The 72,089-nt window shown below is 46.5% G+C and overlaps 3 protein-coding genes and 1 pseudogene across 7 annotated transcripts; 2 read left to right on the top strand and 2 right to left on the bottom strand.

The window, feature by feature from the left end:
- Nucleotides 1–23,273: 23,273 nt before the first annotated feature.
- Nucleotides 23,274–28,145, bottom strand: LOC123167565 (eukaryotic translation initiation factor 5B-like; annotated as a pseudogene).
- Nucleotides 28,146–31,213: 3,068 nt separating this feature from the next.
- LOC123168583 (ureide permease 1) lies at nt 31,214–34,554 on the bottom strand. 5 transcript variants are annotated; one of them, XM_044586470.1, is made up of 6 exons: nt 34,424–34,554; nt 33,020–33,303; nt 32,681–32,819; nt 32,426–32,588; nt 32,104–32,147; nt 31,214–32,015 (listed from the first exon to the last, which is right to left on the bottom strand). In XM_044586470.1, exons 2-6 carry the CDS (start codon nt 33,260–33,262, stop codon nt 31,363–31,365), a joined length of 1,242 nt encoding a protein of 413 aa, XP_044442405.1. In that variant the 5' UTR covers nt 33,263–33,303; nt 34,424–34,554; the 3' UTR covers nt 31,214–31,362. The 5 variants fall into 5 exon arrangements, with proteins under 5 accessions (XP_044442405.1, XP_044442408.1, XP_044442404.1 ...); XM_044586473.1 differs by having other exon boundaries at nt 33,020–33,298; nt 34,424–34,529; XM_044586469.1 differs by lacking the exon at nt 34,424–34,554 and adding an exon at nt 33,702–33,900.
- A 5,507-nt stretch (nt 34,555–40,061) lies between these two features.
- Nucleotides 40,062–43,193, top strand: LOC123169199 (ureide permease 1). The gene is made up of 7 exons (XM_044587041.1): nt 40,062–40,313; nt 40,917–41,223; nt 41,382–41,520; nt 41,606–41,771; nt 41,876–41,916; nt 41,997–42,115; nt 42,319–43,193. The coding sequence occupies exons 2-7, from the start codon at nt 40,981–40,983 to the stop codon at nt 42,850–42,852; spliced, it is 1,242 nt and encodes a 413-aa protein (XP_044442976.1). The 5' UTR covers nt 40,062–40,313; nt 40,917–40,980; the 3' UTR covers nt 42,853–43,193.
- Nucleotides 43,194–44,959: 1,766 nt separating this feature from the next.
- LOC123169923 (uncharacterized) lies at nt 44,960–46,210 on the top strand. The gene has a single exon (XM_044587774.1). The coding sequence runs from the start codon at nt 45,108–45,110 to the stop codon at nt 46,044–46,046; it is 939 nt and encodes a 312-aa protein (XP_044443709.1). The 5' UTR covers nt 44,960–45,107; the 3' UTR covers nt 46,047–46,210.
- Nucleotides 46,211–72,089: the final 25,879 nt, after the last annotated feature.

The following is a 72,089-nucleotide window of genomic DNA, read 5'->3' as shown; positions in this document are numbered from 1 at the left end:
ACCGGAGAGTTACGGGAATTCGTATTGGGCCTTAATGGGCCATACGGGAAAGGAGAGAAAGGCCTCAAAAGGTGGCCGCACCCCTCCCCATGGTCTAGTCCGAATTGGACTAGGGAAGGGGGGCGCCCCCTTCCTTCTTTCTCCTTCTCCCTTCCCTTCTCCTATTCCAACAAGGAAAGGAGGAGTCCTACTCCCGGTGGGAGTAGGACTCCCCCCTTGGCGCGCCCTCCTCCTTGGCCGGCTGCCTCCCCCTTGCTCCTTTATATACGGGGGCAGGGGGGCACCCCATAGACACAACAATTGATCCTTGAGATCTCTTAGCCGTGTGCGGTGCCCCCCTCCACCATATTACACCTCGATAATACCGTTGCGGAGCTTAGGCGAAGCCATGCGTCGGTGGAACATCATCATCGTCACCACGCCGTCGTGCTGACGAAACTCTCCCTCAACACTCGGCTGGATCGGAGTTCGAGGGACGTCATCGAGCTGAACGTGTGTAGAACTCGGAGGTGCCGTACGTTCGGTACTTGATCGGTCGGATCGTGAAGACGTACGACTACATCAACCGCGTTGTGATAACGCTTCCGCTGTCGGTCTACGAGGGTACGTGGACAACACTCTCCCCTCTCGTTGCTATGCATCACCATGATCTTGCGTGTGCGTAGGAATTTTTTTGAAATTACTACGTTCCCCAACAGTGGCATCCGAGCCTGGTTTTATGCGTTGATGCTATGCACGAGTAGAACACAAGTGAGTTGTGGGCGATATAAGTCATACTGCTTACCAGCATGTCATACTTTGGTTCAGCGGTATTGTGAGATGAAGCGGCCCGGACCGACATTACGCGTACGCTTACGCGAGACTGGTTTCACCGTTGCGAGCACTCGTTGCTTAAAGGTGACCGGCGGGTGTCTGTCTCTCTCACTTTAGTTGAACCGAGTGTGGCTACGCCCGGTCCTTGCGAAGGTTAAAACAGCACCAACTTGACAAACTATCGTTGTGGTTTTGATGCGTAGGTAAGAACGGTTCTTGCTAAGCCCGTAGCAGCCACGTAAAATATGCAACAACAAAGTAGAGGACGTCTAACTTGTTTTTGCAGGGCATGTTGTGATGTGATATGGTCAAGACATGATGTGATATAATGTGTTGTATGAGATGATCATGTTTTGTAACCGAGTTATTGGCAACTGGCAGGAGCCATATGGTTGTCGCTTTATTGTATGAGATGCAATCGCCATGTAATAGTTTTACTTTATCACTAATCGGTAGCGATAGTTGTAAAAGCAATAAGTTGGCGAGACGACAACGATGCTACGATGGAGATCAAGGTGTCGCGCCGGTGACGATGGTGATCATGACGGTGCTTCCGGAGATGGAGATCACAAGCACAAGATGATGATGGCCATATCATATCACTTATATTGATTGCATGTGATGTTAATCCTTTATGCATCTTATCTTGCTTTGTTTGACGGTAGCATTATAAGATGATCCTTCACTAAATTATCAAAGTATAAGTGTTCTCCCTGAGTATGCACCGTTGCGAAAGTTCTTCGTGCTGAGACACCACGTGATGATCGGGTGTGATAGGCTCTACGTTCAAATACAACGGGTGCAAAACAGTTGCACACGCGGAATACTCAGGTTAAACTTGACGAGCCTAGCATATAACAGATATGGCCTCGGAACACGGAGACCGAAAGGTCGAGCGTGAATCATATAGTAGATATGATCAACATAGTGATGTTCACCATTGAAACTACTCCATCTCACGTGATGATCGGACATGGTTTAGTTGATATGGATCACGTGATCACTTAGAGGATTAGAGGGATGTCTATCTAAGTGGGAGTTCTTAAGTAATATGATTAATTGAACTTAAATTTATCATGAACTTAGTCCTGATAGTATTTTGCAAATTATGTTGTAGATCAATAGCTCGCGTTGTTGCTTCCCTGTGTTTATTTTGATATGTTCCTAGAGAAAAATTATGTTGAAAGATGTTAGTAGCAAAGATGCGGATTGGATCCGTGATCTGAGGATTATCCTCATTGCTGCACAGAAAAATTATGTCCTTGATGCACCGCTAGGTGACAGACCTATTGCAGGAGCAGATGCAGACGTTATGAACGTTTGGCTAGCTCAATATGATGACTACTTGATAGTTTAGTGCACCATGCTTAACGGCTTAGAATCGGGACTTCAAAGACGTTTTGAACGTCATGGACCATATGAGATGTTCCAGGAGTTGAAGTTAATATTTCAAGCAAATACCCGAGTTGAGAGATATGAAGTCTCCAACAAGTTCTATAGCTAAAAGATGGAGGAGAATCGCTCAACTAGTGAGCATGTGCTCAGATTGTCTGGGTACTACAATCGCTTGAATCAAGTGGGAGTTAATCTTCCAGATAAAATAGTGATTGACAGAATTCTCTAGTCACCATCACCAAGTTAGTAGAACTTCGTGATGAACTATAGTATGCAAGGGATGACGAAAGTAATTCCCGAGCTCTTCGCGATGCTGAAATCGACGAAGGTAGAAATCAAGAAAAAGCATCAAGTGTTGATGGTTAACAAGACCACTAGTTTCAAGAAAAGGGCAAAGGGATAGAAGGGGAACTTCAAGAAGAACGGCAAGCAAGTTGCTGCTCAAGTGAAGAAGCCTAAGTCTGGTCCTAAGCCTGAGACTAAGTGCTTCTACTGCAAAGGGACTGGTCACTGGAAGCGGAACTACCCCAAGTATTTGGTGGATAAGAAGGATGGCAAAGTGAACAAAGGTATATTGGATATACATGTTATTGATGTGTACTTACTAGTGTTTATAGCAACCCCTCAGTATTTGATACTGGTTCAGTTGCTAAAGAGTAGTAACTCGAAATGGGAGTTGCAGAATAAACAGAGACTAGTAAAAGGAGAGGTGACGATGTGTGTTGGAAGTAGCTCCAAGATTGATATGATCATCATCGCACACTCCCTATACTTTCGGGATTAGTGTTGAAACTAAATAAGTGTTATTTGGTGTTTGCGTTGAGCATGAATATGATTTGATCATGTTTATTGCAATACGGTTATTCATTTAAGTTAGAGAACAATTGTTGTTCTGTTTACATGAATAAAAACCTTCTATGGTCATACACACCAACGAAAATGGTTTGTTGGATCTCGATCGTAGTGATACACATATTCATAATATTGAAGCCAAAAGATGCAAAGTTAATAATGATAGTGCAACTTATTTGTGGCACTGTTGTTTAGGTCATATTGGTGTAAAGCGCATGAAGAAACTCCATACTGATGGGATTTTGGAATCAATTAATTATGAATCACTTGATGCTTGCGAACCGTGCCTCATGGGCAAGATGACTAAAACGCCGTTCTCCGGAACTATGGAGAGAGCAACAGATTTGTTGGAAATCATACATACAGATGTATGTGGTCCGATGAATATTGAGGCTCGTAGCAGGTATCATTATTTTCTGACCTTCACTGATGATTTGAGCAGATATGGGTATATCTACTTGATGAAACATAAGTCTGAAGCATTTGAAAAGTTCAAAGAATTTCAGAGTGAAGTAGAAAATCATCGTGACGAGAAAATAAGGTTTCTATGATTTGATCGCGGAGACAAATATTTGAGTTACGAGTTTGGTTTTCAATTAAAACAATGTGGAATAGTTTCACAAATTCATGCCACCTGGAACACCACAGTGTAATGGTGTGTCCGAACATCGTAACCGTACTTTATTAGATATGGTGCGATATATGATGTCTCTTACCGATCTACCACTATCGTTTTGGGGTTATGCATTAGAGACAGCTACATTCACGTTAAATAGGGCACCATCAAAATCCGATGAGACGACACCTTATGAACTGTGGTTTGGCAAGAAACCAAAGTTGTCGTTTCTTAAAGTTTGGGGTTGCGATGCTTATGTGAAAAAGTTTCATCCTGATAAGCTCAAACCCAAATCGGAGAAATGTGTCTTCATAGGATACCCAAAGGAGACAGTTGGGTACACCTTCTATCACAGATCCGAAGGCAAGACCTTTGTTGCTTAGTATGGATCCTTTCTAGAGAAGGAGTTTTTCTCGAAAGAAGTGAGTGGGAGGAAAGTAGAACTTGATGAGGTAACTGTACCTGCTCCCTAATTGGAAAGTAGTTCATCACTGAAATCAGTTCCAGTGATGCTTACACCAATTAGTGAGGAAGTTAATGATGATGATCATGAAGCTTCAGATCAAGTTACTACCGAACCTCGTAGGTCAACCAGAGTAAGATCCGCACCAGAGTGGTACGGTAATCCTGTTCTGGAGGTTATGTTACTAGACCATGACGAACCTACGAACTATGAAGAAGCGATGGTGAGCCCAGATTCCGCAAAATGGCTTGAGGCCATGAAATCTGAGATGAGATCCATGTATGAGAACAAAGTATGGACTTTGATTGACTTGCCCAATGATCGGCGAGCCATTGAGATTAAATGGATCTTCAAGAGGAAGACGGACGCTGATAGTAGTGTTACTATCTACAAAGCTAGAATTGTCGCAAAAAGGTTTTTCGACAAGTTCAAGGTGTTGACTACGATGAGAGTTTCTCACTCGTATCTATGCTTAAGTCTGTCCGAATCATGTTAGCAATTGCCGCATTTTATGAAATCTGGCAAATGGATAAACAAAACTGCATTCCTTAATGGATTTATTAAAGAAGAGTTGTATATGATGCAACCAGAAGGTTTTGTCAATCCTAAAGGTGCTAACAAAATATGCAAGCTCCAGCGATCCATCTATGGACTGGTGCAAGCATCTCGGAGTTGGAATATACGCTTTGATAAGTTGATCAAAGGATATAGTTTTATACAGACTTGCGGTGAAGCCTGTATTTACAAGAAAGTGAGTGGGAGCACTACAGCATTTCTGATAAGTATATGTGAATGACATATTGTTGATCGGAAATAATGTAGAATTATTCTGCAAAGCATAAAGGAGTGTTTGAAAGGAGTTTTTCAAAGAAAGACCTCGGTGAAGCTGCTTACATATTGAGCATCAAGATCTATAGAGATAGATCAAGACGCTTGATAAGTTTTTTCAATGAGTACATACCTTAATAAGATTTTGAAGTAGTTCAAAATAGAACAGTCAAAGAAAGAGTTCTTGCCTGTGTTACAAGGTGTGAAATTGAGTAAGACTCAAAGCCCGACCACGGCAGAAGATAGAAAGAGAATGAAAGTCATTCCCTATGCCTTGGCCATAGGTTCTATAAAGTATGCCATGCTGTGTACCAGATCTATTGTATACCCTACACTGATTTTGGCAAGGGAGTACAATAGTGATCTAGGAGTAGATCACTGGACAGCGGTCAAAATTATCCTTAGTGGAATAAGGATATGTTTCTCGATTATGGAAGTGACAAAAGGTTCGTCGTAAAGGGTTACGTCGATGCAAGTTTTGACACTAATCTAGATGACTCTAAGTCTCGGTCTAGATACATATTGAAAGTGGGAGCAATTAGCTAGAGTAGCTCCGTGCAGAGCATTGTAGACATAGAAATTTGCAAAATACTTACGGATCTGAATGTGACAGACCCGTTGACTAAAATTATCTCACAATCAAAACATGATCACACCTTAGTACTCTTTGGGTGTTAATCACATAGCGATGTGAACTAGATTATTGACTCTAGTAAACCCTTTGGGTGTTGGTCACATGACGATGTGAACTATGGGTGTTAATCACATGGTGATGTGAACTATTGATGTTAAATCACATGGCGATGTGAACTAGATTATTGACTCTAGTGCAAGTGGGAGACTGAAGGAAATATGCCCTAGAGGCAATAATAAAGTATTATATATTTCCTTATATCATGATAAATGTTTATTATTCATGCTAGAATTGTATTAACCGGAAACATAATACATGTGTGAATACATAGACAAACAAGAGTGTCACTAGTATGCCTCTACTTGACTAGCTCGTTAATCAAAGATGGTTATGTTTCCTAGCCATAGACATGAGTTGTCATTTGATTAACGGGATCACCTCATTAGGAGAATGACGTGATTGACTTGACCCATTCCGTTAGCTTAGCACTCGATCGTTTAGTATGTTGCTATTGCTTTCTTCATGACTTATACATGTTCCTATGACTATGAGATTATGCAACTCCCGTTTACCGGAGGAACACTTTGTGTGCTACCAAACGTCACAACGTAAATGGGTGATTATAAAGGTGCTCTACAGGTGTCTCCAAAGGTACTTGTTGGGTTGGCGTATTTCGAGATTAGGATTTGTCACTCCAATTGTCGGAGAGGTATCTCTGGGCCCACTCGGTAATGCACATCACTATAAGCCTTGCAAGCATTGTGACTAATGAGTTAGTTGCGGGATGATGTGTTACGGAACGAGTAAAGAGACTTGCCGGTAACGAGATTGAACTAGGTATCGAGATACCGACGATCAAATCTCGGGCAAGTAACATACCGGTGACAAAGGGAACAACGTATGTTGTTATGCGGTCTGACCGATAAAGATCTTCGTAGAATATGTGGGAGCCAATATGGGCATCCAGGTCCCGCTATTGGTTATTGACCGGAGACGTGTCTCGGTCATGTCTACATAGTTCTCGAACCCGTAGGGTCCGCACGCTTAACGTTACGATGACAGTTTTATTGAGTTTTGATGTACCGAAGGAGTTCGGAGTCCCGGATGAGATCGGGGATATGACGAGGAGTCTCGAAATGGTCGAGACGTAAAAATCGATATATTGGACGACTATATTCGGACTTCGGAAAGGTTCCGAGTGATTCGGGTATTTTTCGGAGTACCGGAGAGTTACGGGAATTCGTATTGGGCCTTAATGGGCCATACGGGAAAGGAGAGAAAGGCCTCAAAAGGTGGCCGCACCCCTCCCCATGGTCTGGTCCGAATTGGACTAGGGAAGGGGGGCGCCCCCTTCCTTCTTTCTCCTTCCCCCTTCCCTTCTCCTACTCCCACAAGGAAAGGAGGAGTCCTACTCCCGGTGGGAGTAGGACTCCCCCCTTGGCGCGCCTCTCCCCTTGGCCGGCTGCCTCCCCCTTGCTCCTTTATATACGGGGGCAGGGGGGCACCCCATAGACACAACAATTGATCCTTGAGATCTCTTAGCCGTGTGCGGTGCCCCCCTCCACCATATTACACCTCGATAATACCGTTGCGGAGCTTAGGCGAAGCCATGCGTCGGTGGAACATCATCATCGTCACCACGCCGTCGTGCTGACGAAACTCTCCCTCAACACTCGGCTGGATCGGAGTTCGAGGGACGTCATCGAGCTGAACGTGTGTAGAACTCGGAGGTGCCGTACGTTCGATACTTGATCGGTCGGATCATGAAGACGTACGACTACATCAACCGCGTTGTGATAACGCTTCCGCTGTCGGTCTACGAGGGTACGTGGACAACACTCTCCCCTCTCGTTGCTATGCATCACCATGAACTTGCGTGTGCGTAGGAATTTTTTTGAAATTACTACGTTCCCCAACACTTCATGCATGGCATTAAGCCAATCCGGATCTTCGAGTGCTTAATATACCTTTTGGGGTTCCACACAAGAGACAAACGCGTGATGTTCACAATAGTTTACCAATTGTCTACGAGTGCTTACCCTCTTTTGAATGCTTCCAAGCACATTCTTCATGAGATGACCCTTGGTGGAGATCTTGGATGCAATCTTGGCGGCACGACGCTCCAATTCCTCCTCGGTGGTGAGTTGAGGAGCGGTCACTTGATCATCTTGAGCGCTGTCTTGAGCTTGTTCTTGATCTTGAACTTGCTCGGAGGAGAGAACTTGACCTTGGGCATCACTTGGTGTGTCAGCACCGTCTTGAGCATGATCTTGCCTTTGGTCTTGTTCATGAGGTTGAGGGCCTTCACTTTGTTCTTCGGAAGCGTGTGGGCCTTGGGTTGGTGATGGCTCCACTTGAGTGGAGCATTGTCCTTCTCCTTCGGCCACAAGGGGTTCCTCAATGGGTAGGATAAAACCAACACCCATTCTTCTTATGGCTTGAGGAGGAATTTCATCACCTACATCACAAGTGCCACTTTGCTCCACTTGGGAGCCGTTATTCTCATCAAACTCCACGTTACACGTCTCCTCAATAAGTCCCGTGGATTTATTGAGGACACGGTAAGCATGAGAGTTTGTAGCATAACCAACAAATATGCCCTCATAAGCTCTAGCCTCAAATTTAGACAACCGAACACCTTTCTTGAGAATGAAACACTTACACCCGAACACCCGAAAGTACTTGAGGTTGGGCTTGTTACCGGTGAGTATCTCATATGGAGTCTTGTTCAAGCCCTTGCGGAGGTAGAGCCGATTGGATGCATGACACGCGGTGTTGATGGCTTCGGCCCAAAAGTTGTATGGAGACTTGAACTCCGCCATCATGGTCCTTGCCGCATCCATCAACGTCCGGTTCTTCCTCTCCGCAACACCGTTTTGTTGAGGGGTGTAAGGTGCGGAATATTGATGCTTGATCCCCTCATCACTAAGAAACTCATCCAAGGTGTAGTTCTTGAACTCGGTGCCGTTGTCACTTCTTATTGTCAAGATCTTTGCATTGTGTTGACGTTGGGCTTCATTTGCAAAGTCAATGACGGTTTGTTGGGTCTCACTCTTCCTCTTGAAGAAATACACCCAAGTGTATCTTGAATAGTCATCCACAATCACCAAGCAATACTTCCTACCCCCAAGACTATCAAAGGATGGAGGCCCAAAGAGATCCAAATGAAGGAGCTCCAAAGGCCTCTTCGAGTAAATGAGAGTCGTGGGAGGGTGAGCCTTCTCATTAGCTTTCCTTCGATACAAGCACTGCAAGCACGATCTTTAGCAAAACTAACATTCGTTAGTCCACGGACATGGTCCCCCTTGAGAAGACTTTGCAAAGATCTCATATTGACATGGGCTAAACGGCGATGCCAAAGCCATCCCACGTCAACTTTAGCCATTAGGCATGTCGCGGTCTTAGTGGGTCGCTCCGAAAAGTTAATCACATAGAGACCGTTCTCGACATGCCCAACAAAGGCTACTTTAAGAGTCTTGCTCCACAAGAGGGCCACGGTATCAATATCAAAGAAAGTGGCAAAGCCCATGATTGCAAGTTGACGAACGGAAAGTAAATTGTATGCAAGGGACTCAACAAGCATGACCTTCTCGATCGTGAGATCATGAGAAATGACAACTTTGCCGAGTCCCAATACCTTAGAAGACGAGGCATCACCCCACTCGACATTGGTGGGCATAGATGGAATCTTGTGCACGTCCACCACCAAGTCCTTGCTTCCGGTCATATGATTTGTAGCTCCACTATCGAGCAACCATGATCCCCCACCGGAAGCAAACACCTACAAGAGATCAATGCTTGGTTTTAGGTACCCATTTTGTAATGGGTCCTTTGATGTTAGTAACAAGGGTCTTAGGAACCCAAATAGACCATTCAATATACTCATGAGGAGAACCAACAAATTTGGCATAAACATGCCCATCACTAGCACGGCATAGCACATAAGAAGGATTAAAGTCGCCGGCTTTGTTGGAAGGGGTGGCATTGCCCTTCTTGACACCGCCACCCTTCGCATTGTTCTTCTTCTCCTTGGAAGCACCCTCTCCCTCCTTCACAAAAGTTTGCTTGAGAGGAGGAGGTCGTTTGGTCTTGTCATTCTTCTTCTTGTTCTTGGGCTTGGGTGCGAACCCAATCCCCTCCTTGGCCACAACTTCCTTTTGATTGCTCAAAAGGTCGTTGAGGTTCTTCTCACCTTGTATGCATGACACAAGGCCTTTCTCAAGTTGCTCCTTCAACTTAGCATTCTCCTCAACAAGATGCACATGCTCACAACAAGGGTTAGTAGCATTTGCATTATCAATTAACACCATATGAGGAAAGGTGGCTTTCTCCTTAGTTAGCTTCACTTGGAGTTGATCATGAGACTCCTTGAGGCTAGCATGAACACCCTTCAAGACTTTGTGAGCCTTGTCGAGAATGTCAAACTCCTCTTTGAGTCTAGCAAGATCAACCCCAAGCTTTGCCTTCTCGAAGTTTAGCACACGAGAAACAACAAGAGCATGATCAAGATCTTTCTTTAACTTAGCATGATCATCGTTGTGTGACTCCTCAAGAGCCAAACGAAGACCACACTCTTCGTCAAGAGCATTGGAAAGATCCGAAATCTCATCGGCATAGTCACGACTATGCCCCTCCATCTTAGAGATGGTATCTTCGTGAGCCTCGATCATGTCATTGGCTTCACCAAGTTGTTCCAAGAGAGCAACGAAGTGCTTCTTGGATTTACCCTTGAGTTTACCCATAAAGGTCTCAAACTCATTCTCCTCCACATTTTCCCCTCATGTTCATCAATGCTATCCGTCGAAGAAGGATGATTAATGATGGTAGTTTTGATGTTGGGGGTTACCTTGTTGGTGGCTTTAGCCATGAGGCACTTGGCGGTGATGTTCTCATTGGGTGAGTCGAAGAGAGACATCCGTGGAGTCATCGCAATGGCAACGGAGGCCATGGCAACCGACTCACCATCTTCATCATCGTCATCATCCTCATTGTACTCTTCTTGTACAACCAATGCCTTGGGAGGAGTCTTCTTGGTGAAGTTGCTCTTGTTGGGGAACGACTTGGCCTTGTCCTTTCGGATGAGCTTGCCACCATTGTCTTCCCTCTTCTCGTAAGGGCACTCCGCAACAAAGTGGCTCACATTGCCACAATTGAAGCAAGTCCTCACTCATTGCTTGCCCTTTGCGCCACTTGAATTGTTCTTGTTGAAGTTTAGCCTTGAGTTCTTCTTGCTCCAAAATTGCCTTGAAGCAAGATCCATGTGTTCATGATAGGCATACTTCGTATCTTCGAGATTGCTCTCCTCTTCTTCCTCTTCATCCTCTTCCTCCATACTAACCTTGGCCTTTAGAGCAAGGTTGGGCTTCTTTACTCTTTGAGAGAGAAGAACCGCATTGTCGGCGGTCTTGTCCAAGATGCTCATAGCAACGAACTCATCCAACACTTCACTTGAGGACAAGGTGTGGAAGTCCGGCCTTTGACGAATGATGGAGGACATGGCTTTGTGGTAGGGCATCATTGCCTTGAGGAATTTGTGCTTGATCCAACTGTCATCCGTGTCCTTACTTCCATGATATCGGAGAGAGACTGCGAGTTTCGTTACTCTCCGATAAATCTCACGAGGTTCTTCATCATCTTTCATTGCAAACTCATCGGCTTCATCTTGCACCACTTCATAGTTGGAGCGTTGAATGCTTGCGCTTCCCCGATAGAGGGAAACCACTTGGAGCCAAGCATCTTTGGCCATGGTGTAGGGCTAGAGATGAGGAAGATCTTCGGGTGGGATTGCTTCTTGGATGATGAAGAGAGCATTCTCATTGAATTGATTATCCACGGCTTCTCTAGGAGTGAGGTTACTTCGGTCATGCGGATAGAAACCTTCTTCAATGATTCTCCAAAGATTAGTGTTCACATGATTTAAATGACGCTTAAAACGATAGACCCAAGAATCAAATTCTACATTCTTCTCAATCTTAGGGGCCGGGCCGGCATGATTCAAATGAGTGGAAGGAAGCGGTCCACCATAGACAAGTGGAGGTTCCACATGGGCAAAGATGTCGGTGCCATTTTTACCACTAGAAGAAGGAGCTTTCTCGCTAGTAGCTTCCCCCTTGTCGGAGGTAGCATCCGTCACCTTGTTAGCGGGATCACCCACTTTCAACGGTGCGGTGGAAAGTTTAAGCCCTTCTAAGAATTTATTAAACATGCTTTCGACCTCGGTCGTCATGGAGGTTTTCAATGTGTCCAACGCCACATTGAATTCCTCACGAGAGACCGCGGTTCCCCCATCTCCCGTAGACGAGACCGGATTCACACCGGAGTGCTCCTCCACACCGTCTACGACGTCAACCATACTCTTCGGACGGTAAAGTCCTTAATAAAGAGACGAGGCTCTGATACCAATTGAAAGGATCGATATAGTTGACTAGAGGGGGGGGGTGAATAGGCAACTAACAATTTTTTAGCTTTTCTTTACCAATTTAAACTTTGCATCAAAGTAGGTTGTCTAGATATGCAACTAGGTGAGCAACCTATATGATGCAACAACAATAAGCACACACGCAAGCAAGAGATAAACACAAATAAGCTTGCACAAGTAAAGGCACGAGATAACCAAGAGTGGAGCCGGTGAAGACGAGGATGTGTTACCGAAGTTCCTTCCCTTTGAGAGGAAGTACGTCTCCGTTGGAGCGGTGTGGAGGCACAATGCTCCCCAAGAAGCCACTAGGGCCACCGTATTCTCCTCACGCCCTCACACAATGCGAGATGCCGTGATTCCACTATTGGTGCCCTTGGAGGCGGCGACCGAACCTTTACAAACAAGGTTGGGGCAATCTCCACAACTTAATTGGAGGCTCCCAACGATACCACGAAGCTTCACCACAATGGACTATGGCTCCGCGGTGACCTCAACCGTCTAGGGTGCTCAAACACCCAAGAGTAACAAGATCCACAAGGGATTAGTGGGGGGATTCAAATTTCTCTTGGTGGAAGTGTAGATCGGGGGCCTTCTCAACCAATCCCTAGAGAATCAACAAGTTTGATTGGCTAGGGAAGGAGATTGGGCGAAAATGGAGCTTGGAGCAACAATGGAGCTTGGAGGTGAAAGAGGTAGTCAACTAGAGGAGGAAGACACCCCTTATATAGTGGAAGAACAAATCCAACCGTTATCCACCAACTCAGCCTGCGCAGTGCGGTACTACCGCACCTGAGGCGCGGTACTACCGCAGGGGCACGCGGTACTACCGCAGGGCCCCGCGGTACTACCGCCCACGCAGCAGAGACCAGAACAGCCAAAGGTGCACTAAAGCAGAGGGCGGTAGTACTGCTGGCGCGGTAGTACTGCTGGCGCGGTAGTACTGCTGGCGCGGTACTACCGCTCCCCCTTGCGGTACTACCGCAAGGCAGGGACTGTCCAGGGATGGGAAGGCACGGATATAAAAAATTACATCCGTGGCTACTTCCGCAGAGTTGGAGTCGATGCAAAAACCCGACGCGGTAGTACCGTAAGCCAGCAGCGATACTACCGCGCGGGGCGCGGATGTAAAAAATTACATCCGCCCCTTACTGCCGCGTACTTGCGGAACTAAGTCAGGGACCACGGTACTACCGCTTACTAGAAGCGGTACTACCATGGGCCCTTGCGGTACTACCGCACCAGCGGGCGGTACTACTGCTCTAGGGAGCAGTACTACCGCATGCCCTAGTTCGGCAAGCAAGAGCAATATTTGCATAGACAAGGAAAACATAGGATGCTCCAAAGGCTAGAGGAAAGGAGGAGCAAAGGGAGATGTGTACGTGATGAATCCACCCAACCTTTCCAACGCGGAACCCCTCTTAATAGTACGGCTTCCCTACGACTCAGTACCACCGAAAAGAACCGAAGAGAAACGCCGTTTTCCATAGCCTTCGAGGGTAACCAAATCATCTTGTGCCTAGTCAATATATCTGAAATATTCGATGCACATGATTAGTCCGCAAAAGCATTGTCATCAATCACCAAAACCAACTAAGGGATAAAAATGCCCTTACACCCTCTTTATGGTAAAATAGCATAAAACAATATAGACCCTGACTCTCCATTATGGAAAATGGAGATCATCCTATCTCCAATTCTTGCGCTTCGCTTCCTTTTGCTTCCAAGAACCTCCTTACGACTGTCCATACATTTTTTCCATTTATTGATTAGCATGTCTCCACTTCTTTGAGAAATCCGGTATGGACAGTTGAGATTCGTAGGATGACCTGGATATATGTTCAAAACACGAAGGCTGCCATTCTGATACATCAAATGAGGCACACAATCCTCTGGGATTCTCTGTTGAAAAACATAGTAATAACTTCATAGTTAGCAATGATGTACTAGTTTTAGAAGTAGATGCACGGATGTCGTAATAGTAAAATATCTTACCAGGGTATCTCCATGGTAGTTACCGTAGTTCAACACGTGCACTAGTGGCACGTATTGACCATAACGTTAAGGAGTTTGATTGTAGATATTGTAATTCTCAATATCAGTACAAAATCCGACCAGATGATTTTTCTCCTGATAAGTTAATTCGGAGCCATCGGTGTAGTTGGTTTTGTCTACCATGTTCCGCACATTGTTTGAACAATCAAAATAAGCTGTCAATGGAAATAAGTTGTCAACTATTTTGAAATAAACAATATAAATTAGCTAATAACTATGTTTGAGAAACTCACATAGCGGTAGAACCGGTGGCGTATCAACAAGGACCCAAATGTCCATATTGTCTTGCTCGATTTCAGGATCACCAAGATCCATGGTGACAAGCATACCCTCATCAAAACCATACATCTTGCAAAATGCTTCCCAATTTTTGCAACCAAAATGGGTTACACTCTCAGCATTATACAGATTTACTTCAAAATCCACATCATGATGGGTCCTTAAGTGAATTTTCTTCGTTTCAAAATTTTCATGGTCTTCAAAATCCATCCTCTCCAAGACATAGCGTCTTGCATGGCATGGGATAAGCTATACTCGAATTGTAAAAGATGAAAATTACACGTTGAAATAGTTGAAGTCATGCTTAATTACGGAAAAAACACTTGTCGCTGTTGCGTACCGTTTCAACATCGAAGGTCTCCTCGAGCTTAATGCTGAAGCACCGATCATCGTCCAGGTGAGGCCTGTCGCACAAACCTTGATTGTCGTGGCACCACCCGCACTCCCCCGGGAGACTTTCGTCGTCCGATGATGACATTTCCTACGTTCATAATTCAAAGATTAAAGTTGTACAATTAAATATATGTACTACAAAAACTAAATTAGATCATTATTATTCATCACGGGTTGACTATCGGTTTGTCGAGTCTTTTCTTGAAAACTCTCAGCTCACGTGGTGTATACATTCGACCGTTGGTGATGGTCGCTCCTCCATTTGTCCCCGAGTGCATTACACCAAAATGTCTAGCACACGGGAACGAAGGAGAAGCGACCCCCACGACAACAGTCGGGATTCTTCGTCCTCTCATATATATATGGTGGAACTCTCCCTCACTGATTCCTCTCTGACATTTGCGACCGTCGGTGATGGTAGCTCCTCCTTTCGTTCCCGAGTGCATTACACCAAATTGTCTAGCACACGGGAACGAAGGAGAAGCTACCCCCACGACAACAGTCGGGATTCTTCGTCCTCTCATATATGGTGGAGACTCGACAAACTTAAAGTCAACCCGAAATATCGTTTAATTATGTTTCTAAAAGAGGATTTGGCTGGTCTCACCTCGATGTCAGAGGGGGTCGGTGACGGGGACGACGACGGGGATGATGGAGGGGCCGGGGGCTCCTGGATTTCTGCAAAAACAAAAACCCTATAAGCTATCAACTAATCATATGCATATGCCTTGCATAGTGCTCTCCAATTTTAGCATTCAAAGTAGGAGTAGTTTTCCAATTTGAGCATTCAATAAGCAAAATCAAATCGCAAAATAAAGTAGTATTCAAATTAGGATGCATTTAATTATAAGCAAAACTACATCATCTCCATGCGTCAGTACATCGTCGAATATTATCACTAATACACCTCGAATACTATCATACATATCGCCAGTACCGCTAGAACTGTAGCGCCCGACGGGTATCGGCGCGGGCGGTGGACACCCAAAGGGAAGGAACCATCACAGGATCATAGCTCCAGTGAGATCCCTGAAGAACCTGCCAGGTATTGTCGAACCTGCCCTCCAACGCAACCATGTAGCGACGGACGTGCTGGTCCTCCTCGCTGACACGGTGACGTACCACCTCCGCGGTGTCCGGAAGCCTCGGCACCGTCACTGGCCCACGCGACCGCCACCAAACAAGGATCGGGTCAACGACGGGCTGGCTCCTCACCAACCTACGCCCCCCGGAAGGTAGCACCTCCCAAAACCGGCCCGGCGGAGCCCAATCCCGGACATGGCCCCTCTGATCAAGCCGGCCTCCTCCGCCGAGTCGACGACGAGGATGCGGGATAGGCATCGTCGACGTCGATGCGGGAATAATTGCTTTACCTAAAAAAACAAACTACTTCTATTAATTTCCTTACTATAAATAGAACAAAGTAGTACTTACTAAAAATAAACTAGCTAGTTTAACTAGTTCTATTATTTTTCTAACTAATTCTATTAAACACTTTCTAAGTAGTACTTACTAAAAGTTATCGGGGAGGGGGGTACGTATATCGACAACGACATACCCGATAAAAAAATAAGAAGAGGAAGAAGAAGAAAAAAAAAAGAGGAGAAGAAGAAAGGAATAGAGGAGGAGATCGAAGAAAAAAAAGAAAAAAAAGAGGAGAAGAAGAAAAAATAGAATAATATATTATTCTATTTCTTCTTCTCCTCTATTTCTTCCTCTTCTACTCTTTTTTTTCTTCTTTTTCATCTTCTTATTTATTTCTCCTCTTCTTCCTCTCCTCTTCTTCTTATTCTTCTTCTTCTTCTCCTTCTTCCTCTTCTTATTTTCCTTTTTTCTCTCCTTCTTTTTCTTCTAAATATGAACATACATAAATGACTTTGATCATACACAATTTTCAGATTCCTGCACAATATGAACATATACATAAATTGACAAAGAAAATTCTATGAACAAAAAAATCATAAAAATTCTATGAACAAAATTACAACAGAAAAAAATCATAAAAATTCTATGAAAAAATTGATATATTCTTTGCATATATATGAACATACAAACATTTGCATATTCAATAATAATATCAACAAAAAAAATCTAAACTACACATCTAAATTACAACAACTAAACTACACATCTAACTACACATCCAAACTAATACAACTAAATTACAAATCTAAACTACACATATATAATAGCTAGGGCGCGGCGGCGGCGGCCATTACAGGGAGGAGGAGGAGGGGATCGGGGCGGCGCTCACAGGGTGCGCGGCGACGGCGACGAGGAGGCAGCTTGGGGCAGGGGCGGCGCGGGGCGGGCGACGGCGTCGGGCGGGACGGGACGGCGTCGGGGCGTGGCGCAGGGCGCGGCCGGCGACGGCGTGGGCTCGAGGGCGGCGTCGGCGTGGGCTCGGGGCACGGGCGACGGCGACGGCGGCGGGGCAGCCTGGCGGCGTCGAGGAGGTCGGCGTCGTCGGGCGGCAACTGGCAATGAAATCTGAAAAAATGCTAAGTGCTGGCTTATATAGGAAAAGCTTTAGTCCCGGTTCGTGGCACGAACTGGTACCAAAGCCCACCTTCAGTCCCGGTTGGTGCCACCAACCGGGACCAAAGGCCTCTTTTCAGCAGCCCAAAGGGCGGGAAGCAGAGGCCTTTGGTCCCGGTTGGTGGCACAAACCGGGACTAAAGGGCGCGCATTGGTACCGGTTGGTGCCACGAACCGGTACCAATGTATGCCTTTAGTACCGGTTGGTGGCACCAACCGGGACTAAAGGCCTTGTGCTGCCCGCATCGCGGCACGAAAGTTTAGTCCCACCTCGCTAGCTGAGGGAGCTCGAGAGTGGTTTATAAGCCCCACTCCCGCTGCCCTCTCGAGCTCCTCTCAAATGCAGGCTTTCGGGCCTAAACACACTGTATCTGCCTGTGGGCCTATTGGGCCTTCTACGGGCCTGAATCCTGGCCCATGGGTGGGTTTCTAGTCGTATTCAGGCCGTGGTGGCCCAGTATGTGGCGTTTTTTTATTTTTCCCAGTTTATTTCTTTTCTTTTTTTGCTTTATTTATTTTATTTTGTTTCTACTTACAACAAAATACTTATTTATTTTATTTTATTTTGTTTCTAATTACTTATTTATTTTATTTTATGATAATTTTTTTTGCTATTAAAGTTTCTAACAAAAAAAAGTTCTTTATGAAAATTATTTTTGCTTTTAATGATTTTGAAAGAAAAAACTTTGATAATTTTAGTTGCATCAATTTTATATAATTTTAGTTTCAGTAATACTAGAGGTTGCTTATAATGTTTTGAACAGAAAATACGTTGATAATTTTAGTTTCATCAATTTTATTTATGTTATTAAAGTTTATTTTGTTTTGTTTCTACTTATATATTTTATTAAAGTTTATTTTATTCTGTTTCTAATTACTTATTTATTTTTTATGATATTTGTTAATTTCCATGCATTTACTGTTTATTTTGAGCTATAAGACCCTGAAATTGAAAAGCACTAGAAATGAACTCTGAAAAGGTTGAAAGTTGGCATGGTATCATCATTTCACCAACATAGCATGTGCAAGAAAGTAGAGAGGGTTATGGTAAAAACTGGATGCACTTCGTGTACAAAACGGACAATCTATTTCGAAGTATCAGGATTTCATACGGAAACTCGTCTGTTACAACAGGCATTTCAAATGAACTACGAAAAGGTTGAAAATTGGCATGGTATCATCATAATAGTTGTGGAGAGAAAGTCTTCACTTTTTTTTGCTTGTGTGCTTTGCTTATTGCGCTGTAACCATGGATAATCTTCATCATTTATCAGGATGCTTGGGTCAGCCTTGACTTTGAAGGGAGGAATTTCATGAAACTTTTCATAATCTTCAGACATGTCTGTCTTGCCCTCCACTCCCACAATGTCCCTTTTTCCTGAAAGAACTATGTGGCGCTTTGGCTCATCATATGATGTATTCGCTTTCTTATCTTTTCTTTTTCTCGGTCTGGTAGACATGTCCTTCACATAGATAACCTGTGCCACATCATTGGCTAGGACGAACGGTTCGTCAGTGTACCCAAGATTGTTCAGATCCACTGTTGTCATTCCGTACTGTGGGTCTACCTGTACCCCGCCTCCTGACAGATTGACCCATTTGCACTTAAACAAAGGGACTTTAAAATCATGTCCGTAGTCAAGTTCCCATATGTCCATTATGTAACCATAATATGTGTCCTTTCCCCTCTCGGTTGTTGCATCAAAGCGGACACCGCTGTTTTGGTTGGTGCTCTTTTGATCTTGGGCGATCGTGTAAAATGTATTCCCATTTATCTCGTATCCTTTGTAAGTCAATACAGTCGAAGATGGTCCCCTGGACAACGAGTACAACTCATCACAAACAGTGGTGTCACCTCTGAGACGTGTTTCCAACCAACTACTGAAAGTCCTGATGTGTTCACATGTAATCCAGTCGTCACACTACTCCGGATGTTTGGAGCGCAGACTGTTCTTGTGTTCATCGACATACGGGGTCACCAAGGTAGAGTTCTGTAGAACTGTGTAGTGTGCTTGAGACCAAGAATGCCCGTCCCTGCATATTATTGAGTCCGCTCCTAGCATGCCTTTTCCAGTCAGTCTCCCATCATACCGCGATTTAGGGAGACCTATCTTCTTAAGTCCAGGAATGAAGTCAACACAAAACCCAATAACATCCTCTATTTGATGGCCCATGGAGATGCTTCCTTCTGGCCTAGCACGGTTACGGACATATTTCTTTAGGACTCCCATGAACCTCTCAAAGGGGAACATATTGTGTAGAAATACGGGGCCCAGAATCACAATCTCGTCGACTAGATGAACTAGGACGTGCGTCATGATATTGAAGAAGGATGGTGGGAACACCAACTCGAAACTGACAAGACATTGCGCCACATCACTCCTTAGCCTTGGTATGATTTCTGGATCGATCACCTTCTAAGAGATTGCATTGAGGAATGCACATAGCTTCACAATGGCTAATCGGACGTTTTTCGGTAGAAGCCCCCTCAATGCAACCGGAAGCAGTTGCATCATAATCACGTGGCAGTCATGAGACTTTAGGTTCTGTAACTTTTTCTCTGGAATATTTATTATTCCCTTTATATACGACGAGAAGCCAGTCGGGACCTTCATACTGAGCAGGCATTCAAAAAAGATTTCCTTCTCATCTTTGGTAAGAGCGTAGCTGGCAGGACCTTCATACTGCTTTGGAGGCATGCCGTCTTTTTCGTGCAAACGTTGCAGGTCCTCCCGTGCCTCGGGTGTATCTTTTGTCTTCCCATACACGCCCAAGAAGCCTAACAGGTTCACGCAAAGGTTCTTCGTCACGTGCATCACGTCGATTGAAGAGCGTAACTCTAGCTCTTTCCAGTAGGGTAGGTCCCAAAATATAGATTTCTTCTTCCACATGGGTGCGCGTCCCTCAGCGTCATTCGGAACAGCTAGTCCGCCGGGACCCTATCCAAATATTACGTGTAAATGAGAGACCATAGCAAGTACGTGATCACCGGTACGCATGGCTTGCTTCTTCCGGTGATCTGCCTCGCCTTTGAAATGCTTGCCTTTCTTTCGACATTGATGGTTGGTCGGGAGAAATCGACGATGGCCCAGGTACACATTCTTCCTGCATGTGTCCAGGTATATACTTTCGGTGTCAGCTAAACAGTGGGTGCATGCGTGCTATCCCTTGTTTGTCTGTCCTGAAAGGTTACTGAGAGCGGGCCAATCATTGATGGTCACGAACAGCAACGCCTTTAGGTGAAATTCTTCCCCCATGTGCTCATCCCACTCACGTACACCTGTTCCATTCCACAGCTATAAGAGTTCTTCAACTAATGGCCTTAGGTACACATCAATGTCGTTGCCGGGTTGCTTAGGGCCTTGGATGAGAATTGGCATCATAATGAACTTCCGCTTCATGCACATCCAAGGAGGAAGGTTATACATACATAGAGTCACGGGCCAGGTGTTGTGATTGCTGCTCTGCTCCCCGAAAGGATTAATGCCATCCGCGCTTAAAGCAAACCATACGTTCCTTGGGTCACTTGCAAACTCAGCCCAGAACTTTCTCTCGATTTTTCTCCACTGCGACCCGTCAGCGGGTGCTCTCAACTTCCCGTCTTTCTTACGGTCCTCACTGTGCCATCACATCAACTTGGCATGCTCTTTGTTTCTGAACAGTCGTTTCAACCGTGGTATTATAGGAGCATATCACATCACCTTCGCAGGAACCCTCTTCCTGCGGGGCTCGCCCTCAACATCACCAGGGTCATCTCGTCTGATCTTATACCGCAATGTACCGCATACCGGGCATGCGTTCAAATCCTTGTACGCACCACGGTAGAGGATGCAGTCATTAGGGTATGCATGTATCTTCTCCACCTCCAATCCTAGAGGGCATACGACCTTCTTTGTTGCGTACGTACTGTCGGGCAATTCGTTATCCTTTGGAAGCTTCTTCTTCAGTATTTTCAGTAGCTTCTCAAATCCTTTGTCAGGCACAGCATTCTCTGCCTTCCACTGCAGCAATTCCAGTACGGTACCGAGCTTTGTGTTGCCATCTTCGCAATTGGGGTACAACCCTTTTTTGTGATCCTCTAACATGCGATCGAACTTCAGCTTCTCCTTTTCACTTTCGCACTTTTCCCTTGCATCAACAATGACCCGGCGGAGATCATCATCGGGCACATCGTCTGGTTCCTCTGGATCTTCATCTTCCTCTTGATCTTCAGCTTCCCCCGTTGCAGCATCACCGTATTCAGGGGGCACATAGTTGTCATCGTCCTCCTCTTCTTCGTTGTCTTCCATCATAACCCCTATTTCTTCGTGCTTCGTCCAAACATTATAGTGTGGCATGAAACCCTCATAAAGCAGGTGGGTGTGAAGGATTTTCTTGTCAGAGTAAGACCTCGTATTCCCACAATTAGGGCATGGACAACACATAAAACCATTCTGCTTGTTTGCCTCAGCCACTTCGAGAAAATTATGCACGCCCTTAATGTACTCAGAGGTGTGTCTGTCACCATACATCCATTGCCGGTTCATCTGCGTGCATTATATATAATTATGTGTGTCAAAAGTAAGAAAATTAGACAAGTATTTATCTAAAGTAAGATTTTTTTTTCTTTCAGAAAGAAGATAAGAACAAGAGGCTCACCACGGTGGTGCGGCGACGAGATCGGCGCGGGCGATCGACGGCGGTGAAGATGAGGACGGGGCGTGACGGACCGCTAAACCTAGACAAATCTCGGAAAAAATGGAGCTCGGAGGTCGAGCTTCGAGAGGAGAAAGCTTAACCAGTGTGGCTCGGTCATTTCATCGAACACCTCACATGCATAAGAGGTGAGCTAGAGCACCCAAATGCCCTTCCTCGCCGGCCAGCAAAAAACAGAGCACCGTGGAGTGCTCTGCTCGCCGGCGATGGGGTATATATAGGCAACTCATTTGTCCCGGTTCGTGGCTGGAACCGGGACTAAAGGCCATCCTTCTGTCCCGGTTCCTGCCACGAACCGGGACCAATGGTTGTGGGCCAGGAGCGAGGCTAATTGGTCCCGATTCGTGCCAAGAGCCGGGACAAATGGGCCCAGACGAACCGGGACCAATGCCCACGAGGCCCCGGCCGGCCGCCTGGGCTCACGAACCGGGACAAATGCCTCCATTGGTCCCGGTTCATGGCAGAACCGGGACTAATGGGCTGGCCAGGCCCGAACGAGAGCCCCTTTTTCTACTAGTGGAGAATTGAACCCGGGTACAAATCTGTTAAGGGATAGATGGCTAAGACAGGAATCAGTAAAATTTAGAGTTTAGAATCTAAGTCAACACCTGTTATTCCTGCAACCCCCCTGCATCAACTAACAGTCTAATACATGCCCTGTGGTAGCATATATTGAGCGATACAACTCTGTTACTGCAGCCATTACAACAAAATATGCAGATTATAAAACATGTAAAGAAAAAGGGAAGAGCTGCTCAAAGTAAATTGGTTCATCTGAACCTCCATGGACAGCGCCCACCATGATTTAGAGAAGTAGAAGCAGAACAACATGCAAAGGCAGGAGAAAAGCTACAGAGCGGATCTGGTCAAGGAAATAGATTCGGCAGTTGGAAAAGGTAGGATGCGTGGTACCTGGTTGGATCTGAAACGGTTGGCCCTTGGCGGCGCAGAGGAAACGGATCCGTGTCGAGAGAGAAAGGGGGTAGGAGATGAGGCGGCAGTATCTAGGCCAAGAGGAGGCGTGGACGACTGGATGTCAAGTTTGCTTCCTTCTACGGTGGCCGGCGTCTTGCCATGGGCCGAGGCGGTGGGGGCGATTTCCTCTTACTCTATCTTTCTTCTTGTGGACGAAGCAAACGACACAGTGGGGCAGCGAAGGGCAAGCTGCCGGTCCTTTTTGTCTGTAGCTAATCCAACATGGACAGCGCGAGAACACGCCCCTCTCCCGACGCTTATTGATGTTCACAATAATTGCAGATTTCAGTTTATCATCAACTGAACACGACTAACAAGCGAATGAAGCAATCCAAAGCATCTCCAGGTTCAACATTCTGAGCTTCACAAAATTACAAATATAGGTAAATATGTGAAGACTTTCATCATTCCGACCCGAAAAGCCAATACATAAGCGATAAGCCCACATAGTTCAAGTGTCTTGGCACAGAGCAGAAAGGGACAAAAAGGAGAAAAGAAACTATGGTAAAATAAAAATCTCCCAGCGCTTCAGGCTATCTTGAATTGCAGCTTCAACCTGGTGATATGCTGCCAATTTTCAGCGCTCATTTCATCCTGTAAAAAGAGCATTCAGAAGTGTTAGAGAGCCTATAAAAAGGAGGGGAAAAAACTATCGTAAAATAAAAATCTCCCAGCGCTCTCGACTATGTTAAAGGATTGCTCCATGTGTTAAATGAAACGTGGTGGCATGGTGAGCGTCTTTACCCGATAACACTCTTTGAGTACATCAATGGATCTCCTCGAGATCTCGCTGACCAGCTCATTGCTAGAATCAAAATGGCGTCCATAAGACCGGGATTTCTCCTGAGGACTGTCACCGCTTATCTGGCAGAGGTGATGACAATTGTTATAAGCTTTTTCAACTTTCAATTTGCAATTGTCACAACTACAATCATGCTTATGTATGCGCTAACACGTACCTTTATGGCCACAACTCCATTCCTGGCCGAGAAAATCTGATTGCCATTGGACGTTTGCATGGAGGAGATCCTCCCGAGGCTATGAACTATTATATTCTTGCTTTTATCCTTGCTCGGGGTGAAGACACATATCGGGGTTCCCACCTGAAACACAGTCAAGAAACCAATTACTAACGTCAGCAACAAGATCAAATCATTTCGAATCTATGCACTTGACAACACATAACTAAAAGATGTACCTTGACGACACCTTCCACAACTTCAACGTCGCAAACAATTGGATCCTTGCTATGGTAGACACGGTTTGGCAGAATCTTCAGGGTGCATGGGAAAACTGCCTCAGCTGCAAATTGCATTTTCTTCGCTTCCTTCAATCCCTTAATGTGCTCAGTATAGATGTTGACGAGCCTATATACCGTATCAGCAGTAATAATCTTCAACCCTGATTCAGCTGCAAGGGCACTAGCCTCAGGCATCACTTTGACGTCAAAGGCCAAGATGACCGCATACTCTTCTTTCCGCTTCAGCATGGCACTTGCCTTCATGACATCCTGCTTGTAGACGGGTCCTAAGTTCCAAGCATAAACAGGAATGTCCACACTACTGCTCTTCAAGTGCGCAATGATAGCTTCCAAGGTTCCAACACTGGAAGCTTGCACATAGATGCCCTCCTTGCAAGTCATGATACTACTAACTTCTTGAGTTGTTGTTCCCTTTTCGGTCTCATCTGTCGTGCTAATGGCCATATCAATCTCTTGCATTGCAGCTGCTTCAGCTTGTCGCAAATCATCCCCTGGCTTCACTACAATGAGAGAAGTGCCAGCCATTGCATATTGAAGTCCCTGAAGAAACACAAATAAGCAATGAATTGTTTGACAATGGATTCCATGTTCATAAGGCACTGCAATGGAAATGAAACTCACCCGTGCCACAATTTTTACCCCCTGCGCAGCTCTGACCTCCTTGTGATGCTTATATGCACCCTGGAAGAAAAGAAATGATGATACATTAGGTACAACATCCGAAATTATTGTGAACTCAGTCTCAGAAATTCTATTATTGAGTTGCCATATCCCAGTCAAAAACTCAAAACCTAAAACAGAGTACACAGGCTTCATGAACTTTAAGAACTATATAAAATATGCCAGCAAGCAAAACTTTGTAAATTTAATCGAAAATTCATCTTGGGTTACAAGTGCACATGTTTATGCTCCAATGAAAGGAAGACATATAACAGTGTTCTGGACTTTATGGTCTCATCAGGATAGCACAGACCAATTCAACTGCTGAAAATGGTGCAACTGCACAGAAATCTTGGATTTCTGGATAAAGAACATTAAAGAGACCAATTGTGAGCCATCAAAAATATAATATCTTGGTGGTCAGAAGCAATTGATTATGGTTCCTCAATTTCGAAGATATTATGATTATATGCGGTGGGGAACTTAAGAAATTGTAATAATATATGCGATGAACACCCATCCGATCGAAAGACATATGGTTCTTCAAAGATAGGCCGAGAAGCAAAAAATAAAATTGTATAGTATAAATTTCATAATTGACATATTTTTCCAACAATCAAACACTGCTAAAAAAAATGTCAATATGTGTTAAAATTGTGTCGTTCGAACAGAGTTGTATCCGGAATTCTTGTTCCCAGAACTTACGCACCAATGCCAATTGTATAAATCGAAGCATAGGTTGAATATTTTAATCCAAAATGTTACCAATCTACTACAACTTCGTAAAGATGAGGTAGAGAACAGAAAACGCATCTGTAGCAAATCAAAATGTTCTTGCCATAAATACCAAAGCCTTCCATTCAAGTTAAAACGTCTAAAGCATCGCATAAATCTGCCTATCTATCGCTAAAAAAAACTAACAATAAAAATATGAATGCACAGAAGAAAATAAGTGTGGACTCACCTTAGCTTTGAGTTCTTTCATTGGATGAGGGGTCAACAAATCTCTAATAATGGTTGTAACAGGCCCCTAAAGATGGAAAGGTTAAAGTCAGAGATGAAATTGTTGATGCAACATTCAAGGTAGCATGTAAATCTCAGATTTCAGAAACTTATATACCTGTTTAGTGCAAACAATTACTTGATCCCCTTGTCGCAGCACACCATTAATCAGTACTACATCAACAGTAGTTCCTAAATCTTTATGTTCATTGACTTCTAGTACTGTACACTGAACAAACATATGTGGAGAAGAATGTCACATTAGGAATACATTAGGTTAATGATTAACTTCAGTAGAGAGTGATGGATTAAGGTTTAACGAACAAACCTCTATTGTATCATCATAGGCCAGCTTATCTGTAATTATGTCAGGGAGCCATCGCACCAGTAGCAGTAGAAGATCTGGGACACCTTCACCGCTGGAGGATATTACAGTAAGATTTGTCAAAGGCTAAAATTACAAATAACACATGAGAGACTGAAACTTAAACATAAGCAACGAAGTATATAGCTGTCACACCTTTCTGCACTGGTCGGGACAATGTTAACCACTTTTTTCTTCTTATTATTTTCATATTACGGTGCAGTGTTGAAGCCATTTTCCTTAAACTCTGTTACAACCTGTTTACAAAAAATCGAATCGTCAGAAAATTTCAAAGAAACCATCTGTAATTCAATGCAAATTCGGCATTATAGAAAAGAAATGCACAGAACTTGACGGGGAAATACCTTAGTTAACCTCCATTTGTATTCACTTTTGACGTCATCAGATTGCTTCTTGAGTGCCTCCACTATTGGTGCATTGGTACATTCCTTCCATCCATAGAGCCGGTCAACCTTGTTCAAGGCCACAATGAAGCTCACATTGTGGCGTCTCAAAAGATGAAGGGATTCAACCGTCTGCTTCTCAAGCCCCTTAGTAATATCAACGACAACCACGGCGATGTCACACATACTCAATCCCCTTGAACGCATTTTACTGAAGGACTCATGGCCAGGTGTGTCAATCACGAGCAAACCAGGAACTTTGATGGCGGTTTCAGCTTTTAAGCTCGTCCTGTCCCTGATGTTTTCAGCCGGTAAGTAGGTGGCGCCAATCTGTTGTGTGATGCCCCCGGCCTCCCGCCCCTGCACATTGGTGCCCCGGATGCAATCGAGGAGCTTCGTCTTTCCAGCATCCACGTGCCCAAGGATGCAGCATATGGGTGCCCGAAGCTCCTTTTCATCTCCAGCTACATCCTGAGGGTCGAAGATATCCTCCACAATCTCATTGCCTGCATCATTGGCTGCATTGTCTGAATTATCGACCGGAGCAGCGGAGACCACATGTTTCTCTTTGGTTTCTTCTTCAGAAGAAGAAGAGTGGGAATTGCCAGCAGCAGACATGACATCAAATTCATCCAGGCTCTTGCTATCCCAAGCATCCTCATCATCATCATCATCATCATCGCCAATTGATGCTCTGTCCTCTTCCAGTGATCCATCGCTCGATCCCTCCCCCAATTTGAGCGCCTCATTGAGGGCGGCACTGTTTTCCTCTTCTTGCGAAACACTGCTCGAGCCCTGGCCTCCTCCCCCATCAGCTTCAGATTCGACAGTCTTGGGCTTCCACGCAGGTCTCCTGGAGCGATACACCGGCCGCTTCTTCCGGCCATCGTCGTCCACACCAGCACCGCCGCCGCCCTCAACGACGGCGGTGATGCCGAGCCGCCTGCGCGCCTCCTCCGCGCGCCGGCCCTCCTCCTTCTTCCTCTCCTCCAGCCTCCTCCGCTGCCGGTCCTCCTCGCTCCGCTTCAGCTCCTGCTCCCTCACCTTCTCCCTCTCCTCCTCCTCCTCCTCATCCCGCCGTCTCCTCGCCTCCTCCGCCTGCGCCTGCAACTCCTCCTCGCGCGCCCTGCGCTCCTCCTCCTCCTTCTGACGGGCAAGCCCCTCCCGCAGCGCCCGGAGGCTCACGCCCCCCGCGCCGCTAGCCACCTTCTTCGCGCCGCCGCCGGCGCGGGACGGGCCCGCGGTCTTCCTGGACGACATGGGGGTACGATCGGTGGCGGTGCCGGCGGTCCAGGTTGGCGGGGCTGCTGCTCATACGGCGGAAAAGACACCCGCGGCGGCGGCGGAAACCCTAGGCTCGTGCGGGAGCGGGGAGATCGGATCGCGGCGGCGGCGGCGGCGGCGGCGAGGGCTGAGGAATACCTGGGGCGCGGGGACGGGGCGAGCGTGGCCGGCAAGGCTCCGACGGACACGCCGGGTTACGTCGCGGACACGTTTGCAAATTCCAGTTGTCTTTTTGTGAGCAAACATGTTTGAGTTTGAATTTGAACCGGAGTTTGCAAATTACGGAAACAAATTCTGCAACTAAAACCGTTGGACAACGCTAACGCCCATACGTGTGGTGGGAGTGAAACCCGCCCACACGCTCTATAACACACAGACTGCGCCAAGTCACCGCATGCATGCATGTGGGAATCTTTTTGGATTTTCAGTTTTTAAAATGTTTTATCTCTCAAATGAAAACTACGATTGAAGATTTGTTTTCACCATTAAATCCCTCGCGACGAGATCTTCGAAACTAGATCCCATATCAATATGTTTCGACGAATTTTTTTTGGGTTAAAAGTTGCCGTGTCTATTGCACATGAATTGCCATGGCATTTACACTGAAGTTGCCATGATATGTTTCAGCTATTTTCTTCTACATTTAAAAATAATTTTGACATTTATAAAACGGGGAATTAAGAAACTAGACTTGTCATGAACCATAAACTAAAATTGCCATGATGCATGCACTTAAAATTGTCGTGGTTCATACAAAAAATAATTTTCATGGTCAAAGTACTGGAGTTGCCATCATCAAAATACTAAAATTGCCATGCTCTACAAACTAAAATTGCCACATGGCAGCTTTAGTTTAAGCACTATGGCAATTACAGTGTAAACATCATGGCAACTTTTGGGCAAAAAAATTTTTTGTCAAAACATATCAACATGGGTCTAGTTTTGAAGATCTCGTCGAGGCGGATTTAATGGTGAAAATGAATTTTTAATTCGATTTTTTAATTAGGAGATAAAACATTTTTAAGCCGAAAACCAAAAAGATTCCTGCTGATGTCATCTGTTCACATGTGGCAAAATGAGTGGCAAAGGAGGTGTGTGGGCGATGTGCAAAATGCCACACGTGTGGGCGTTAGTTTTTTCCAAACCGTTTGATTCGTTTGGGTCTGGACTCTGGGTCGAATTTTCTATCCAATTGGTATCTAGCACGTGTCCACCCAGCTAGCCTTGTGTTTTTTTTACACTAGCCTTGTGTGTTTTCTTTCCTAAAAAAACCTCTGGTTTAGGAAAAGTTTTTCCTTCGCGTGAACTTTTGGCGTGATGTCAACACTCCATCAGCCATTTGATATATACGTATCAGCAATTGCCTTTTTAGGATCGTGTAAACTCTATCCACCAAAGCATGTGAGAAAATGAATGAAATAATAGTTAAAACATTTTGATCCTTTGGATTATGAACAAAATTTCCGCTAATCAAATAACAGTGATCTGGTAACACCCCTTCATAATGTAAGAAATTATATTGCATCCATGGATAAAAAATAAGCCCATGGATGGTGATCGATTATGTCTGGGGATGATTTCCATGGCATATGCATCAATAACATGGTTGAAGAATATGAATGATGTGCAAACCAAAAATCTTGATGGGTGAATGCAAAGCTTGGGCTTAATTGCTTATTACCTTCATTCTTCATTTTTGCTGCGCTTCTTGTAACGCAAGCTTGAACATCATTCTTATTTTGACCACTCCCATTGGGAACCCATGCCATGTTCTATTTTTCATGTTATTGTGCACTAAGCGTTTGCAATTTATTCTTTTTCCAATATGAAGACCCGAGTGGACGCCGCATCTGTGATTCTTTTTCAAGCAATGACAAATTCTATTCTCTCAACTCATTTTGCTTAGATTTGGCACTTTGATTTTCAAGGGTTGGTTGTATCATCTCTTTGCCTTTAGTAGCTAATGTTGATATCTTAATTTGCTTTTCGTCATTTGACATTGGATCTGAAGTAGCACATTTATGATAATCTTTTTAACACGGTAAACTTGCTAGAACACCTATTTCTTCTCTCTTGAGCTCTAGATCGTTCCCTTATGATTGAAACGGTCTTTAGCATATGATTTTTCATCAAATTTTGATCCTCTTGGAGCTGCATAATTTTAGAGAGATGGTCTAAAATAAGATGAAAACATGTCATGTCCCATGATGGATATAGAAAACTACCATATGTAGGTAGACATTGGCATTGATGGCCCAAAATGAGGATATGAAGATGAATAATTCTCCCTCTGCCAATGCAGGTCTTCAAACTTGTGCCTAGGGGGTGATCTTCACTTCTTTCCAATATTTTGCCGATATGCATTTTTCTCTTCACTCTTCTTTTGAGATTTATCTAAACCATGAGAAACTTAATTTGGGTTTTTTGCGCTTGTGCTTAGTTCAACCTTTGTTTCTTTTGCTTTTGTTTGCATCGATCTTTGGATTTTCTTACTGCCCCCCCCCCCCCCCCTCCTGTGCTTCACTCCTTCATTGTAACTTTGATGGAATTCTTGCCCTAAAAAATATCTTTATTGTGCTCCTGAGCAGTTTGTTTATTTGAAAGATTGATCACATCATCTGTAATTTTTACCTTCTCGTCTTTAAATGAATCGGCTACCCTTTTGCCATCAGGACCAATAGGAAAAGACCACTCAACCATTGGTGTCTCGACAAGTTTTAGTCAACCTTTATCAATGATCGATTTAACTATTTCACGAAACATATCGCGTCCCTCACAAATTATACTCAGACGAATCATCCAACCTACATTACATTCGTCCTTGAATTGACGGCTTGACATGGTTATCAAGAATTCTAATATATTTATTATTCAAAAATATATAATGGATATGATCTGCTCAAATCAAAGCTATACGTCATTCTTTAGTCGATCTAGTTGTGAGCTTCGATCCTTCTCGTGTTCGTTCATTTGGACATAGTTGATGGAGCTCTGGTGTAGATTCTTCCCGTCTCCTTGGGGAGGCGGGATTAGGATTTCTTGTGGTTTCAAGTGCTTCAGATCTATTCAAGAATTCAATGACGACGGCTATGGCTCAAGGGCGTTGGTCCTTATGGGGACGCGCATGAAGATTTTCCGGCTGTCATCGACAAGGTCAAGCCGATTTTGGTAGGAGAGCGGCGACAACGGCTTGTTCAGGCGTCGACAGTGGTCTTTGGATGATCTCAAAATGTCGATGTAATTTTATTATGTTTGAGGTACTTTTTACTTTCGGTCAACTTCGATCATAGATCAGGATCATTTAAAAAAAAAGATGTGACATACATCGCACTTGTCCAAATTACACAACATCCGTCCTCGTTGAAGAGCTTGCTATTGCAGCCCGTCTGTCTTTGCTACACAAGGTCCGCGATTGCCATGCACGGGCAGGGGCGTGTCAGAGCGGCTTCCTGTGCGCGGAGGAGGCCATGAGCACGGCCATGGCAACGACGAACATGAAGAGCATGCTCCCCAGCAGCGTGTAGGTCCTCCTCGACGACCTCCGGTACTCCCCGAACAGCACCACGCCCCAGAAGGTGCTCACCAGCGGCAGCGCCTGCACGGAGTCCGCCGCCGCGTACCCGGCCGCCTGCCCGGCCATGAACGTGAACGCGTTGCCCAGCCCGGACACCAGCCCCGCCAGCAGCGCCAGCCCCCTCCCCTCCCCGTCGGCGACGTACGCCCGGAGCGTGGACCGCGGCACGCCGGCCACGGGGCGGTAGAGGCACCAGACGTTGAGCGCCACGCCGACGGCCAGCGAGGAGAGGCAGAAGTAGAAGTAGGCGGTGTAGACCACCAGGTGCGGCACGCCGTCGCGCAGCGTGTGCCACTGGTCGTTGGTCGCCAGGTTGAACGCCGGCGCGAACAGCGAGTAGCACACCCCCGCGAACGTCACGATCGCCAGCCCCACCAGCGTGTTGGACCCGAGAACCTTGATTGATCTCTTGTCCTCCAGATCGATGAGGAAATCTGCCGTTCCTGCCTCTGCTTTCTCCACGGCCTTATTATTTGGTAGTGCAGGCTTTGCTTCTTCACAATCCTTTGGTTCCTCTGTCAATCCAAAGATTATTATTACGGTGACTCAAAGATCATCATTTTCTGATTAATGACACAGGTTGTTTCTTCGAAGGGAAAGTACCATCTTCAAGGAGGTGTTGGGTGAGATCTTCCTTTGCAGTGTTCCTGTGAAGAAATTCAGCAAGTGATCTTCAGATGCAGGGCACTGCAATGGCGCAACTAGTTGTGCCTGTATCTCCGGATATACACTAGTTGTGCCCAAACTTGTAAAATTGGTTTATATTTCCAGTTACAAGCAGATTAGCTAAAGAGGATACTTGTCCCTCAAACACTATATTCAGATATGTACATGCAAAATTTTGGTGAAAAGGAAGAAGCTCATTCATCCTTTTCACCAAATGAATGAATGCTGGGGAAGGAAGGAAGCAGAGATGAGACTGTACCCAGTAGAGTTTCTGGAGTTTGATAGCTTCTCCTGGTTGTCGGCAGCATTGGAGGAGTGAACAAGTGAGCCTAGGCAGGCTGCAATCAGAAAGCATCCGACACCGGGGAACAGAACCTCCGCCCTGTTGATCCGACCGTCCAGAAAATAGTTCAGTGTTGTCCCTGCACAAAAGTTTCAGTCAATCTTCAGATAACTGATGCTGGAACAGCTGCAGCTTGAAACATCCATGTCTGGAATCGTATGTACTCCCTACCTATGACAACTTTCAGACTTGAGGCCATGACCTCGGTGACCGAGAGCCCGACGTATGCCCAGCCGTACTGCGTGGCCACGGTGCCGAGGGTGATCACCACGCCGCCCGCCAGCGCAAACATGATCGACGGCCAGTAGTCCTGGATTGTTCGTTCAATGTAGATAGTCAGAACAATTGCACTATTATATACACTGAGCAAAGCCTGATGTAGTACCAACTGAAGTTGTGGCTTCACATATGTCAGTTAAACTTGAGGTCAGAAAGAAACACTGAAAGCTAACTTCAGGTGTTGCCTGAATTTCAGTCTTACATACATATCGACAGGGACAACTGACCTACCTGGGGCCGGGTGAGCTGAGTGAGGAAGTTGGGCGTCTCCGGCGTGTCGCCGCCGATCTGGCCGAATGTGAGGGCGATCAGCACGGCGGCCAGGAAGTTGGTGATGGAGTAGTCCAGGTACGTGTGCTGCGGCAGCCGCCCCCGGCGCTCCAGCACGGCGAGGACGACCGGCCAGGTGCCCAGGAGCACCAAGGCCGCCGCCATCAGCCCGATGGCGCCGCCGATGTCCTTCACCAGATACATCTTACCTTTGCGACGACGACGGTGCAAGCGGCGGAGCTACCCTGATTCAAGACAACAGAGTCAGTACAGGTAACAGTGAAGGTTTTCCTTGAAATACTGAATCTATCTGCACATGAGACCCAGCCTCAGTTAACACCCAAAAATGAGGATACTACCTAGAGAAGAGCTTTGGACGGAACAGTTCAACAAGTCAATTTGCAAGAAGAGTCATAGGTCTGTCTGTGCTCGGCAAAACCACAACCATCATGTATAAATAAACCCATGTCAAGGCAGCTTGAAATATGTGCAGGAGGCAGATCTGGTACTAGTGAAAGGGAGGGGGGTTCTTTTTGTCAGGTGAACAAGAAATCAATGAACAACCAAGCAAATCACTAAAGAAGAATAAGAAAATTGCTTGAGAAAGAGCAGAACCGGCGGCGATGGAGTTCAGGCTACATACCAGCTACTATACCGATCGAAAATGAAGTTGTTCTTGGTGATTACTGAGCCTTCACCCAGAGTGTGTGTGTGTGTATATATGCAGTATCTTTTCAGCTATGAATGTTTGTGCTGTTTCTGGAAGGTCCAGCAGTGAGTGAGGCGTGAGCTGTGGATATGCGATGAGGAAAACGGAGATTGCTCTCGGGTCGGTAGGGGCTGGCGTGGGTCCCACCCATGACGCCATACAAAAAACCGTACTCAATTATTGCTCATCTTCATAACGAGCTTTACGCACAATATAAATACTGCAACTCGATCACAGCTAGGTTAGGAGCTGAACCACAGCCACCTAATCGCATATATATGGTGATGAGTTTAAGGGCCGCCTGCAACACGTGAATATGAATGCAAGACGCCAGCGGAATGTCTGAAGCTGCCGAATCATACACATGAGACCCAGCCTCAGTTAACACTGAAAAACTGAAGATATTACTACCTTTTGTCAGAAGAAGAAGGGGGCCAGTGCATATGCCATTTCCTTGTCAGAAGAACAAAGGGGGAAATATGTTGTTGCATGTTCCTTGTCAGAAGGACAAGGGGCGGAAGTGTTCTTGCATGTTCTTTTGTCAGAGAAAATCAATGAACAGCCAAGCAAATCACCACTGTGCTAGAAAAGAGCGACAAAATTGCTTGAGAAAGAGCACAAGCGCTCTTATGTTTCTTTACGGAGGGAGTACATACCAGTTAGGCAGTTACCGATCGAAATGAAGCTGTTCTTGCTGATTACCGAGCACCAGAGTGTGTGAATATATATGCAGTACTCTACCGGTGAGTATTATTTTTATGAATGAAATGAATGTTTGTGTTGTCTTTGGAAGGTCCAGGAGTGAGCTGAGCTGTGGATATGCGATGAGGAAAATGGAGATTGTGAGGCGCTGGCGTGGGCCCCACCCATGACGAAGGCGTGTTGGCTGCTAGTGCCAGCCAGCCACCATCCAAACAAAAACCGTACGTACTAGTCAATTATTGCTTATCTTAATAATAAGCTTTTACACACAATACTGCAACTTGCAGCTAGGATAGGATCATAGCAGAGAGTCACAGCTGCCTTACCTAATCGCATGTGCTCATCAGTTTATGTAAGGGCCGCCTGCAACACGTGAGACGTGAACATGAATATGCAAACCGCCTGCCCTGCAACTGCAAAAGAGCAAAAATTACTCTCTGGTCTAAAATAATTGCTAGTTAGAGGGAGCAGAAAGGTTGCTCCGACCGTGGCTGTGAAGAATGTACGTACTGTAATCATGGAGTATAAAATTCTGAAGCAGTGTGATGTGAGTGCATGGACATGCATGGCGGCGGCCTGTGACGTGGCTGCCTTGCATGGAGACGGAGGACATGTGTCGCTGGGCATCCTTTCGCTCCGGCGGATCTCTACGGCGACGAGTCACAGATGGAGGCTCGCATGGCAGATAGGCCGGGTCGTCGTCGGTTGGCGGACCACCCACAGACAGCGGTGCGAGTGAGTCAGAGCCAGAGCAACACGATCGATCGATGGTGCCGCTTAAATTAATGTATGGATCGGCGAGTAAACAAAGTGGAATTGCAGAGCCCTCTGGACGGGTTCCTTCGTTCCAAACAATGAGCAGTTCCTAAATTGAGCTAATGCAGACTGCTCTGCCAAAACCAGCATCACTGATCACCAACATATATATATATATATATATATATATATATATATATATATATATATATATATATATATATATATATATATATATATATATATTATACTCCTACCTATCAAGATTGATGCAGCGTTTCCGAAAGACTAGGGTGCAGATCGATGCAAGTCAAGATGCTCTAACGTACCCTGGCCCCGTGTGATTGGAATTTGATTCTTTTCTTCTCTTCGTGAGATATCTCACGGCCTCGTCTCAGTCGTCATGTACGCATGCATGTACTCCCTCCGTTCCCAAATATAAGTCTTTTTAAATATTCCAACAAATGACTACATACAGAGCAAAATGAATAAATCTACACTCTAAAATATCCGTATGTTGTAATTCATTTAAAACGTCTAAAAAGACATATATTTAGGAACGGAGGGTGTAGATGTTTTCCCAGTCGATGTGCACGGATCGCCCGAACCATGGATCAGTTCGATGTCGTTGTGGTGGGTGGGACACCCCCACAATCGGGAAAACGTCTGTGAATGGGCCGTCGCCGTCGGCATTATTCAAGCCTTGGAGCCGGACGTATACGGAAAGAAAAATCTTATGAGACCAGGTCTCATAGCCCATCACGCGTGAGACCCAATCCAAAAGATGACACGTGGGTAGCACCCATCTCGAAGCATTTTCTCCCCCAGCTGAATCTCACCTTCTTCCTCGGAACGTTTGAAGAACACATGATGCAGCTTGATAAACTTGCACAAGACGAGACGTACTGCCGTCTAGTGGCTAAGCCCTCTCCTACCTCATTGCCGGCCATAAAAAAAAGAAGGACGTCGGCTCACTATCCAAATATCCCCAGCCAAAGCCAATCAATCTGTTTATGAACTGTAGGAGGCTAGCTTGGTATTTTATAATTAGCCATGGGTCGTTCCTTGTTCAATCAACACATGAGTGAAGCTCGTATTAATTCTCATGGCATAGGAGTATGCAAAAGCTAGCATCGATTCCTTGATGCCGCGGTGATGTGGCAAATAGTACAGACCCTGATGATTGCCTGTAGCAAATAGGCGAGGCCATGGCCATGACCGTGTAGGGTGAAAGCAGAGCTAATGGAATCTTAGGCGTTAGCCAACCCGACGTGGCCGCCGAGAATTAGCCGAGCTAATGGAGATGGCAGTGGCTCACAGGAAACTCGGCGGAGATGCGAAGTCGTGAAAGAAGTTGCTTTGAGATGGGTGCTAGCCACGTGGCATCTTCTGCATAGGGTCTCACGTGATGGGTTATGAGACATAACCCGGTCTCATAGAATTTTCTTCCGACAAATACTGATCGAGACTTCTCGCCCTCTGGACATGGACGTGACGCGTGACCTTTTTACTTCATCCAACTTTTGCTGTTATCGCGTGTAGAACTTGTAGAAGTTAGCTAGTACCAACATTTTTGCAAGCTTGCAAGCGGAGTACGTAGGACTGAGGGAGTGGTTCCTTAAACTTTCAATTTGCCGATTTGTCAGCTAGTTCCCCGTCGGGATTCAGGAGATAGAAGTTGACCCGCTTGAGGTCTTCATTTTGTTCTTTTTTTTTTCCTTTTCTTTTTTGCATACGATCCAACACAAGGATCTGCTTCCACTATCATCAGATAACATAACACAAAAATATGACCATGCTGAGCGCCTCAAACCGCTCTTATATGTACAGACTGACCGGCCGGTTCCGCTTATATCATGCCCAAATCTACGCTCGGGCATGTTCATCAGATCACATTCGGCCCACGCTGGTCCACCCCGACTTCATATATTTGTCCTCATCATCATTCTGGATCAAACCCTAGCCACTTCACTGCACTCCACTCCACTCTACAGCCAAGCTCCATTTTGACGATTTTCGGTCATCTCCGGCATGACGAGCAGCGGATCCGACTTTGAGATCTATCGATTCGTCGACTAGGACCTTGTCCCATGCAAACTTGAGAAGGCGATGGCTGTCTGCATGACTCTTCGTCGCACTTGGGAGGAATCTGCCTCACCGCGGCCGGACTCGATCCGGCGGGAATCCATTGCGTTCACGCAAATGACGCTTGGATACACCTCGATGCGCGTGACCGCGGCATCATCGAATGCGGGGCGGTTCATTTGGCGCCCCAACATGGGAATGGGGCATCCTCCCTGAGGCGTCTGGCTCTGAGTCGGAGGTGAACATCTATGGACCGTCCACCGCGGAGGCGAGGCGTGCCCGCCGACTGAGGCAGGCGGCGTGGGAGGCAGCAGCATCCCTCACGGCCGACGTTGCGGAGGCGGAGTCGCACGCCGCCTTCGAGGCAAAGCCTCAATCGGTGACCGACACCTCCCGGCGCCACAACGAGGAGGCCTACCCGTCCCAGTTCGTCAACGATCACACCTCTACCGACGGCGTGCAGGCCACGGGTACTGATGAGGAGGAGTGTGGGATGGGAGACGATGTCGCTTCGTGTTTCATGTGGGTCAGTCTGTGTCCCATGCATGTTCTATCTTTCTCGCTGGCGACGGACCTTCACTTTGTGAGTTACATGGTCGTCGGATGTGGGCGCAGAAGGGAACAACAAAGACGTGGTTAACGGGCGCCGTTGAAAGATTTAGACTATATTTTACTTTGCATGTAATGGTATGTATTTGAGGGTTTGCTAATAAGGTATCAAGGCGTGGAAGCGTTTTTCTTAAAGATTGATTAGGCGCATCCATGGATGATTAGACAGTCGGATTGGCTCTTACTCCTGGTACCCCTGTGGGTGGTCCGCCGACCGACGCGATCTATGACTCATCGCCGTAGAAAAGGTCACACGTCACGCCCCATGTCCAGACGTGCAGAGCCGACGAGTCGTCTCGATCAACCATATGCACGTCTTCAAGGTTTGATTAATCCCCGATGGCGACGAGGACCCAACATAAACGTTTTGATCCCGTTCCCGATTGTCCACGACGACACCGAACTGATCCATGGTTCGGGGCGGGTGACCTATGCACATCGACCGGAAAATCATCTACATGCATGCACACGTGATGATTGAGATGTGATCATGAGATATTATTGCATGAAATAGAAAAAGAATCAAATCACATAGTAGGGTCAGGGGTACGTTGAACATCTTTTTGCATGGATCCGTTTCATTGTCTTCCGGAAACTCTGCATCGATCTTAATAGCAGGTTCTCGTTTTTTGCTTTACGTCCAATTGTGTTGTGTTGTGTTGTGTATATGCTGGTTTATTTAGCTTGGTGAAAACTTGTAAGTTGAGTTTGTCGTTGGTGATCGGTCATGCTGGTTTTGTCAGAACAGTCCAGCATTAGCCCATACATTAATTTATATACCGACGAGCCGTAGCAGCCGTAGCCTCGATATTATGGCTGCAGTTAACTTGGATCCGCAGCTTGACGATAACAGGGTTTGCAGGCGTGAGGGCAAGGCACTTTCCACCAGTTTGGCCTACGCAGCGATATGGCATGAACACCCGACGGACCCAATGGCGGCTGCGATATGGAAAAACTGTGCGCCCAACAAGTGTCGAATTTTCATGTGGCTGGCTCACAAAGATCGTGTCTCGCGTCCCTCAATCGCAACCTCTGATGCCTGCCCGTTTTGCGGCACCTGCGAGGATATCACCCACCTCCTCCTCCGCTGCCCCACTCTACGACCGCTCTGGGATGAGCTCGACAACCTATATAGGGGGTCGCCTACCAGTATTGGAGATAACTGGCGACGGGCCCCGAGGGACAAAGTTCGCTCTACAGTTCTCATCGCAATCTTCTGGAACACCTGGAAGCGTCGGAACACCAAGGTCTTTCGACAAAAGACCCTGCACATCCACCACATTGCCAGAGTAGCGGCGGACGATCTGAAGCTTTGCTCTCAAAGATGCAAGAATGCCCAGCGCAAATCGCTCCTTCAAGATTGGGGCTCTATGTTGTCAAACCTTGCCGCGAGATTGTAACCTAATGTACTCTTGAGCTACCCCCCCCCCCCCCCCCCGCGGCTCTTCTCTCTCCTTCACAACCCCCGTAACTTCCACCTGTGTAAACATCTTTATAGAGTTATATATGGTTCAGGCCGGTGCAAGCCCGCGGTTGATGCGTCAAAAAGGATGCCCGTCGACACATGTTGTCCGTCTCCATGCAGGCAGCCATGTCACAGGCGGCCGCCATGCACCCACCACACTGCTTCAGAATTTTATACTCCGTCTGTGTGCATGGCTGAGGGGGTGTTTGGTTCCAGAGACTTTTTTGTGTTTGGGACTAAAAAAGTCCCTAGCAAACCAAAGGGGGGGGGGCTTTTTGCTAAAAGTCCTTAGAAGCACCTCCGTAAGAGTCTTTTTCAAAAAGTTTTAGGGACTAGAAAAAGTCCTAGGACTAGAGAACCAAACACCACCTGAGTACAGCACACTCTTCACGGCGCAAACGTTCTACATGCATTTTTAGTGGTTTTTTCCTCTTCTTTTCTTAGGCCCTGTTTGTTTGGGCTGGGCTTCAGCTTTTGCAGCTTTCCCGCTGGCGCCTCTGCCTTGCATTCATATTCACGTGTTTCAGGCGGCGGTCCGTATTCTATTATGAAAATTATGAAAACTGATAGGCATACGCGATTAGGTAGCTGTGGTTCATCTCTCCTATCCTAGCGGCGAGTTGCAGTATTGTGTGTAAAATAAGCAATAATTGAGTGCGGTCCTTGCATTGTATTGAATGTAATAACTAGCAGCCAAATACGCCCTCGTCATGGGTGGAACCCACGCCAGCGCCTCACCATCCGTGTGTGAGCAATCTCCATTTTCCTCATCGCATATCCACAGCTCAGCTCGCTGCTGGATCGAGCTTCCAGAGACAGCACAAACATTCATAAAAAGAATACTCACTGGTGGAGCGCTGCATATATACACGCACACTCGGGGCTCAGTGATCAGCAAGCACAACTTCATCTTTGATTGGTATTAACTGGTATGTAGAATCTGAAAGCTTCAACTCTGTCACCGCCGGTTCTGCTCTTTCTCAAGCAATTTTCTTATTCTTCTTTGGTGATTTGCTTGGCTGTTCATTGATTTTTTTTCCTGACAAAAGAACATGCAAGAACATCCTTTGTTCTTCTGACAAAAGAACATGCCGCTTAAAGCATGTTTGCCCCCTTCTCGCATCCCAGATCTGTCTCTCAACAGATTCTAGAGCTGTGTTTCTTCTATAATTGCTCCCTGCTGCATCTTGCATTTTTTTTTCTTTCTCTTGGCGAATATTATCTTGCAAGTTGACATGGGTTATTTATACACGATGCTTGTGGTTTGCCAAGCACAGACTTATGAATCTTGTTGCATCTTGACTTGTTGAACTGTTCCATCCAAAGCTCTTCTCTACGCATCTTCACTTTTCAGTGTTGAGGCGGGGTCTGATGTGTAGATAGATTCTGTTTTTCAAGGGACAGTTTGATCGATCTATGTGGCATATTTTTGAACGATTCCTGATATGCAACTAGGAAGGAATTGCGCTTTGCTGAATCGAACTGAATTCCGCATCTTTCTTTGGTTAACTTGTTCGTTTCTGAACTTACAGGACCGTCTGCCGCGCCGCCGGACGGCACAATTTCCTGAATCAGGTAGCTCCGCCGCTTGCTAAGATGTATCTGGTGAAGGACATCGGCGGCGCCATCGGCCTGATGGCGGCGGCCTTGGTGCTCCTGGGCACCTGGCCGGTCGTCCTCGCCGTGCTGGAGCGCCGGGGGCGGCTGCCGCAGCACACGTACCTGGACTACTCCATCACCAACTTCCTGGCCGCCGTGCTGATCGCCCTCACATTCGGCCAGATCGGCGGCGACACGCCGGAGACGCCCAACTTCCTCGCTCAGCTGACCCGGCCCCAGGTAGGTCAATTAAAACTAGAAAGAAAAGGTCAACATGTATGTAAGACTAAAATTCAGGCAACACCTGAAGTTGGCTTTCAGTCTTTCTTTCTGACCTCCAGTTTAACATGTACTTATATCGGAAATTGTTCTATCTATATATGGAACGAACAATTCAGGACTACTGGCCGTCGATCATGTTTGCGCTAGCGGGCGGCGTGGTGATCACCCTCGGCACCGTGGCCACGCAGTACGGCTGGGCATACGTCGGGCTTTCGGTCACCGAGGTCATGGCCTCAAGTCTCAAGGTTGTCATAGGTAGGTAGTACATGATGTTTCATGTTCAAGCATCAATGTCCAGAATCTGAAGATAAATGAATGACTGAAATTTCTGCTGTTGCAGGGACAACACTGAACTATTTTCTGGACGGCCGGATCAACAGGGCGGAGGTTCTGTTCCCCGGCGTGGGATGCTTTCTGATTGCAGCCTGCCTAGGCTCACTTGTTCACTCCTCCAATGCTGCCGACAACCAGGAGAAGCTATCAAACTCCAGAAACTACTCTGCTGGGTACGATCTCATCTCTGCTTCCTTCCTTCCTTCCTTCCCCCGGCATTCATTCATTTGGTGAAAATCACTGCATCTCAAGATCATTTTGCTGAATTTCTTCACAGGAACACTGCAAAGGAAGATCTCACCCAGCACCTCCTCCAAGGTAACAACTTGTGTATCATTAATCAGATGAAAATGATGATCTACTGGTCTTCTTAATAAGAATCTTTCAATCGAGAACAGAGGGACCAAAGGATTGTGAAGAAGCAAAGCCTGCACTACCAAATAATAAGACTCTGGAGAAAGCCGAGGCAGGAACGGCAGATTTCCTCATTGATCTGGAGGACAAGAGATCTATCAAGGTAGGTACCTGAAGAGTACTACCAAAGGAGTACTTTATCATGATTGAACTGCAGAAATTCACTGCAAAAACGAACAAAAGTAGAATGAGAAAATCCATGTAGTATTTCTGAAGAACGTCATTTACTTGCAGACAATTTCTCAACAATCAAAGATCATACTTATGTTTTTGTTTTACTGACGATGAGACGTGATGCTCATGCAGGTTCTTGGGTCCAACACGCTGGTGGGCCTGGCGATCGTGACGTTCGCGGGGGTGTGCTACTCATTGTTCGCGCCGGCGTTCAACCTGGCGACCAACGACCAGTGGCACACGCTGCGCGACGGCGTGCCGCACCTGGTGGTCTACACGGCCTACTTCTACTTCTGCCTCTCCTCCCTGGCTGTCGGCGTGGCGCTCAACGTTTGGTGCCTCTACCGCCCCATGGCCGGCGTGCCGCGGTCGACGCTGCGGGCGTACGTCGCCGACCAGGAGGGGCGGGGGCTGGCGCTGCTGGCGGGGCTGGTGTCCGGGCTGGGCAACGCGTTCACGTTCATGGCCGGGCAGGCGGCCGGGTACGCGGCGGCGGACTCCGTGCAGGCCCTGCCGCTGGTGAGCACGCTCTGGGGCGTGTTGCTGTTCGGGGAGTACCGGAGGTCGTCGAGGAGGACCTACACGCTGCTGGGGAGCATGCTCTTCATGTTCGTCGTCGCCATGGCCGTGCTCATGGCCTCCTCCGCGCACAGGAAGCCGCTCTGACGCAACCACCGCTGCTCATGCATGCCAATGGGGACCTTGTACATGTAGCAACGGCAGAGAGGCTACAGTAAAGTTCTTCGACGAGGCGGATGTTGTGTGCTCCTAAACTAAAACCACGGCAAGTAATTTTGAACGAAGGGAGTAGTAATTTGGACAAGTGCGACGCATGTCACATCTTATGGGTGGTTTGAAATAGAGACGCCTTATAACTAAGAGCATTTATGACCGCAAACATCAAAATCCGGCCGCAAACGCTGAAGGATATCGTCAGCAAAGACTTTTGGCACAATCATGAACCTCAAATCCCTATGTACTACATAAATAGCTAAAACTATTCATCATCGGAAATGTCGACGATCTCTGTGCCCAGCAACGGGTAGACGGACAAGTGCGGCAGCTCTTGCGCATGCGGAGGCTCCGGCTACACCTCCTCCTCCGAATCAAATTTGGCGAACAACGCCTCCGTCGCCGCCTCTTCTTGCCGGATGAACCGCCGGTTGGTCTCGACGTAGGCCTCATATGGGATGGACTCCAGAATGGCGGTCTGCTTCGCCATTTCTATCGTTTGCGCGGCCTCGTACTCGAAATGCTCGTCTGCCATGGCGAAGCCCGCAGTCGGCTCCGCCGCCTCCTCCTCATCTGCCTACACATAACCAAATTTACCATCCGGTAACCAAAAATTTGGTGATACATAAGTTTATCATGGCTCGTCTTTTATTTTCTTGTCGTAAGACTTGAATGAACCTTAGTTCAAAACCGCAACACTTATTATGGATAAGAGGGAGTAATAAATTTAGCACTAGACTTATTTGGCAGGAGATATCGAAAATTTTCTTTGAAATTTCATAAACCTTGGTTCTCGTGTATTTGGTAACTGTCAAAGTCTAAAAACTTTTAGTAATAATTTTTTTCATGTATTCTAAATGCATGCAAAAATTTACCAAGAATGAGTTTCAAAGAGCTTGTCGCAAGAAATCAAATGGTGAACACGGATCGTAATTTATGACTCTCAGTTCAGAAGTTGCTGCCCTTTGAAATCACAAAAACACACGAGAAAATTTCAAACTTTGTCTCCTGTATATGTAGCAAGTGGGGGGGAGAGTGTGGTGTGGAATTTGGGCCTGGTTTTTCCATTTTAGGATGTGGGGTTGGGCAATTTATACACGTGGTGTGTGATTAGTTAGACTTTTCACTAGACAATTTGTCCTCTAGATGCGTCAACTTTGAAATTGTCATATATGTCGCTTTAAATCCATCTATATTACATTTAAGCTCGAAGAATTGGTAGGTCTGCGTTAGAATACATGTAAAATTATTAACTCCACACATAACAGGGGCCCAAACAGATGATACCACCGCATATAAACCTAACTTTCTGAGATAACAATATACTCCATTTGTTTCAAAATAAGTGTTGTGTTTTAGTTCAAATTTGAAATTCGTTACCACCTGTCAATTTATTTATGTTTTCATAAAAGAACATCATTTTCACCATGTGACAACCTATAGCCATCAGCCTATTTTGCAACGCGTTAACACGGGGCAACCTTGGTATCAATACATCGAGAATTTCATAAATCACCGGGTTATTTTTCTTTTGTCAAACATACTCATATAGTTGTCGCAAAATAAACCATACCCATATGGTTTGAGAGTTATACTATTTTGAACTTTGGATTACTCATATGGTCGCGACAATTCTTGATCAGTAATGCTACACACACACAGAGACTCATTGTTTCGGAATCAACGGACTGTAATTAGGTGGCTGTTTTTTTTATTGAAGATTAGGAGTGAGGCGGGGCCACCGCATGAAAATCAGGGGGTGTGGAGATGATTAGCGTTGAGATGCACGTATTGCTCCGTGCATTGATTCTTGATAATGTCACCCTTTATGGTCTTTCTCTTTAGCGCATGCATGGATGCATACAAATTAGCTATCGGTGTGGAAACATATAAGGTTGATAATGCTGATTCAGAAGCAGGAGGGATGGCAGAGAAGGTAATCCTGAAAGTGACATTGGTGGGGCACCATTTGTTGGAAAAACCAACCAGTTGCCTGTTGCCATGCGACGACTTGCATGCACATAATTTTCAAAGTCTTCCACTGACCAACGAGGCAGTGAGCACGGAACACACACATCATCGCCTAAGTACAAATCTACACATCTTCTTCAGGCTTTAGGCCTTCATCCATTCTTCCTCCACCTCCTTCAGGCTTCGACCAGATCACAGCTCTCCAGTTACTACCAGCCATGGCTGCCAAGACCACCTCATGCTTCACCTTCCTCAAGGAAGCGCTGGTCCTCCCCACGCGAAACCCCAAGCTCTTCGCCCCCATCCTCATCTTTGTGGCCGCCATCGCCTTCCTCATCCCCGCGGTCAACGTGGTCTTCATCCAGCCGCTCACCGCCGAGATGCTGCACCACGTCGCCGAGATGCAGACCACCGACCCCTCGAGCGCCGAGTACGCCAGGCTCCTGGAGGAGATACGTCAGGAGGCCAGGGAGCTCGTCCTCATCGCCGTCGCCCTCACGGTCGTCACCCTGCCGCTCGTCTTCGCCAAGCAGATCCTCGCCTTCTCCGCGGCCTCCACGACGTACTCCGGCGACCGCTACTCCCTCGCGGAGCTCCTCCGCAGGGTGACCAAGTGGGCCAACCTGAGGGGCCCTCTCGTCACCGTGGGCGTGGTCACCGCGCTCCAGCTCACGTTCATGGCGCTCCTGGGCGTCTACCTCTCCGCCGTCATGCGCCACGCGGGGGTGCTCTCCGTGCAAGGCGCGGTCTTCGTCCTCGCCTTTCTCGCCTTCATGTACTTCGGGGTCGTGGCCGTGGTGGGCGTCGCCGTGTCGGTGGCCGACGAGGGGTGCCGCGGCGTGCGCGCGCTCGGGCGGGCGTGGCGGCTCATGACGCGGGTGAGGCGGAAGGAGGGCGCCCTGCTGGCGGCGGTGATGGTCCTCCTGCCGACCGTTGTGAGCCCGGTGTACGCGCTCGCGCTCACGTACGCCAGGAAGAGCATGGCGGTGGGGCTGTACCTGCTGTTTGGGTACGCTCTTCTGTCTGCTGCGGTGCAGGTGTTCTACATCGCGGCGGCTACGGTGTACTACTATGAGGCCATGGAGAGCAAAGAGGTGGTGGTGACTTTTCATGGCTATGCCAAGATACCTTCCGGTGAGGGTGAGGCAAATGTCTGATTGATCGGCCGGCCCCGTATAATGAGTCATGTACTTGTGGTGCTTCCTAGCTGTGTGATAATAGTCTTTGTACTACGTATACATACATAAGAGTAAAAATATAAGTGTAGGTCAACAAATTTGTATTCCCTTCTTTCTATGGTCAAGTGCACATATTCAGGTCATGAACTTTGGATTAGTCAGTCAAGGCAGTGGGCGGAGCCTGAATCTTGCAAGGCATGGGCTAACTGGGGATGGGCAAAGTAGGAGGAGAATGGTGAAGATGCATTGTTTAAAACATTTTGAGTTCTGCAACAATAGTTGCACCCATCGCAGAATATCACTAGCACACGACCGGCTACTAGTTGATGATTGCCACAACTAATCAGGGTCGGGTTTTTTGGTGGCTTTTTGGGCTTCTAGAATAAGTTGCCTCCACCCTGCTCATTCTAGAAGTCCAACAAAAAATATATGTTTAGAAGCCTACTAATTAATCAAGTCAGTAACTTATTTCAGCTTATTCTAAAAACTAGCAAAAACTCTTAATCTTCTGCATAACACAAGGTTACGCTTATCCAATGGCATGGCAACCTATAGTGTCCTGATATGATTCTTTTAATCCACAAGTAAACACAAGGTCTTAGATTGTTTGCTTGCATTGAGGATTTGCAGTATCTACACAAAACATACCTTTCACTACACCAATCCAACATGTAATATCAGTTCCTACCTTCCACTACACCAACAAAACATACAACTTTTGTCCCAAATCATCAAAAACAAGAACCGATCATTGCTTCATGAAAAACCTATCAAAAAGTGGGATGGACTTGCAGTGAGAAGGGTTTGATCGACCACACGCCGTATTCAGGAGGGAACTGTTGTGGTTCGAGAAGGTGTGGCTCCATGTTGTGTTGATCAACAACGACGAGCTCCAAATGGCGTCGGGCAATGACCACTCGGAGAACTCGAGGGTCAAGAAGAGTTAGATAAATGAATGGGTTTTGAGGATTTGCAGTATCGATGGATGAATAGCGTTACTATGGGTTGATTTCATAAAATACCATGATGCGGGCATTGACTGAGGACCAAAAATAAAATGCACTGGGGGGGGGGAGGTGAGGGAGTCCTGGATTAAGGGGTCCTCAGGCGTTCGGTCTATTCGATATGGGCCGGACTAATGGGCTGTCAAGATACAAGGAAGAAGACCGCTTCTCGTGTCCAGTTGGGACTCCCGTATACGTGAAGGGCAAGTTTAGGTGTCCGGATGTATTATTTCCTTTCACCGACTTTGTACAACCCTAGGCCCTCCGGTATCTATATAAACTGGAGGGTTAGACCGAAGGCAAGATCATAACATTGACAGGCTAGCCAAGTTAGGGTTTAGCCACCCCGATCTCGAGGTAGGTCAACTCTTGTAACCACTATACTCATCGAATATAATCAAGCAGGAGTAGGGTTTTACCTCCATTAAGAGGCCCGAACCTGGGTAAACACTGTGTCCCTTTGATTATTCTTACCATCAATCCGCAGACATACAGCTTGGTCCCCCCTACCCGAGATCTGTCGGTTTTGACACCGACATTGGTGCTTTCATTGAGAGCTCCGCTGTGTTGTCAACAGAAGGATCGATGGCTCGCCTCTTCATCAACGATGATGCTGTGTCTAGGGAAACTTTTCTCCCAGGATAGGTCTTTGTGTTCGGCGGTTTCGTGCTTCGTGCCAACTCGGCCGGCCACCTTGAGCAGGTCGACAGTAGCCCCCGGCCATCAGATCAGGTTCGGAAATCTAAACTACGTCGCCAATATCTGAGGAGATATGATCTTCGAGGGGTTCGCGGCCTCGAGTGCCGCCCCCTACCCTCGCGAAGGAAGCTCTTCGCATCCGCTCTTAGATCCCCTCAAGGGGTCGACACTCGCGCCCGCCTCAGCCTTAGATCCGAAGCAGGTCGTATCGTCCGAAGACGGGAGGATCAGCCCCGACGGACTCTTTTCTATCATGGAACTTCCGACCGGAGACCCAGATGCGATCTTGGACTCGCCTCTGGGAGACGACTCCGAACTGTTGATGTCTGCGTCGATCGGGCCCGACCAGGTGTCTATCACCGAACTCAGCCCTGCAGATCCGCAGACTCCTACCTAGTTTTCACCTTTAGACGAAGCATTGGGCTTAATGCGGTCTCTCGCCATCACGGAAGGTTTACCTCCAAACTGCGCCCAACATGGGCTGGGAGCTGAGAGCGGGGAATTTTATGACCCGCTCACCACCCACTTAATAGCCACTGTCGAGGATTTAACCGACATGCCAGACTACGCATCCGAAGACATCGTCGGTATGGACAACGATGCCGACGCCGAATCAAGCCAAGTCCCACCTATCACAGGGCGTTGGACGGCCACTCTAGCTATGACGTATACATGGTGGACACTCCGGATAAAAAGGACGACGAGAATAATCAGGAGAAGCCCATCGACGAACCATCAAAGAGCCAGCGCCAGCGGCGCCGCTCATGATCGCGTCGGGCAAGGGACAGCAGCACCGGCACCGGAGACAATGAGACTCCGGATAATGCCGAAGACCCCGAACACCCCGTTGAGCCCGCATCCGAACAGGATGAGAGGGAGGAGGGTCAGTATAACCCCGAACACGCTGATCATGAAGATTCAGAAGACAGCAACTATATGCCAGTCTCCGAAGAGGATGTTAGCCTTGGTGACGAAGATTTTATCGTCCTAGATGAGCCTCTCGAACAAGAACGCTTTAAGCGACAGCTAATCGCCACTGCATGAAGCCTGAAAAAGAAGCAGCAACAGCTCAAAGCTGAACATGATACGCTCAATGAAAGGTGGAACAAGGTCCTGGCCGCCGAGGAGTACGGCCCCGAGCGACCCATAAAAAATTACCCCAAGCGCAAGCTGCTGCCACAATTCGACGATGAAGCCCTTGAGCCAATACCGTCGAAATACAATCAGGCAGATCAACCAGACCGACCACCACGTGGACGGGATAAAGCGGCACATCAAGCCGAACACCAGCCCGCACCCCCTCGCCGAAGAGGCAAGGAGACAACAGCTGCGGGCTATACATATGACTTGCATCAGGACTTGGCCATAAAGCCGGTTGGACCAGATCGATCTATGGATCAAGAGGCCGTGCCCCGGCTAGAGATAATGGCTATGAAGCCCTGTGTGATGAACACTATAATATTTGGGGTCAGCACCGAACTCAGATGTCATTCGATCTCCGCCGTGATGTCGCACGGTATAGGGGTGCCGCACACCCCATGTGCTTTACCGATGAGGTAATGCAGCACCAGTTTCCGGAAGGGTTCAAACCCGTAAACATCGAGCAGTACGATGGAGCGACGGATCTGGCCGTCTGGATCGAGGATTTCTTCTCCACGTTCATATGGCTCGGGGAGATCACCTTCACGCCATTAAATATCTTCCTCTAAAGCTGAAAGGACCATCATGACACTGGCTGAACAACCTCCCGGAGAACTCCATTGGAAGCTGGGAAGATTTAGAAGATGCTTTTTGGGCCAACTTTCAGGGCACTCATGTCCGGCCACCGGATGCTGATGACCTAAGTCACATAATCCAACAACCTGGCGAATCGGCTCGCAAGCTTTGGAATCAGTTCCTAACTAAAAAGAACCAAATCGTGGACTGTCCAGATGCTGGAGCCTTAGCGGCCTTCAAACACAGCGTCCGTGACGAATGGCTCGCCCGACACCTCGGGCAGGAAAAGCCGAAGACCATGGCAGCCTTAACTGCACTCATGACCCGTTTCTGTGCGGGTGAAGATAGCTGGTTGGCTCGTAGAAGCAACAGCTCTGGCGACCCCGGCACTTCTGAGGCCAGGGACGGCAATGGTAAACCACGCCGCAATAAAAACAAACGTCGAAGCAAGAAGGACGACGCAGATGACACGACAGTCAATGCTGGATTCAGTGGTTCTAAACTCGGTCAACGGAAGAAACCTTTTAAAGGCAACAGGGGTGGTCCATCCAACTTGGACAAAATCCTTGAGAGGCCCTGTCAGATTCGGCACACCCGACAAGCCTGTAAACCACACCAACAGAAGCTGTTGGGATTTCAAACAGGCCGGCAAGATAAACACCAAACACAAGGGAAAGGGACCTCCAAGTGAGGACGATGATGAGCCCCGACAGCCGAAAACTGGGGGCCAAAAGCAGTTTCCCCCCGAAGTGAAAACAATGAACATGATCTATGTCACTCACATTCCCAAAAGGGAGCGCAAGCGCGCACTAAGGGACGTCTACGCCGTAGAGCCCGTCGCCCCAAAATTCAATCCATGGGCAGCCTGTCCGATCACCTTTGATCGCAGGGACCACCCAACCAGTATCCATCACGGGGGTTCGGTCGCCCTGGTGCTCGATCCGATCATCGACGGATACCATCTCACTAGAGTGCTTATGGACGGCGGCAACAGTCTCAACTTGATTTATCAAGGCACTGTCTGCAAGATGGGCATCGACCCATGCTACCTCTTGAGCACTGCGTTGGTTTTTCCCTTGAAGAGGAAAGGGTGATGCAGTAAAGTAGCGTAAGTATTTCCCTCAGTTTTTGAGAACCAAGGTATCAATCCAGTAGGAGACCACGCTCAAGTCCCTCGCACCTACACAAACAAATAAGAACCTCGCAACCAACGGAATAAAGGGGTTGTCAATCCCTTCACGGTCACTTACGAGAGTGAGATCTGATAGATATGATAAGATAATATTTTTTGTATTTTTATGATAAAGAGAAATAAAGATGCAAAGTAAAATAAAAGGCAATAGAAATAGCTAAGTGTTGGAAGATTAATATGATGGAAAATAGACCCCGGGGCCATAGGTTTCACTAGTGGCTTCTCTCAAGAGCATAAGTATTACGGTGGGTGAACAAATTACTGTCGAGCAATTGATAGAATTGAGCATAGTTATGAGAATATCTAGGTATGATCATGTATATAGGCATCACGTCCGTGACAAGTAGACCGACTCCTGCCTGCATCTACTACTAGTACTCCACACATCGACCGCTATCCAGCATGCATCTAGAGTATTAAGTTCATAAGAACAGAGTAACGCTTTAAGCAAGATGACATGATGTTGAGGGATAAACTCATGCAATATGATATAAACCCCATCTTGTTATCCTCGATGGCAACAATACAATACGTGCCTTGCTGCCCCTGCTGTCACTGGGAAAGGACACTGCAAGATCGAACCCAAAGCTAAGCACTTCTCACATTGCAAGAAAGATCAATCTAGTAGGCCAAACCAAACTGATAATTCGAAGAGACTTGCAAAGATAACCAATCATACATAAACGAATTCAGAGAAGATTCAAATATTGTTCATAGATAAACTTGATCATAAACCCACAATTCATCGGTCCCGACAAACACACCGCAAAAGAAGATTACATCGAATAGATCTCCACGAGAATCGTGGAGAACTTTGTATTGAGATCCAAAGAGAGAGAAGAAGCCATCTAGCTAATAACTATGGACCCGAAGGTCTGAGGTAAACTACTCACACATCATCGGAGAGGCTATGGTGTTGATGTAGAAGCCCTCCGTGATCAATGCCCCCTCCGGGAGGACACCGGAAAAGGCCCCAAGATGGGATCTCACGGGTATAGAAGGTTGCGGCGGTGGAATTAGGTTTTCGTGGATGCCTCTAATGGTTTGGGGGTACGTAGGCGCGCCCCCTGCCTCGTGCTCTCCTCGTTGATTTCTTGACGTGGACTCCAAGTCCTCTGGATCACGTTTGTTCCGAAAATCACGTTCCCGAAGGTTTCATTCCGTTTGGACTTCGTTTGATATTCTTTTTCTGCGAAACACTGAAATAGGCAAAAAAAACAGCAATTTGGGCTGGGCCTCCGGTTAATAGGTTAGTCCCAAAAATAATATAAAAGTGTATAATAAAGCCCATTAAACATCCAAAACAAAATATAATATAGCATGGAACAATAAAAAATTACAGATACGTTGGAGACGTATCAACCCATCAAGAATCAAGCCTAGTAACACCACCTTTAAAGGTGTGATACCCGGTGTGGAGGCCCGTTGTACGGGCTCATTAACACTGGAGGTAGTATTCGGCTGCCCAGATAACTTCCGAAGTGAAGAACTGATCTTCGATATCGTCCCCTTTCGCAGTGGTTATCACGCACTGCTCGGACGAACTGCTTTCGTTCGCTTTAATGCAGTCGCGCACTACGCTTATTTAAAGCTTAAAATGCCCGGACCTCGTGGCGTTATCATAGTCAATGGAAATATGGAGCGCTCCCTCCGTACTGAAGAGCACACCGCGGCCCTTGCAGCTGAGGTGTACGGCGGCCTTATCAAGCTGAATAATTCGCCGGAAATTAAAGCCAATGACATCTCTAAATGAGTCCGGTCCGCACCGCACCGCGATGACTCGGCGGATCTGGACCTCGATTAACAGTTTGGCCTCCGCCGACTGTCCTATAAGGTTGCGGCTTACGTACCGCGCGTACATAACTACGCACTCAAAATACCTTGGGCAACGCCGGAAGCACACTGCAGAAACAGTCCATAGTACGGCTTGACCTTATTTTGGACATTATACATTTCTTTACTGTAGGTTCATTACACTACAAAAAAAAACACTTCTGTGATGATACGTGTTTGTCACAATAGGTCACGTTTTCTGTCATGCATGTACATCCATGAAGAATTTATGGCAGAATCAAGATAGTCATACCTGTGCTGTCGTAGAAGTGTTTCATGACATTACCAAAATTATCACCACAGAAGTGTTCACTTTCATTACGATAAATGCCGCGTCATGGAAGTGCTTTCGTCAAGTGTGACCGACACGTGGCATCCACTGTAACGGGTCGCCGTTAAGCTATCGGGTCCGGTTTTGGATCCGATAACCCGCTAACAGCCACGACCAATGCCGATTTTACACGTGTAAAATTCTCATTGGCCGATGGAACAACGTGCCAGCTCCGCGTTGGCACATGTGTCACTCATCCAATGGGCGAGATGCGCCTATGATATGTTGACACGTGGACCGGCCCAAAAGTGGCCAATAAAGATTAAATGGGCCGGCCCAACTAAAGGCCCACAAGATTTTGTGGACCATAATGGGCCGGCCCAGCTAAAGGCCCACGAGATTTCGCCGACCATAATGGGCCTGCTGGGCAACAAGATTTTGAGGACACTAGTGGGCCAACCCGTTAATAGGCCGCCATGTTTTGGGCCAAATGCCGACCCATATTTGATCCGGTACATTAATAGCATGCCACGTTCCGGGCCTAATAAAGGCCCATATGAGATTCGTCCCGTTAAAAGCCTACCACATTCTGGGCCAAATTACGGCCCAGATCAGATCCGGCCCTTTAAAAGGCTTTGGGCTAAATTATGGCCCATATCAGATTCGGCCCGTCAACCGGACGCTATGCTTTTGGGCCCACTTGCTAAAGGCCCATTTAGTAATTCGGCCTGATATTAGTTCCGGCCTGTTAAAGGCCCGTTTAACATTTCGGCCCTATATTTATTTCGGCCTGTTAAAAGCACGTCATATAGTTGGGCCTAACTACGACCCGGTTTGCATCCGGCCTACTCATAGCCGATAATCTGATTGGGCCAAACAAGGATCGAGACAATTTTGGCCTGTTAATGGCCCGTGATGTGATTGACACAATCATGGGCCGGGGTCTATTTCGGCCTGCTGCCGGCCCGTGAGCTGTTTGGCACGTTTTAGGCCCAACCTACTTTTCAGCCTCCTAAAAGCCCATTGAGTTTTCTAGCGAAAATAGGGCTGGCAGTTTACTCAGCCTATTAAAGGCCCGAATCTACTAGTGGACGGGTTTAGATTTAGGCCTGTTAACGGACCAAGATGACTGGGCCCATGATGCGGATCATACATAGTGATTTGCACGACGGCCCGATTATGTACCGTAATTTTATGGTTTGGCCGGTTTACTGCGAAGACGGGATATATATACAGTAAAATAACTGCAGCATCGCGAATAAGAAAAAACCTAGACTATACAATAAAGAAATTACGACATATTACATCCACTGGGCATCAAAGTTCGCCACTATGATAATAAAGCACAAGCAGACAGCAGATTACGTACACTGGGCATCAAAGATCGCCACCAGTGCAAATAAACACGCCGACAACATAATATACAAAACCGACAACACTTCAATAGAGTTCAAGAAAGGTTAGCCCTGCTCGGGAGCTGCAGCGCAAGCAGCTGAGCAAGCTGATGAGACTGCGCTTGTTTGACACTTATATCCTCCTCACTCTGAAAGATAAACAAGCAGACAGATGACAGGTTTTGCACATATAAGTATCAGTGCTGACAATTCATTACATTTCTTACTGACAAATAAAGTGACACAGTTTAAAATAGCATTAACATAATATGGTATTGTTCAGGCTAAGACATGGCAGGAAATGACATTGTGAAGGAGTTGGCAGCTTCACGACACCACTGGATTACAGATCAAGAACTCATAAGTATCAATGGTTAGTGTGCTGCCAATTTATCCCATTTCAGATTGGCAAATAAAGAGACGGTTTAAATAATAGTAGAATGATATGACATTGTTCATAGTTAAGACATTAAAGAATATGACATTGTGCTGTAGTGGGTAGGTTCACCACACCATTGGATTACTGATCAAGAACAGAAGCATACATGCAGTGCAAAAGAAGATCACTTGCTCTGTATAGTTTAATTTACATGGTATGAAGAAGGAACTTGGTTGTACAACTGAAAACTTAAATTGAGAAGGACAAACTTTTGTTTATGAACTACATAATAAACTTTAAACATGCAATTTGATGCAAACACCATAAATAAACAGCTGTTGCAGTCATGCCTAACCAAATATACACAACAAAGTTTGAAGGCTTGAGAAGGACAAACTTACATTATTGGTGAAGACAGGCTCTATAAAGCTCTTGTCCATGCTGATGGGGGGGGGGATTCAAGAAGTTTACCACAGAATCTTCTTCATAAGCATTGCCTTTATTCTACATTTTGTTAAGAGTAAATATAGATGTGATAATATAAGAAAAAATGGAAAGATAAGATGAAGAGTGATGTGTACCATCGGTGTTATCCAACCTTATGGTAAGAGTAAATATAGATCTGACGTGTAGAAAATGGAGGGCAAAGGAAAATAAGCTGCAGAGTGATGGTACATGAACAACTACCTGTCAATATAAGTACATTGATAAAGGACAGCAGGTACTTACAAGAACAATGCAGAGCTAAAAAATTTCATTGGCACTGGATATATTCTACACTAATGTAACCATTCATACAGATCAGATAATTTGGAGCGAACAATTGATAAGCAATCTATCATGCATACTGCTGTCATATAATGAACCAGGTATGAATGCAAGTACAGTGATACAGGACAATAGGTACTACCAAGAGCAAAGCAGCGGGCAGCATATTTGCGATATCCTGTCGTTCTTTTCAAACCGGAATTCTTCTTCGAGCAGATTTCCTGCAAATAAGATCTGTAAGGCACATGCCGAAAAGTAGAAGTTCAAATTGTCATGTGATATCATAGACAGTACCTCATCCTGGGAACGAGACCAGTGCATAACAAGGTTTTTCCATTCAATGTATTCTAACTTTAGCACAGGAGACTTCACTGGAAATTCGTTTATGGACTTGCCATCAAAGTGTGATTTCCTCAGGTAACACCGATACTGCTGCAATGCTTCCTTGAAAAGCGCAAGCAAGCTTTGCTCGTCATGACTATCCAGATTGACCCTAGCCTACTTACAACAATGTAATGTAAATAATTGATGTGTTCAATCAGCAGAAAACAGGAACATAATCACCATGAATAATAGCACTTAAACGAAAGTGGGACAGAAAGATGTGAAAATGGTGTTTGTATTCACTATAATCTTCCCATGATGGGAATATATGCACGTAGTCCCTAACAACATTGAAAGCATTGTCTTTTAAACCGGGAATAACTGGAATGGGGTTCCAATCTGCAGGAATTTGCCATCTCTGCAGTTGGGATAGGTCTTCGGCCGGTGGACTTGCTGTACTTTTTGCTGGAGTGGGATTTTTCTATGGTACGGCTGGTGCTATGGCAACTGAAACCGGCATACCTTTTGCTGGAGTGCAGGTCCTGTGTGGTGGGGCTAGTGGTGTGGCCAGTGAAGTATGGGTACAGTCTGCTGGAGTTGGTCCTACGTTTTGTGTCACTAGTTGTACAGCCAATATAAGCGGGGTGTTGTCTGATTTCTCCGGCACCACCACGTTTTTCAAGGACTTTGCTGGTGCTCCTTCAGGTTCGGCAATCACCCTCTTCCTTTTTGATGTCTGATGCACAAGAACAACATTTGAGTGGAAAAACATGGTATGATGACAGATGGAATATGTATTGATAATGGATGGGCATGGCATCTTGACATATATGATGAGTAAACTAAGCAGATGGCGGTGCAACAAAGTAGAAGAAATGCAAGACAACATATGCAAGATACGCGCAATCAATCAAACCTTGCCAAATTAGAATAGGCACCTTGATGGGTGAACAGGACAGGCCATCTGCCTTTGACTCCTCGAGGTTAGAATAGTCATTAGGATCATATTCTAAACAAGAATCTACATGTGGGGAGCGTATGAGTTTCATTGCATCCAGAATGGCACTCAATGCCTTGGTTCCAATTTTGTAAGTCGTTGCAGTGTTCCACAATATTCTTCTGATGCGCAGATTTTGATATTCACTGTAATTACGTATAATATCTGAGAACCATCAAAACATAAATAGTAGTGAGATTATCTTTGTAATGCAGAGGATATTCTAATATAGGGGCGCCCCTATAAACCCTTGTGTGCTATAACTGGATTCTGATGAGAGAGCTCATGTGTGTTGTAATATGGTGCGTGCATTAATATAATCTGTCACAAGTACACAAAAAAATAGGCTCCAGAAGTAAGGATAGTTGGCAGATGATAGATTCATAATATATTGTATAGAGAGTTTATTGCCAAACCATGACAACAAGAGCACATAGCAACTAGGCGGATCATAGTGTACATAGATGGGGTACACCATAACCACGATATATAAATCGGGAAAGTGGAACTGGCTGGAAATTCGGTGTTGTATTGCCGCTACTAATTGAAAGCCTATCGATCACGTACAGGTCAGCTCTATCAGCTGTTGACTGCAGATGTCCCTGCTCCCCTTCCTAACAAGGAACATACTGTACGTACTAAATACAGAATAACAAAAGAGGAACATGTTAAAGAACAACAGAGGAAGAATATTCTTGAGGTTCCGCTTCATTGCATACAATGTTGGTTGGCCACTCATGATAAATCACAATGCCCAAAGAAATGCAATTCCATGCTGTCTCTCTATATGTGGCCACATGCATTTGGAAAATCAAGTGGGAGCATTACCTGACCAATTAAATGTGTGTCTGTTAACTAATATCAGGATCATATCAGAATTCATATTTGAAGAAGTAAGTTTTGGGCTTATGATTGGTGTTTTGTTTAGCTTCAAGAGTTGGACTGCTGCTAGTGCGACACAAAGCAGCTACACAGATCATAGTGTAGATATAACGGAAAAATCGTAAGCATCAGGAGTAAAATCAGCAAAGTGGAACTTGCTGAAATATATGTGCTAGTATTGCCGGTATGGCTAGAAAGGCTTCGGATACCAGCTCTCTTCAACTGAAGGTGCGGTACTGTTAATATCAGTGTAACTCTCAAAGGCGACACAGCTCCCCGCATTTCGTTGCTAATCTTATAGGATTCAAGTGGGCAGGCCACTACAATTCCTATTCCTATGTTTACAAAATCCTACGAATCAAAGAGGCCCGAAGAGTTCAAAGTGTCCATCACAACCGACCGTATAGACCTCTACACTGTAAATGTCCCTGCTCATCTTCACTACAAGGAACATACTGTACTACTATCATACTCCCTCCGTTCCAAAATTTAAGTCTTTGTAGAGATTTCCACTATGGATCACATACAGATGTATACAGATACATTTTAGAGTGTAGATTCACTCATTTTGCTCCATATGTAGTCCATGGTGGAATCTATACAAAGACTTGTATTTAGGAACGGAGAGAGTACTTATTAAAGAAGAACGGAAGAGGAACATGCTAAAGAAGAGCAAGCAGATTTTGGATAATAAAATGTTCGTTGCGCAGTGCCCACACATGATGAACCAGAGCGCATTAAGAATGCAACTCCCTGCTGTCTCTCTATATGTGGTGCACGTGCTTTTCGAAAGTAAAGTAGGAACATTTGCTGACCAATTAAACGTTATCTGTTTTAGTAATATCAGCATCATATCAGATTCGTATTTGAGCAACAAGTTTGGAATTATGAGTGGCATGTTGTTTAGCTTGATGGATTCAGGAGCAGTGCAAAGCAACTACGATGATGGTACTGAATATAAAGGCATGTCTGCATGCAAGTCGCGTGACTTTTGTCATTTGGGTCAGTCAACCATTTCAGGCGGTTGGACGAAGATCCTACGTCTCCTAACCCTTCTTCTTCCTCGTCTCTGATTCTTCCCATACAGAACACCGCACGGGCCGCCGGCCGAACCACCGGCCCCGACCCCCCGCCCTCCCCTGAACCGCCCCCACCGCTTGTGTTCCTCCGCCACCCCCACCCCACCCCCGCCCCCACCCGCGTCGAGTTTTCTTCGTTCGGCGAGGCCCCACCACCGCCCCCACAACCACCGTCCCCACCCGAGCCCCTTCCTTAGCACCGGCAAACTCCGGCGAGCTCTCAAAAATCGACTGACCCAATTTTGAAATTTAGTCTACTGTCATTTAACTAGTGTGGAATATAAAAGGGGAAAGCCATAAGCATTGCGAGTATAGTGTTGAGCGTGCCATGGCGGATCTGAAGGTGCAAACCGGACAAAGGCAACTTCGCAACCAATGTTTGCTTTCAACTAACAAGTAAGTGATGGACAAGAAATCAGAGTAAAGCAGTGGCGATCTATTTTCTTGCTGCGATAAATAAGTTGAGCAGATACGAAAGAGTACCACCTCTGGTGCGGCGCCGTGTATGCATCTGCTGAGAATTTGACGGTGCTCCGGTAGCGATGGCTGTCGGCGGCGTGGAAGCAGATCTAGGCGGGTAGACGGTGGCGGTGGGGCGCGGTGGACGAGAAGGTCGTAGGAGCGGCGCCGGCAAGGTGGACGACGACGGGGATGAAGCGAGAGGACGGGATGCAAGGATCCCGGTCCGAAGCCGTGGATGAGAGAGGTCGATCTCTTGTAATGGACGACGGTGTTGGGGTATCAGCTCCGACATGGTGGAGGAGGACGGTGGTGGATGGGGTGGCGGATGGAGGAGGCTGGGGTGGAGAGGGTGTTTTGGCGCCCATGGAGTACAAATGGGGAAATGGAGGGAGAGAGAAAGTGGGAACCATGTCTTCAGGGCGCGCTTGTCTCAAATGCGAGGAAATTTACAAACTTAGCCCCCGTTTAAAATTTCCTACATCACAACAATATTAGTCGGTTGGGGATAGGACGGTAATCTCGCATACACCGAATATTTGCCGACGAGAGTTTGTTTTGGCGCCCACCATGTTTGAATCGGGGAGGGAGTCGATTTCGGCCGAGAAGACACTGTGTTTTGACGCCCACCATGTATGAATCCGGGTGAGAGGCGGTTATGTCACGTTTGAGTGAAATTACAAACCTACCCCTATCGAAACCTATAGAAATCAAGCCGATAGGCTTTGCGTATCAGGGATAGGCAGTAATTTCCATCTTGCAGATTTTGGTTTCGGGCGGTTACTATGACTTTCCCCGCTTCGTTCAAATTTTTGCAGAGCAAGAGTGCACATTTACCGTGCTAACTCAATTCGAATCCAGTTTGTATTCTATTTTTGCTCGGGCATGATCCATTTTTTATTGGAATAAAATTCTATATACATCATTTTTTTATATATACTTTCAAAAGCACAACAAAGAATTCTGCTCCTTTATATGTATAATATGATTTACAAATACAATAATCTCAAAATCATAAGGTTGAATTCAAAAAAATTAAATCAAATTATGTTCTACTAAAATGTATGGATCAATAATATCTACATATTAAATAACATAGATGCGCGTGAATTCATATGAGTATGCATGTTTGATAGATCAATTTTGGTTCGAGTATGAATTACATGTATCATCATCTTGAATTCAAATATTTGAATCCCTTTTATGTTGACTCCTTTCACGCCCATCTCTCTCGCATGCTCCTTCATGTAGCTATCACTCTCTTTTCTCCAGCTCACCCGTACGCTCACTTCATGTTTCTCCTATCTTCGCAAACATGGTCTCTCGACGTCTCCCTTGAGAAGTGTCACACTCTCCCTATCATTATACATTACACGGTTTTCATTATCTCTCACGTCTCTACCGTTCTCTGGTATCACTAGGTACCTAAGCTTTCTTTTTCACCGCCACACACACAGTCTCATTCGTCTTTCACTTTGTCTTTCTCTCTATGGGGTTCTCTCACACACTCTATATGTCTCTCCATCCCAGTTATAAAACTGACATTATTCATTTGTTTACCGATCAGACAAACTACCCCACCCCCTCTCTCTCGCACACACACACAACTCCTGCTTCCACTCCCCTTCCCGACTACTGTCTCTCTCTCACACACACAAAACTCTCGCTTTCGCACCCCCGACTCGTATTTCTCTCACAAACATTGATCGACTAGCCTCTAGATAGGTTTATACACCCCCACACTCGTGCTTCCACTATCGCGTACATGTCTCTCTCGCACTCCTTGTATCTATGTAGATTTTTGTCCCTTCTTGAGACACACCCTCTCGATCGTGCACACAGACACTATCGCCTCATTTTAAGCTGATACCTCTCGCACACACACTCTTTGTGTCTTTGTCACACATGCACTCTGTCCTCCTCCTCTCTCCCTCTCTCTCACGCACACAGCACACACACATGGGCTTTTTGCAACAACTAGCAAGATGCCCATGCGTTGCACGGAACATCAAGATGCATTTGTATGAGTAGTTTATCTTGTGGGAGAAAAGGATGAACGAGGGAAGGCCTTATTTGCAAATGTGGAGAGGGCTTTGGGTATCTTTTTGCAAAATTGCCACAGTTTCTTTCCTATCCGTCAGATATAAATCGGACGGCCTATATTGCAGGATGGCAAGCACACCATCATCACCAACTCTGTTTTTATCTCTACTCTTATAAAAAGCAAACAAATAGTCGATGATCATGGTGTGCCTGCCATCCTGCAATATAGGCCGTCCGATCTATATCTAACGAATAGGAAGGAAACTATGGTAATTTACCCGCACTCCTCTCCACATTTGCAGATAAGGCCTTCCCTCGTTCATCATTTTCTCCCACAAGATCTTGATGTTCCGTGCAACGCACGGGCATCTTGCTAGTAAGAGTAGAAATTAGAGATATACCACTTCTTGAATCTTGAAACCAACAACATTCCTCTCTTATCTCATCAAAACCGCCAAAGGAATATATTTTGAGTGAAACATAACATATTTTTAGTGATATACGTATTTCAAAACTAGACTCTTTTTTCTATAAAATCGGTGAATATGTATTAATCTACTTTGATCGTGTGGCAACACATTGGCACATTGCTAGTAGTTATTACTGCTGTATAATTTTTTGGACACCAGACAAACGGTGGAGTACATATACGAAGAGAAGAGGCGCACGCACGTAGTTGGTCTCTCGCTGTCTCGCACACATGAATTACGTAAAGGCACCGTTAACAAATAAACCCTAAAACCCTAGGTGCACGATTGCTGCATGCGCGGGTACCAGGTACGTGGTGGAGCGCACCTTTGTAGGAATAGTCAGCTCGCGTGATAATTTGATCCGTAGGAGTTGATGGTCGGGACCACAGGTGAACGACCTGGAGGCGGTGGCTCGCCAGTTTAGATTGAGTAGCCATGTTTAAAATATCATTTTTTTAGCGGGGTAAGAGTTCTGATTTTTAATGGCGCGTTATAAGTAATAAGTAGTTTTTAGAATGATTGGTATGGAGCGAAAATGAAATTCATAACTACTACCCCCGTTCCTCTATATAGTGCGTATAATTTATTTGGGGATATTCCGATATGTAGTGCGTATTAGCTACTTTAGGCACTTCTGGACGAAACTAGCCCCGCGGCAGCGCTTGTCTTTATCCCTTTCCTCTAGCACCAACGAATGCACGCGGCGGCGGAAACTTGAGGAGATGGGAGGCCGGCGTGTCCGGCATCTCCGCGTCCGCCTCCGGTGTCGTCGTGTCCACAGCCGGCGTCTCCGACGTCGTCGCTTCCGCATCCGGCGCCTCCGGCGTCGACGCGACCGCATCCAGCGCCTCCGGCGTCCACGGCCGGGCTCAGGCGTCGTCGCCACCGCATCTAGCACCTACGCGTCCACCGCCGGCGTCCTACGTCGTCGCGACCGCACCCGGCGGCTCCGCATTCACGGCCGGCCTCCAGCGTCGTTGCGACCGCATCCAGCGGCTCCGCGTCCACGGCCGGCATCTCACAACTGGCGGCACTTGTCGGCGTCTCTGGCGCCACTATTACCCTGGCCCCATCCTAGAGAATGAGCTCCAGCACGAGCGCGCGGACGCCGGGGAGCAGGGCCACCAGCCGCGGGAGTTCGGCGCACGCGTGGAGCTCGTCCACAAGCCGCCAACGCACCCAGCAGCCGCGCCTCGAGTTTTGCCAGTAGCGCTCGTGGCCGTCCCCGGCACCCTGCCGTTGCGCCGCCATAGCTGTGCCCCACGTCCACGGCCGGCTTCTCCATGTCCATGGCGAGTCCAGGTCCGGCACCACCGTGTCCATGGCCAGCGACAGCAAATCGCGAGGGCATGCAGCCGGCAAGACCAAGACGTGACGGCACGCTGCACTTCTCCGACTTGAGCACAGGCTCGCGTTGTCCAGCTTTCTAACTGCATAAATGGAGAGTTGAGGAGATGGGGTGTACTAGTAGTACTAGTACTCTTGTCATCCCAGCCAGCGGAGGAGTGGGGGCTTTCTCGTCCAAACTCCAGCGCCAGTGCACGCATTGGTATCTGCGATGCAAACTATGCGCACTACAATCTGGAACGGAGGGCCTCTTGGCGTATGGTTGTATGAGTTTATGTTGCGAGATGTTGAACCTGGTAGTTCTAGGGCAAATACTATGGTTAGATGTTGGTTTTCAGTAATAAATATTAGAAGGGAGAAACCCTTCTTTGATAAAAAAACTACTACCTCCGTTCTGGTTTACTAGTCCCCATCGTATTTTGGGTCAAAGTTTGTCTATGAATTTTACTTGTAAAATGTGAATGGAAAACGAGATTTTGTTATACCCAAATAAAAAAGGCCTGAAGGGAGTGATTGCCCTGATACGGACGCGACCCCTCATAGCGCAGGCATTGAACCGGCGTGCCGGCCAAGAGGGCCCCACTCGCTGCAGGCCCGGCTGAACACGCCTCCTCGCTGCATGCAACCGGCTTCAGACTGCCCCGCCTGCCCCCATTGAATCCGCGCGTGTGGCGGCAACACGTCCTTTCGCGAGCCGGCCGGCATTTTAGAACACAAAAAATGACCAAAATATAATTAATTACGCATGGTCTTGACTTGTTGTGCTCGCACTGGTAGCAGGAACTAGAGGTTTTTGTTTATTTATAACTCTCCTCACATTTTTTTGACTTTGAAGTGAATCATGGTTGTGGACATTATCTATGAATGTGCAGATATCTATGAACATGAGTTTGATGTGGAAGTTGAACTTGGAATGTTGGGCTTGCGCGTGAACTATACCATGTCCAATGCTTCGTCTGTTATTGTTTGGAAAGTAATTGTTGTTATTATATGACCTGAAAAAAAATTATTTCATGCCACATCAGTAGATGCACAGACATCACAACAGGCATGCTGACTGGATAAACATTTGAACCTAGCTATTATGAAAGAAAATTTGTATTGACGGCAGTTTTAGATAGCAGGAGACGCCTAGCCTGCTATGCCTCTGCTAGCTTATTTCTGGCTTCTTCCATCTCTTCTTTGGCTTGGGTGAAGAGAGCATTTGATTGCTCTTTTCGCTTCTTCAGATACTCAACTACATTCTAAGGGCTGATGCATGCTTTCTTTCAGCCTTTACTAGAGCCATGAGGACACGAACAGTTGATGACTCCACCTGGCTTGTGTGTAATCCAGCATCATCTGGGAATTTGCACCTTGTGTCTAATCCAGCATCATTAGGGAACTGGCACCTTGCGTGTAATCCAGCCTCATTTTGGAAAAATGATCTCGAGGTTGACCATACTTCCCTCCTCGCAGGAACTGCATCCTGACATGAAGTTACTTCTTTTTTAGATCAATACTCAGAGCAACCCAGATCCATTTAGTAGAAGCCAGATAAACAGGACTCGGAGAAGTGAATTCAAAAGGAAAAATATAAAAACAGACTACAAGGTGAGAACACCCACTTCCTACATCAAGCTAAAAACGAAAGCATTAGGACGATTAAGACTCTTCTTATTACACATCGAAGAACACGAGGCTAAGAGAAACAGAAACTACAACATATACACATCAAAGAACACGAGGCTAATGAAAGTAATTGAAAGGGTGTTACTTACCAAAGCTCATTTTACAAGTTCGGTACAGCTCCTCTTTAACTTGCCACGCTGCTTGAAGATTTCCCCAATATCCCGTGTTTGGTCTTCATTGCTCCTTTGCATGTTCACACTCGTGGTTTTAAAATCTCAACATGGCAAGAAAAATATACTACTAGTAATACTCATGCATCTTGTGGGCAACATTAAAGCACTCGTCTGCCATGTTAGAGCATCTCCAACAGAAGCGCAACACGCGGTGCTTTAAAAAAACGTTTACAGCGCCGGAATAGCCAGTTTTTGCGGGCCCGGAGTGCTGAGATCGAGAAGTAGAGATAGAGAGTAGAGACTAGAGAGTAGAGACATAGATAGTTCTCAGCATAGATAGATAAAAAATAGATAGTTCAACTACTCCTCGTCGTCCGACTCCTCAACAGTGATGTCCTCCTCCGGCGTCTCAATGTAGGCGTGAAGATATCGATAGTCGTCAGATTCCCAGGGCGACGCTGCTCCTAGCCTCATGTTGAATTGAGCGTCTGCTTTTCACGCACGCTTGTCCTCGCGATAGGCGGCTCGCTCTGCCCTCCTCTTCTCCCTCTCCGCCCTCCTTTGCGCGTAGAACTCACGCTCGTTGATGATGTCCTGCAGGAAGCGTTGGCGCCACAGCGCCATGGCTTCCTCGTCCATCTCGGTGATGCCGAGATGGTGCTCCCGCCTCATTGTCGCGACGATCCTCGTCGGTGATAAGCCGCAGCAGAGGCGCGAGTTCTTGCGCCCGCTCCCGCGTCGACACGTTGGGGAAGTTCAATGTTCTATGAGGTCACCGGAGGCGCCATGCCGTTGTGTCGTACGCGCGGGCGGCCTCGTTGGCGGTGTCGAAATTGCTGAGGCGCATCCCGCGGAACTGGATCTTGGCGGAGAAGCCGCCGGAGGGGCGAGCGCGGACACCGTGGTATCCCCAAGTTTCCCGGCGACGCGGCGGCACGGTGGCGGCGGTGACGAGGTGAGAAAGAGCGGGGAGAGAGCGGTGGCGAGGCGCAGAGCGGGGAGAGAGCGGTGGCGAGGCATGGAGCGGGGAGAGAGCGGTGGCAAGGCACGGAGCGGTGGGAGGGCGTTGGATTTTATAAAGTGCGTCGGATGCCGCGCGCCTAAACTAGCGCGCGCCCGACCGCATCTTCCCGCGCGCGCGATCCTTTCCCGAAGTTCCTGCTATCTCTACTCTCTTCTCTACTGTTATATTTATTTTATATTTAATATGTATCTCTACTTCTCTACTCTCTTCTCTTTTAAAAAATAGAGTTGGTGATGATGGTGTGCCTGCCATCCTGCAATATAGGCCGTCCGATTTATATTTGATGGATAGGAAGGAAACTATGGCAATTTTGCAGAAACATACCCACACCCCTTTCCACATTTGCAAATAAGTCCTTCCCTCGTTCATCCTTTTCTCCCACAAGATAAACTACTCATACAAATGCATTTTGATGTTCCGTGCAACGCATGGGCATCTTGCTAGTTATAAAAAACTTTCCATCATTTGCCACACTACTGGTTGTAGATGAAGAACCTACTGAAGCACAACGCGATACAGGAGCGACACACAATTACAAGCTAATATTATGTTGGATAATGGAGGCTATAACCAATTACTTTTACGGGAACAATAGCAACCAGGAAATTTGAAGGGTAGGTATGAACAAAATTGGAACTGCACATGTACTGCTAAGTGATTCAATACACACATTACCAATCGAGGAGGAGAACGATGGTCGCGGCGGCCTCTGTGCATCGTGGTCGGCAACGGGAGTCAGTTCATTGTCCACGACGGTGGTGCTTCTGCGCTTGGCGTCGGCTTCCGAGAAGCAGATCCGAGACCGTGGAAGACGGTGCCGGGGAAGAGGCTCCGTGTACGACGACGACGGTGGACCGGCTCCAGTGCGGCGTACGAGGTCGTCGATGAGGCAGATGGGCTAAGGTGGACGAGTGCGCCGATATAGAAGGGAAGGAGCATGAAGGCTGCGGTGCCGTGGAGAAGTCTATTTTGCGGTGGGGATAGAAAATGGGGAGTATTCAGGTGTACTACTCTGGGTGCCGGGGTGGGGTTGGCTGGGTAGGGTGAACCTGAAGTTACGAAAACAGCCCCCTACCAAGCGTCATCCGTAGGCCTGTTCCGAAGGCTATGATGGTAACTTCGCACTGCTCGAATCAGGGTCGCGGGAGATTTTCCCGCCGACCTCAAAATTTTGTGACACTGAACTCCCCGTGTGGCGTGTTGGGTGATTGGGCTAAGCAACTAGCGAGTAGTACTAGTAACTCCTAAAGTTTGACCAAGTTTATAGAAAAATATAAACATTTACCATAACAAATATGTATGATGTGAAAGTACATTCAATAATGAATCTAATGGTATTTATCTGTTATTGTATATGTTAATTTTTTTGTTATAAACTTTCTGAGAGTTTACAAAACTTGACTTTGACCAATGCTAATATGCGGACTTAAATAAAAACGGAGGGAGTACACATTTGTTTTCTTAATTTGTAGTGAATTAATCATTTGTTGTAATTGTGAAACAAATATATTAGGCTACTGACTTCGAATGTAATGGTCTATACAATTCAATAGTTACAATCATTGTTGAATTCCAAGATGTATACGAGGTCTATAGTACTTCACAATATGCTCAAACTCACATTATCCCGGTCAAATGAGAATCTAAATGCATTTCATAGTTATTACTTTGTAGGATGCAACAAAACCAACCATAACTCTACATCATCCATTATAAAAGCAACATTTTGAACACATCCCAATGTGTGAATGAAACGTGTAGAGAGAGCTTGCGAAGATGGAGCAGATAGGGAGGGAAAGATTGTATGTATGTGGACGAGAGAGTAGGAGACAAACCTAATGAGCGAGAGAGAGAGAGATAGATAGAGAAAGAGAGAGGAAGAAGTTAGGTCTGTGAGAAAGATGGAGACATGTAATATACGTGAGATGCGTGTGCATCCAGATTCTGTACACATGGAAGGAGAAGAGACAACGGGTTTGATGAGAGAGCTGGAAAAACATGGACGATAGGGGAAGGATCTCGTGGGTTGAGGGATCGATAATTTTGTGCGGGAGAGAGAGAGGGATTGGTAATTTTGTGCGGGAGAGAGTGGGGGGGGGGGGGCGGAGTCAGTCAGCCGTCGTCACATCATCCTGCTTCCAAATGGCCCCGCATCCTCTAGTGCAGTGTGGTCGCTGTCTTCGATCTCCTCGATGCCCTCTTTGAAGATTGAGGTGTTGTGCATGCTGGGGTGCAGAGAAGCACAAGCAAGAGTGGTCGCCATATAACCCCTGATGGGGATGAATTGTGTGCTCGGGGGAGGGGGAGTGTCTGTGTGTGTGTCAAATATTGAGAGAAATCAAACCTATGGAGAGAAATGTGTGTGTATGTGACGGAAAGCTACATGCTAAATAGGGTTTTCACGAAGAGATTGTGCGTGCGAGATAGAGAGCGATGTGCGGGCCTTGAGGTGGGCAGGGGGCGCGTGCGGGTGTCAAATGTGTGCGTTGATGCATGCGTTACATGCGATCGTGCGAGGGACGGACGAATGGAGAGAGATGGTGTGTTACGGATGCTCCTCTCTCTCTCACACACACACACACACAAGTATAAATAGAAGACCGTTCTCTCATGTATACACAACGTATCGGCGTCTGTCTATGTCTCACTCATGCATGATCATTTGCACATTCACACCTCTCTATGTCTCTATCACACGCACACCGTCTCCACGTTGCCCTTCCGCCACAACACACGTATGGACACATACACACATTCTCTCTCAGTCACACACACAAAATCAATATTAAAAAAACTAGGGCGCACCTAAAATGTCCAAATCCAAATAAACACGAACTGGAGCTAAATTCAAATATATGGAAATATTGTAGCGTCAAGAACTTTTCCAGGAAAAAAAGTTGAGTAATATTCGGGGATTGTTTTCACGCACACAAAAAGATTCGGTGGATGTCCTTCGACCACGACACGGTGACGCACCGTTCGATCGACCGCGCGATCGCAGTTCACACGCTTGCACATGATTTCGTATCGTGGCTGTGGTAACTAATATAAGCGATGCCTTAGTCTAATGTTTACGTGTACTAGTACGATTTTCTTTTAAGTTTGACCAACCCTATATAAAACTAAACTAAGCTCCCATACGCACACTCATCAATATGCCGCCGCCGTTGCGCATGCCGGCGCCCGCCTGCTCCGGCAAACCATTTCTTGCCCATCACCGCCGTGTCGCCACCATCCCTGTGCCATGAAGCCGAAGGCTCGCCCGCTCACGTCGTCTGCAGTCCCTCCTCGCGATGCCGCCACGCTGCCAAGCACGCGAGCAGCTGGTGGAGCCGCGTCTATGCACGCAACGTACAAAGAGGAGGACGAGCGCGTGCTCTAGCACGCCGGCGAGGAGGAACTAGCGTGTCATTGTCGTCTCCGCCCGCGTGGAGGAGGCGCGCATGGTGCCTGTCGTGGCGAAAGTGGGTCGCGCCCGCGCCGAGCCCGCAAACTGGGTTCGGACGCGGAATCTACCTTCGAGACCTTGAATGCCACGTGGATCCTGCAATCTGAAGGAGCAATTTGGGTCAGTCGACTCTTATGAGCCGTTGGATGCAACATGGATGGCTAGAAGGGCTTCTTCAACCTCGAAAATTGATGCACTGTTCATCTTCTCAGCTCGCCACACGCCTAACCGCCTGCCACCGCCGCCCCGCCCTCCCCTGAACCGCCTGCCACCGCCATGCTCCCCCACCCCCGCCATCCGTTTAACCCCGGGCACGGTCCATTTTTTCTGGCGAACTGCATTCCACACCCAACACTCATAAGATAGATCATGGGCACCCTGCCACCCTAATATAGATACTGGGGTAGCTTCTCTGCCGTCTTCTTCCTTCGCTCCGTTGAACTTCTTTCACAAATCGACTGACCCAAATTATACTACTAGTACGAACATATTAAGTACAGTAGGAACACGAAGATACGAACAGTAGTACCAACTGCAAGAAGAACAGTAGTAAGACATAGTACTAGTACTACTATACGTACTAAAGAGTTCAAATAATGAGAAAGAACATAAAGTTCAAATAACGAGAAAGAACATAAACATAGTTCTGCTGGGGGCTCAGCACAACACACCCCTGAAATAAAACTAAGCAACTAGTCCGCTTGACACTGAAGTAGAACCAGCATGAGCGACGGCACTGCCACCTTACTCGGAGTCCGAGTCCACGTCGTCGACTTCGCCCTCATCCCTCTTGCTCTTCCTCTTCGCTGACGCTTCTTTGCTTGAACCAGACACTGGGCTCTGCTTCTTCATCCAACCCTTGTAGATATTTAAACAAAGGTAGGCATCCATTGCTGCGTACAGGATGTGATCTCCATCTATTGTCTTCGACTCCCATGCATGATGAAACTCGTGGTGAGGTTTCTTCAGTTTAGCGTACGAAGGATCAATCATGGCTGGTGCCAGGGTCAACATTGAAGGCGGAGAGGAGGACACCGGGCTTGCCTTCTGGACATCGAAGGGCTGGCCTACAACGAGGCCTATCCGACCCAGGACATCCCTGTCGTTCCTAAAGTCTACAGTAACGAATTTCACTCTTTCGTCCTTGAGGAAGTTCTTAAAATCTTGGCACTCAACGTCGGCATGGCATATGTGGTAGACCAAGCACACGTTATGTACGCAAACCTGGATCACGGCGGGCTACTTCTTCTCTGCCTTCTTTAGAATCTTCTCGCTTTCCAGGATTGTGGTGTACTCAACATCTAGCCTAGCGACCCACTCGTCTTTTGAACTGTTGAACATGCGTAGGAAGCAAGCAAGGCATGCTTTCATCGTCGCGGATCCACGGGTGTAGATGACGATGAACTCATCGCCGGTGATGGCTCTAACCTGGTACACAGTGGCGACCATGGAGATTTGGGAGGCCATGGATTTTGGAGGAGGGTTACGAGAAGTTGAACTGGTGTAATGTGAAAGGACGGGACGACTGGGAGCGAACTATTGTAAGGTAGAAGACGGGGACGAGTAGGGCATGCAAACGACATGGGGTTGTTGGCTTGCCCAGTGGATAAACGGCTGCAAGCCTCCAAAGAGTTCTCCAGTACTATGCGGGACCTACTAGATGTCATGTCGACTAGACCCCCATATCATAGGCCTGATGGTATAGCTTCTGCCTGTTCGCACGCCATGCCGGCGCGTGGATGTAACTTCACTTAATTCCGTCAACCGTCGCGCCTCCCACGACCTTCGCCTCCCTCGCGCGGTCGCGCCCTTTGAGACTTCGACCAGCTATAAATGAGCAATTTTTTTGCCTACTCCGCATGCATGATACTCCCTCTGGTCCTGTTTACTTCCGTCAACCGTTTGCAAAGTTTTTGACCAAATTTATACTAAAAATATCAATATCTACGATACTGATTATAGTGAGTATAAAAATTATGTTTTATAATGAGTATAAAAATATTGATTTGACATTGTGAATGTTGATACATTTTTTTATAAGTTTGGTCGAAGTAGAGGTACATTGCCTTCAGACAAAACTTAAGTGCACAATGCAGACTAGTTCCTCCATCCAGGTGCGTGCCATGTCCTATGTAGTCATCACAACATGGTTAGCTATAAGAGTACTACTACCTTCCTTCTACTCCTAGTTTAAATGGCTCAATTCAAAAATTTCACCTACTCTTACCAAGATAGAGGCGGTGGAATAGTTTTTGTAGTGGTTTCTAGAGTCTGGACTTCGTCTTCAGGAACCTTCGCCCCCGCCGGCAAGAATGCAAGGAGATGAACCAGAAAGGAAATGAGGCTGGAATGAGTAGTTCCGTATTTTATACAGTGGCAGAGGTGGGTAAATATCTGCTATACCTCCGGTTGCAAGGCCATGTCTCTATGCACACACATCTCAGATGTTGGTTCCAAGTAGATCGAACGGCTCACGTTGTCCAGAGGCAGACACACCATCACCACCAACTGAGATTTTTATAGGAGTAATAAATATATAGAGTAGAAAATAAAGATAAGAGTCGAGATAGAGAATAGAGATTAGTCAATATTCTCTTTAGGCTACTCATAGTAGAAAGTATCATATACTAGTATCATGTGCGTGATACTAGTGTATGATACGGGACTACCTTTATAGTGCCATGTATGACACAAAGTAGCATAGTATTTAACATGATACGGTATCTACCTATGTTACTCTAACCCTGATACGTGTCCAATGTATCTATAATTTTTGGTTGTTCCATGCTATTATATTATCCATCTTGGATGTTTTATATGCATTTATATGCTGTTTTATATGATTTTTGGGACTAACCTATTAACCTAGAGCCTAGTGCCAGTTTCTGTTTTTTCCTTGTTTTTGAGTT

This window comes from Triticum aestivum, chromosome 7D (assembly GCF_018294505.1).
Source record: "Triticum aestivum cultivar Chinese Spring chromosome 7D, IWGSC CS RefSeq v2.1, whole genome shotgun sequence".
Classification (NCBI taxonomy): Eukaryota; Viridiplantae; Streptophyta; class Magnoliopsida; order Poales; family Poaceae; genus Triticum; species Triticum aestivum.
Note: the sequence above shows the minus strand (reverse complement) of the source record. Positions and strands in the feature narration are given on the sequence as shown.

What these genes read in the sequence shown, in the direction of transcription:
- LOC123168583 (XM_044586470.1), bottom strand. Translation starts at nt 33,262, where the DNA reads ATGTATCTGGTGAAGGACATCGGCGGCGCCATCGGGCTGATGGCGGCG. An exon ending in CTCAGCTCACCCGGCCCCAG is followed by an intron (nt 32,820 to 33,019) that starts GTAGGTCAGTTG and finishes CGAACAATCCAG; the next exon opens with GACTACTGGCCGTCGATCAT. An exon ending in CCAACACCTCCTTGAAGATG is followed by an intron (nt 32,016 to 32,103) that starts GTACTTTCCCTT and finishes TTGGATTGACAG; the next exon opens with AGGAACCAAAGGATTGTGAA.
- LOC123169199 (XM_044587041.1), top strand. Translation starts at nt 40,981, where the DNA reads ATGTATCTGGTGAAGGACATCGGCGGCGCCATCGGCCTGATGGCGGCG. An exon ending in AAGTCTCAAGGTTGTCATAG is followed by an intron (nt 41,521 to 41,605) that starts GTAGGTAGTACA and finishes CTGCTGTTGCAG; the next exon opens with GGACAACACTGAACTATTTT. An exon ending in TCCAGAAACTACTCTGCTGG is followed by an intron (nt 41,772 to 41,875) that starts GTACGATCTCAT and finishes ATTTCTTCACAG; the next exon opens with GAACACTGCAAAGGAAGATC.
- LOC123169923 (XM_044587774.1), top strand. Translation starts at nt 45,108, where the DNA reads ATGGCTGCCAAGACCACCTCATGCTTCACCTTCCTCAAGGAAGCGCTG.